This window comes from Miscanthus floridulus, chromosome 13, assembly GCF_019320115.1.
Source record: "Miscanthus floridulus cultivar M001 chromosome 13, ASM1932011v1, whole genome shotgun sequence".
NCBI classification, from domain to species: domain Eukaryota; kingdom Viridiplantae; phylum Streptophyta; class Magnoliopsida; order Poales; family Poaceae; genus Miscanthus; species Miscanthus floridulus.
The window spans coordinates 9,129,608-9,200,954 of record NC_089592.1 but is presented as its reverse complement, the minus strand read 5'-3'; the positions used below and the strand labels follow the sequence as shown (position 1 = coordinate 9,200,954).

The 71,347-nt window shown below is 45.9% G+C and overlaps 4 protein-coding genes and 1 pseudogene across 6 annotated transcripts; 4 read left to right on the top strand and 1 right to left on the bottom strand.

Moving 5' to 3' along the window:
* Window positions 1-36,621: 36,621 nt before the first annotated feature.
* On the top strand, window positions 36,622-39,352 carry LOC136501414 (L10-interacting MYB domain-containing protein-like). Of its 2 annotated transcripts, none has more exons than XM_066496935.1 (3): window positions 36,622-36,925; window positions 37,398-37,689; window positions 37,774-39,352. In XM_066496935.1, exons 2-3 carry the CDS (start codon window positions 37,399-37,401, stop codon window positions 38,413-38,415), a joined length of 933 nt encoding a protein of 310 aa, XP_066353032.1. In that variant the 5' UTR covers window positions 36,622-36,925; window position 37,398; the 3' UTR covers window positions 38,416-39,352. The 2 variants fall into 2 exon arrangements, with proteins under 2 accessions (XP_066353032.1, XP_066353033.1); XM_066496936.1 differs by having other exon boundaries at window positions 36,720-36,925; window positions 37,406-37,689.
* Window positions 39,353-40,921: 1,569 nt separating this feature from the next.
* LOC136501215 (succinate dehydrogenase [ubiquinone] iron-sulfur subunit 1, mitochondrial) lies at window positions 40,922-44,612 on the top strand. 2 transcript variants are annotated; one of them, XM_066496713.1, is made up of 2 exons: window positions 40,922-41,684; window positions 42,686-43,213. In XM_066496713.1, exons 1-2 carry the CDS (start codon window positions 41,008-41,010, stop codon window positions 43,062-43,064), a joined length of 1,056 nt encoding a protein of 351 aa, XP_066352810.1. In that variant the 5' UTR covers window positions 40,922-41,007; the 3' UTR covers window positions 43,065-43,213. The 2 variants fall into 2 exon arrangements, with proteins under 2 accessions (XP_066352810.1, XP_066352811.1); XM_066496714.1 differs by lacking the exon at window positions 42,686-43,213 and adding an exon at window positions 44,207-44,612 and having other exon boundaries at window positions 40,925-41,684.
* Window positions 44,613-50,710: 6,098 nt separating this feature from the next.
* On the bottom strand, window positions 50,711-53,735 carry LOC136499407 (uncharacterized; annotated as a pseudogene).
* A 7,158-nt stretch (window positions 53,736-60,893) lies between these two features.
* Window positions 60,894-61,879, top strand: LOC136500731 (photosystem II reaction center proteins PsbY, chloroplastic-like). The gene has a single exon (XM_066496148.1). It carries the CDS (start codon window positions 61,036-61,038, stop codon window positions 61,669-61,671), a length of 636 nt encoding a protein of 211 aa, XP_066352245.1. The 5' UTR covers window positions 60,894-61,035; the 3' UTR covers window positions 61,672-61,879.
* Window positions 61,880-69,540: 7,661 nt separating this feature from the next.
* On the top strand, window positions 69,541-70,263 carry LOC136499406 (uncharacterized). Its single transcript, XM_066495073.1, has one exon. The coding sequence runs from the start codon at window positions 69,541-69,543 to the stop codon at window positions 70,261-70,263; it is 723 nt and encodes a 240-aa protein (XP_066351170.1).
* The last annotated feature ends 1,084 nt before the right edge of the window (window positions 70,264-71,347 follow it).

Here is a 71,347-nt window from a genome sequence, read left to right as displayed (position 1 = left end):
TTATGAAATAACGCACTTGTTAGGGTGAGCTTGACACTTGATTTGATAGGGCTGATGGTTAGCTTAGTATCTTAGCCATTAGAGCTAGCTTGTTAGTATAGCCTATGTGTTCTTATTTTAAGAGTTGTTATTGTTTAAATATTAAATCGTTGTATCATCATCATCGCATTCATATAGAGAACGAGTCGACGGAAATCGTGACCACCGGCGAGCATGAGTTCGAGGAGATCGTTGAGGAGTACGAGGAGGAGATTCTCATGTAGAAGGAGGTCCTGGAGCAGCCACTGATTGACTTGGCTAACACCGCGCCTACCCAAGGCAAGCCCCGGTGCAGAACCTCTATTTTTCATATTCACCGTGTGTGTGTGTGTGTGTATATATATATATATATATCCTAAGAGTCTTACTAGTGCATGTTCGAGTAGCTGCTATGCTTAGGCTGTCGGTAGCGTGGGTAACCAGTCGTTACTCACAAGTAGGGAATATTATTATTATTCTCCTAATAAAATGATAGAAAGAAAATGGTGACCAGACAGGGATAAGGAATGGGATATTGATGGGTGTAACAAGTTGTGTCCCGTGGCTAATCGGGCTTAGCTTGGTTACACTATTTTCCCTGTCTGTGTCCATTGAGAACCGTCCGTTGCTGTGGATGGTAGTCAGGTCACAGACTTATTATCCTAAGCACATACTCGCTTATGGGAGCGGGAAGGTTTGTTGCGCTCTTATCGTAGGTTCTGGCTCTTTTCGGATCGACTGATTGGAGGTAAAGAAAGGTGGAGGTCTAAGTACCACACTAAGACCAGGTCTCAAGTGTGGGGGCTTGGAGTCCAAGTTTGGATGGGGACCTAGACCCCTCGATAGGAGTGAAATGGGTTGGTCTCATTTGTGCCTGGGGTACAAGCGAAACATGTGTTTTGGGTATTCAGTTGGGATACATTGGCTCGTGAATCGCTGTTTCTGTGAGACGGTATGGTTTGGCTATGGTCTAGCACCATAGTAAGAACTAGAATATAAAAGATGGTAAAATAGTTCTATTTGCTCAACCCTTGCTTAAAGGTAGAACTGGTGCTTACCTAGAAAGGTTAGCTAAGAAAGTAATCATGACTGCTAGTAAAACTTGACCTTAAGGGTGCACTATTAGTAATGCTTTTCGCAAATAAAAGAAAACAGCAAACCATATTGCCTATCATATTCTTGAGAGTCAGAAAATATTCCCACTAGTCAGGTAAGTCTTGCAAGTACATTATGTACTCAAGGTTTATTTTACCCTGTTGTAGGTGCAGCTTGAGGAGTTAGCTCTTGTGTGGATTATTCTTCTGGTGGGCACATATGGATCCATGTATCATTTCCGCTAGATGATTATTACATTCCACTGTTTAATTATTGCACTCTAAACTCTGGTATTGTAATAAATAATTTTCAAGACTCTATGTTGTATAAAATGGACTAAGTATTATAAGCTCATACTCATTATTGGATTCTGGATGTAAAACATGGATTGTTTCGAGTTCTCCCTTTGGGTGTGCTCGATGAAACTACCCATTTTAGCCTTTTTTTTTGGGGCGTTTAGTGTCTAGTGAAAGATGAGCGCCTTCAAAAGTGTGTTATTATAGGCGGTTCTGCCACACTTACTAAGGACTTGACTCAAGTAAAAGACAAAGCGGAGCAAGCCCAACTTCATTAAGATAACATCGTCAAGAGAGTAAAGAAGCTTGATGAAGGACAAACCATGGTTTGCTATGTATACCACAAGGAAGGCCACAAGTCCTATGAGTGCAAGGTGAAGAATGGGGGAGGAGCTAGGAAGAAAGAGAAAAATAAAAAGCAAACAAGCAAGCTCTCCAACACCTACACCAACAAGGTGGACAAAAAGGCCTCCACACCTTATCTCTTGAAGAAGAAGAAAAATGGCAAGGTGGTGGCCATCAAGGTGAATAAGCAAGCCAACAATGGGGCCAAACGCATTTGGGAGCCAAAGGAGATCATTTCCAACATGAAGAGCACCAAGAAGGTTTGGATCCCAAAGGGGAAGTGAGAAGTCCGATGGACTTCGGGGAATTTGGAGACTTGGCAAAGTTTGGGTGTATTTTATGGGGTGCATCACATCGGATCATGTAATTGCCAAGTGGGTTAATGAATACTATGGACCCAAATTTCCCTTCCCATGTTAGGTAACTAGATTTAATTTCTTGCAATCTCAATTAGCATCTAGTTCCTTTTCATGCCTAAGTTTGCATTTGCATGCATAAACTAGGTATATCTTATAGTAGGCTTGCTCGGTTTCACTCTTAACCCTTGGAGCAAACCTACATGGTTTAAATTGCTTAGAAGCATGGCACATAGCTTATTTTACAATTATTTATCTAATATGTGCCAAAGTCCAAATTGTAGATAATTTCCCCCGAATATCACTTTTGAAAATGATTATCACATTCATGTGATGTCATTTTTCAAGTGGCATTTTTTATTCTAAAATCAATGTGCATGTCTCCTACAAGTATTCCATGCTTGTATGCACAAATTTAGGGGGAGGTTACTCTACAAGTTGGATGCTTTGAGACTAACACTATTTCAAGCTTATCATATGTGTAGTAGTCACATTGCAAGGAAAATAGAGTCCCCGAAGTTAAGCATCATGCTTCAAAAATCCACCACCTATTGCAAGTGGTGTCAATCAAATTGATTTCTACATGTGGTATTTCTAAATCGATATCATCATGTTGATTTCACTTTGGTATTTATATGCTTTCTCCATGCATTATATAAATTAAATTCCCTTGTGCATTAATTTGCCAATTATGCATATATTTCATCCTCCACCATATGTATGCATATATTTAGGGGGAGCTTAGTCTATGTAATGTGAGAGTCAAATTTTGTGACCTATTCCACTCCACATACAAAGGATCACAAAGTTTGACCCTCACTTGTGCTACTAATGTCTTTCTTTTCGGTGTTTGATTTCAAAGAGAGAGAATTTGTAGGACCAAAAGCAAGCCCAATCATAATAATTTATAAGTGGTAATGGTCCAAGATAGGGAGAATAGTGGATTATGGAGTTAGGGGGAGGCTTAAGTCCATAATGCCATTTGGGGACATTTGCAAGGGCAAGACAAGTTTCCAAGGTTTTTCATAAGTGGTATCCTTTTACATCATGTAAACTTGCCTTTGCATTGCATCCTAGCAAGTAGATAGTTTTTTAAATTTTTGCATTTATTTTTATTTACTTGCTTTGGTCGTGTTGTCATTGATCACCAAAAAGGGGGAGATTGTAAGGAAAATAGACCTAGATCCATTTACTTTAGATTTTGGTGTTTGATGATCAACACAACCAAATTGGACTAATATGTTTGCTAGTGTCTATTTTATAGTTCAATAGGATGCAACGCGGACTTGGACCAACTTTGGAACATGAAGAAATTGATCAACACTCAATAGAAGATATTGGAGGAGGTATTGACAGCTTAGGAGAGAAGCAAGGAGTCCAAGACATGAAGATGATGATGCCCCGATGAAGAAATGTTGTAAGGGACCGTGACGTCAAAGAGGAGGGGGTGAATTAGGTAACTTAGAAATCTACTCTAAACTATGGCCTCTAGTTTCACCTAGTCAAAACCTATGCAAGAAAGTAATCTATCTAGATGTGCAACTACGTTTTTGCTAGGTGTGTTGCTATCTCTACCGCAAAAGAGTCTTGCAACCTAGGTTCTAACCCTATCAACTAAGCTAGGAAAGTAAAGCACACAACCTAGGTAACAATGTAAATGCGAAAGGTAAAGATGAGGTAGAATGCAAACTCCCATTGATGACTCTGGTATTTTTACCGAGGTATCGAGAAGCGCTCAAGCTTCCCCCTAGTCCTCGTTGGAGCCCCTTGCAAGAAATCCCTCGTAAGGGCCAAGCTCTCGGTCGGGTAACTCCATGGATTGCCCCGGGCCTTCCCCACGCGCAAGTGGGTCTCCAGTGTGCCTTCCGTCAAGCCTCTCACGGACCTCTCCCTACCATCTTCACTATCAAGCTTTCGGCCAAACCGTCGTGGACCTTGTTCCCTTCGGTACACGGTGGTGGCCACACCATAAATGCGGTTAGTGTGATCCCGTAAGACTACAAGCCCCTCCGATATACAACAATGGTGCACGCAAGCACCGAGTGATAAGAGGTGTGCAAACCTCACTAAACACTAGACCTAAACCTAGAGCAAGCGTATAAGCGGTGGTCTAATCAACCTAAGCACTTCGCAAAAGCACCTACGCTAATCACCTATTGAATCACTAAGCACTATACCAGTAGAGATCACTAAAATGGTGTATCAACACCCTTGGTATGTTTCCTCAGCTCTCCACAACTCAATTGGCCGGTTGGGGGGTCTATTTGTAAGTCCCATGGAGAAAGTAGCCATTGGGGATGAAACCCAGCTTTCTGCCATTGACCGGACGCGCAGATCGTCCTGATCGGACGCGTCCAGTTGTCCCGACTGTTGGCGTTCACTGTTGATCGGACTCTCTGGCGAGTTCGGTCGCTTACCATCTGACATGTTTGGTCGACGTTTCACCGCTCTAAAATATCTCTGGACTCGATTGGATGCCACTGCCTGGCGCGTCTGGTTGTCTACAGTTGCCGTGTCCGGTCCTCAATGAGTTGTTGCCGCAACGACGAACAACGTCCGGTCGCTGCTATTGATGCCTTTGTGGGCTCAAGGCAAAGGTATGTTTTTACATACATGTATTGTAAGTGCATCTAAGGCTCTTTACATGTTAGAATGTGCATTTGTGTGACATAGGAGAGATGTTTTTCAAAACCCATAACTAGCATGTGTAGGTGGTGTGAATTTGAAAAACTATTTGAATCTTGGTCTTTGCGACCTAGCCCTGTCATGTGGTGATTATAGCTCTCCTTGATTGTTTGATCGGCTAATCACACATGACATGGTTTTCTTAAGTCCACAATCTACTTTATCTCACTTTATCTCTCTCAAGCAAGCAAATTATTGATTATGCCATATATTTGGAAAAGAGAAAATCATTTTATGGCATTGGATAAGGAAAGTGATGATACTCGGATTGGATCAACATTATATACCTTTTTGGACTAAGAAATAACAGAAAAGGGGATTGGAAGAGAGAAAACACATTTTGGAATAAATTGGGCCAGCCCGTGTATACCGGACGTGTCCAGTATGAGCGGGACTATAAAAACAGAAGTACCCCTTCGGCCCAGACTTGTCTGTCTCCTTCCAAACAAACCAGCCGACGCCCTTCTTCCCACCTAGGGCGACTAAGGATTTCACCAAGGAAAAGAGAGAGAGGGAGATTGCATTGGAGAAGGCTTGGATCAAGGATTGAAAGCCCGTGGATTTGGATTTCACATCGCTCTCTCTTCTCTTCTCTTAAGGTACCCTAATCACGGACCTCGTCCGATCTACATGGTCAATGCATGATTTTAAAATTCCTTCAGTGATTATGCTGCATTGGTGATGGAGAAGCAATGCCCAAAGTTTGGTATTAATCCGTGTTGGTTTGAATCAAGGAACCCTGGTTAGGGTTGCTGGTCGCCCATACCGGACGTGTCCGGTATGACACAGCAGAGCAGGCTCTCTGCTTCCTTTGATTCAATGCTATCCTAGAATTGTTTATTAGGCACAGTTTCTTCTGTATCTATGTTTTGCAAACCTTGTGACAATGGTGTGTCAAGGTGATTGTAAAACCTTGGATAAAAGAATCTATGTCTAATTACAATTCAAGAATAAGCTATGGGCATGTATCTAAAATTCTATGAAAATCTTTGGATACAGGACAATAGCCATGAGTGGACGACAGGAGCCGAGGTCCAAGCACAGGCATGATCCAGCACTTGAGAAGTACAAGAAGGCGAGACAGGATATGTATCCTAGATTTTAGCCGACTAGCAGGAGGTCCACCAGGGCTACCTCTAGTGCAGCAGCTCAGTATGCAGAGGGGTCCAGGAGCTCTTCTTCTGACACAGACACTGATGTGTTCAGAGTGGAGTCTAGAGATGAAAGAAAGAGGAAGAGCACTGATAGAGGATCAGATGGTGACAGCTCAGATGAGGAGCAGGAGATTGAGGAGGAGGAACCAGTTCCTCCAGTTTAGCATCAGCCTGGTCAGGGGATGCACTATGGTCTCCTTGAGACACGTCTGCCCAATGTACCCTCCTATGTTTCCAGGGTTGATTACAGAGGAAAGGGTATGACCAGGAAGGCTAGAGATGAGCGAAGGGTTGATCCGAGGAGCTTACCTAAGGTTCAGTACGATCACCGCTTCCAGACAGCCTTTCACTTGGACTTCTACTCCAGTGTGATTCTTACCAGGAACCCAGTAATTGCCAGGTCTCAGTGGATTGACTGGCAATATATGAGAGAGTTGCAGAAGGCCTCAGTTGATCATGCTATTGCCATCTGCCAGAGCACAGGAGTTTATGAGATCATGGAGTTTCAGCATGGCTGGAACACAGAGGTAGTAGCTCAGTTCTATGCTACTCTGTTTGTTGAGGAGGATGAGAGGCGGATGCACTCGATGCTTGAGGGCCAGTGGTACAGTTTTGACTATGATGTATTTGCCGCCCACCTTGGCTTCTCTAAGGATGATCTCCAGAGGGACAGGATCCACACCGAGCAGGTGTTACCCCCTGAGCAGCTCGCATATATGTATCCTCCTGGTGGTAAGAGAGGAGCTATGGGGAAGGTTCTAGGTCTTCACCCTACCTACAGGTACCTGGACAGGATGTTCAGGAAGACTATTGACTGCAAGGGTGGAGACAAGGGCACCATTGCTGATTACTCCAGGAACCTACTCCACAGGATGGCACCTGATGCTCGGCCCTTCAGCGTGTTTGACTTTATTTGGTCCGAGATCAGGAGTGTTGGAGAGAGGCCCCTCAAGGGCTATGGTTTTGCTCCTTATATCATGCATATGATTGAGCAGGTGACAGGGCACACATTCGAGTATGATAAGATTCACAAGGCCCTGAAGATTATTGCAGATCTGCCTAAGACAGGGTTACCTCCAGCAGGACTAGGAGGAGCAGCCGCAGCACTAGAGGCAGATGCACCTAGGAGTGGTGCACCAGCAAGAGCTTCACCTTCACCACGTGCTCCTTCACATTCTACTTCACGCCATGGCAGTCCTCCCTCGCCTATCCGCAGGCTTTTCAGCTCCATATTTGGGATGTGCCATGACATCCAGACTAGGCAGTAGAAGGAGAGGGACGCTAGGAGGAAGGACACTCGGACTTTGAAGCAAATTGCTTCTAATCTTGAGCTTGATCCTCCTAGGTCTCCTCTATCAAATGAGGCAGCTAGTGAGCCTGAGACTGAGGAGCAGCAGCAGGCTAGATATGATAGAGAGTATGTTGAGTTCATACAGCGACAGCAGCAGCAGCAGGCACCTGAGCACCCTGACACTCTACCACTTCAGGCTCGTGTGCCTACTCACTCTCAGCCACGTCCCAGCACTGCAGACGACTATGCTACAGATTGGTGGAGTGACCTGACAGGTGGTGGTGGCTTCTACGGGTCTAGTGGCTATGACCCGTCTGGTGCGGGTGGTTCTCGTCCAGCTGGTGTTGCACGCTCAGATGATGAGGATGCTGGTCGAGATGATGATGATGAGTGATCTCAGCTTTCCGTGACAGCTTGTAGCCCCTTTGTCCTTAGTATGTCATTGTTGGACCTTTGTGGTGATAGATGACAAAGGGGGAGAGAGACTGATTAAAGCTTCAGGATAGTTTCATTTCCTTATCTTTATACCTGAAGATATGTACTGCAGGCTGTAGTTTGTTTTTGAGCTTCATTGATGTATCTTGGATTTAAGATAGATTGTATCATGTGAGAGATGAGACTTACTTATGCTTTATCTATGTATCTCTTGAGACATGATCTTTATCTATATATATCAGTGGTTTCTGGACTTGAGAAAAAAATTTGTAATGAGTGCTATGTGTGAATTACTTGTGTCATATTTATTTTTCATAAGGACAATGCATGCTAGAATGAAAATATTTGATGTGATGCCTTTATATTTATTCTTGTATGATATATCTTGTCATATGCATCACAGTTTCTCTTTGTCACACACACATGCACCCCACGGATGCATTGATTTAGGGGGAGTCTCCTATTTGTTTTAGTATGTGCAATTGATATTTGAGGTCATTTTGTGGATTCTAATCATAAGCACATATTAAGGGGGAGCCTCTCATAAATCATTGAACCCAAAAGTTTAAATGTTTATATCATTTTGTAAGCTTTAATCAAGTTGTTATCAATCACCAAAAAGGGGGAGATTGAAAGTGCATCTAGCCCTTTAGTGGGTTTTGGATGATTGAATGACAACGTGATTAAAGGACTAACCCGTTTGCTAAGTGTGAACAGGTAATAGGTTATCTCACAGGTACTTAATGAAAGCCAAAATGATGTGTTGTTGTATAAACAATCTAGTTCAAGCACAAGACAACAATGCAAATGGAATTCATGTGAAGGCTTATTTCTTGTGGGATTTCCATGTACTATGTGAAAGCAAGCTCATGATTATTAGTTAATGAGACATAAGAGATTGCATATGGAATGGTCTCATATTTGAAGCTTGCTAAATTAAAATAAAAAAGATAACAATACATATGAATGGATGATTCAACACAAGATGTGACTTGATGGCTTGAGATGGTGAAGATAGCAAGGAAAGGCTTCGAGGTACTAAGCAAGGGTGAAGGGCAAGCGACGGCTTGGCGGCCGAAGAACCTAGCTAGGGTGAAGAAGAAAGTACTTGCATTTAGTTGAGGTACTAATCAAGCTAAGATGGTCATATTGATGTGAAGGATCAAATCTATAATGAAGTATTTGATGGAAGTGACTTGATACATTTGGGATTATTCAAACTTGATGAATGGAATCAAGTCACATGCTCAAGATGGCTATGCTCAAGTGAAAAGATCAACATCAACATGTTAGCACCCTTACTTGATGAAGATTGGAAGGGACGGCATCAATTCAAAAGAACAACTCAAGTGGTACAAATTCATATTTCCGTTTATCTTGAGTTTAATAGGTATGCCGTACTATTAAGAGGGATGCATCATGTTGATAGATAATGTTTCATAAGTGCTCAAGCCAACCCATGTGAGTTTTGAGAATTTGAGCGACAAAAGAGCTAACTGATTTGTTGCTGGTCTGGCAATACCGGACGTGTCCGGTATTCATACCGGACGTGTCCGGTATTTGTCCAGCAGCTGTAAATTTGTTGTTCTCGGGTTGGTTAGTCGGGAGTTCCGACGTAGGTCGGGAGTTCCGACGGTCGGGAGTCCCGGCATGGGTCGGGAGTTCCGACGTGTCGCACTTCATCTGACTTGGAGGGTTCACTGTCCTGGTCATACCGGACGTGTCCGGTATTCATACCGGACGTGTCCGGTATGGATGACCAGAAGCCAACGGCTAGTTTTCAAAAGCCGTGAGGGTCGGGAGTTCCGACGTAAGTCGGGAGTTCTGACGGTCGGGAGTTCCGACATATGTCGGGAGTTCTGACACCTCACAAACTTTAACTCGGTTACATGTTTTTCAAAATTACTGAGGGTCGGGGGTTCCGACTTGAGTCAGGAGTTCCGACGGTCGGAAGTCCCGGCGTTCTTCGGGAGTTCCGACGCCTCACAACTTCACTGTAACTTAGTTACCGTTGGCGCAGTATGAGTCATACCGGACGTGTCCGGTATGAATACCGGACGTGTCCGGTATTGCAACGGCTATAAAACGGCTAGTTTTTCAAGGGGGCTATAAATACCCCCAAGCCTCCACCTTTGGAGGCTGCTGATTCTGCTGAGATAGACACACGTTTTTGAGCCTTGCCAACTCTCCTAAACCCTCTCTTAGTGAGTGTGTGATCCAAATTGCAAAATCAATTTGTGGGTTAAGAGAAAATTTGAAAAAGAGAGCAAGCCACCACTTGAGCACTTGTGCATATTGTCAATCTCGTGATTTGCATTTGTTACTCTTGGACTCTTTGGTCCTAGATGGCTAGGCGTCACCGGAGAGCAACCGAGAGATTGTGGTTGCTTCGGAAAGTTTGTAACGGTCGATTCCGCCGCCTTGGAATCATTTAGTGGAAGGAGGAAAAGGAGTTGGAAAAGACTCTGGCTAGAGTGACCTTCGTGGTATCCTCTAGGGCTGACCTTCGCTGGGTCGCTCGCAGCCCCCTCAACGGAGAGTAGGACTCAAACGAGTCCGAACTTTGGTAAAACAAATATCGTGTCTCAATTCGCATTTTATTTGATATTTGTGTTGCTCTAGCTATTCTGCAGATACTCTGTGTGTATTACTATCTCTAATAGTTTCCTGTAGTTTGGATTGAAGATAGAAATCAAAAGGAGCAAATTCGGGGCTGTTCCACTGAAGTCGTGAATACCGGACACGTCCGGTATACCTACCGGACACGTCCGGTATTAGCCCCTGCGCCAAACTGAATTGTATTGTGTTCTAACTTTTTTGGTTGCAGGTGTTTGGCTCCTAGATTCTTTTAGTATCTTTTATATACTCTGTGGCTAACTTGTGAGGGGTGGTACTACTCGTTATTTGGAGTTTCCATTTTGGAAACTCTCTTTACTTATCGTTTCCGCATTTAAAGGTGTTAATTATCAGAAACGCCTATTCACCCCCCTCTAGGCGGCATCCTAGGTCCTTTCACGTGTCCACCACACTGCTCACCGACATGGGGTGGCGGTGCCACCGCCCTAAAATTCCAGAGAGCAGCAAAGGGGGACTCGGACACCGCCCTCAGGGTGGCGGTGCACCGCCCCGATGAATAGTACCCCAACGGTCGATCTATCAATGAGCAACGACTAGTCCACGTGGCGGTCATCGCCCTATCCGGTGCCTGGCACCGCCCTGTCCGGTGACAACGCAGAGAAGAGGATCTCAGCCGCAATGGCTAGTTTCGACTTGAGGGCTTTAAATACTTGCGTGTCTCTTGATACCTCGGTAAAAATACCGGAGTCATCGACGGGAGTTTGCATCTCTACCTCGTCTTTACCTTCCACATTTATATTGTTACCTAGGTTATGTGCTTTACTTTCCTAGCTTAGTTGTTAGGCTAGTTGATCGGGTTAGAATCTAGGTTGCTAGACTATTTTGCGGTAGAGATAGCAACACATTAGCAAAATTGTAGTTGCACATTTAGATAGATTACTTTCTTGCATAGGTTTTGCTAAGGTGAAATTAGAGGTCATAGTTTAGAGTAGATTGTTAAGTTGCCTAATTCACCCCCTCTTAGTCGTCATGGTCCCCTACAAGTGGTATCAAAGCCGGTTGGCTCAATTTGGACCTTTGGCTTCACCATCGTTGAGCCGACGCTAATTAGAGTGGTTGGGATGGATACCTCTAGGCCTCCGCACTTTGATGGCACTAACTTCCCCTACTATAAAACTAGAATGGTTTGTCACCTTAAGGTGGTAGATTTGGGTGTTTGGAGAGTCACTCGTGACAGGATAAAACCCATTAAGAATCCTGATAAACCTACAAAGAGTGAAGAAAAAGAAATTCATTTCAATGCTAGAGCTAAAAATTGCTTGTTTGAATCTTTTAGCATAGATGTGTTTTACCAAGTGTTCACTTTAAATATGACACATAAAATTTGGTTAAAATTACAAGAGCTCCATAACGGCACAAGTAATGTCCGTGAGCAAAAACATTGACTAGCTCAACAAAGTTATGATTCTTTTGAAATGAATGATGATGAGCTTGTTTGTGATATATATTCTCGTTTGAATCTAATTATCAATGAGCTCAACTCTATAGGATTAACAAAGCTAGGTGATGCGGACATCATGAGGAAGATCATCTCCGTGCTACCACAAAATAAATATGAAAGTATCATCACCATCCTTCACAACATGGAGGACTTGAGCACGATGACCCCGGCTATAGTCATTGGCAAGATAGTGGCATTTGAAATGTCACGCAAGATGGGTCAAGAAGAAGCCTCTTCATCAAGCAAAGGCAAAGCTCTCGCATGTAGTGAGAAAAAGAAGGTGAAGGGCAAGCAAGTTGAGACAAGCTCAAGCTCGAGCTCCTCAAGTGAAGATGAAGAAGAAGATGAGGATGATGATGAAGAATCAAGTGATGATGATCAATCTTCCTCCTCCACCTCTGACCTTGATAAAAAATCAAACTTATCAACAAGGTGGAGAAGATGATCCAAAGGCTCAATGTCAAGGGTGTGGCCATTCAAATTCAAGATTTTATTTTCACTGATCAAAGAAATGAGCAAAGGAAGAAAGGATGCTATGGATACGGCGAGTTAGGGCACTTTGTGGAAGTTTGTCCAAACAAGCCCACACCCAATACAAAGAAGAATGCGTGTAAGGACAAAGCCCCCACATCTATAAGGTCATAGGATGATTCTTCAAGTAAAGAAGAAGACCATCACAAGAGATGAGGGTACAAGCACTCATCATCAAGTAATTCATGAGTGTGCCATATGGCATGAGGTAACAAAAAGTTTATCCCTAATGATAGTGACAATAATAGTGATAGTGATGATGAGCTACCTTCTTATGAGCAAGAGCAACTTGTGCAAGAAAATCTTAAATATGCTAAAAGTTGTGCTAGTCAACAAAAGAAGCTAAAAATGTTGCAATAAAAGCTAGATAGTTTATAAGAAGCATATAGAACCTTGCTTGAACAATATGAGACATTTGCTAATCTCAATATTGAACTATCTACTAAAATTGAGCAACTTGAGCCTAGTGCAACAACAAATGCATGCACAATCAATGATGAGCAACTTGTAAAGAAAAATAAAAAATTAAAAGAAAAGTTAGCTAGCTCACAAGATGCCTATAAAAGTTTGCTTGCTAAAATGGAAACCATATGCAAACATTATGATGAGCTAACTAATAAAGTTGCTAATCTTAAAGCCATCCGTACAACCCCCACTGAGGCACCTAAAAAGAAAAGTTTAATCTTTGACATGCCTAAAAAGGATGCCTCTACTTCTTGCAATGATTTATGTTTAGACTCACCCTTGTGCAACCAAGTTTGTGTTGAGAAAGTTGTTGTAGATACATGCACACAAGAGGTCGTAATGGAGAATGAGTAACTCAAGCAAAAAAGTGGCTCGCCTTACTATAACACCCTTGGTGTTACACCATAACAACCTACTTAACCATGTCATGAGCATCATGTTTATGTGATAATGCATGTGATAAAGTGTGTAGATAAATTTTTTGTAACCTAAAATTAATAATAAAAATGTTAAATGAAAGTTTATTCAATAGCACATGTATATCAAGTAGGGTTGAAAACTAATTTTTATTGAGTAAAAATATTATAGAACATGTGTGTGGTACCTAAATAAAGCTTAAAGTACAAACTTTGTACATGGCAATGCAACCTTTGCTGTAGAAAAATAACATTGCTAGTAAGTGTTTCAAATAGCTTAAAAATAGAGCTTGAAATAAAAAACTAGGTTATAGACTTAGAAAATTCTTAACTTCAAAAACAGTTTGACAACACCGGGTTTGCGGAATTATTTCGAGAAATCTGGTTAAAGATTAGTACCATGTTTTAGTTCTTAGGGGTAGCTTAATATGCTCTCTTGAGTGTAACACCCCTAGTATTATGAGCTCATTTAGCACCGCGAATTAGGCCTAAGAAAAATTTCTGAAGCGAGTTTTTCTTGGGTTTTTAATTTAAAACATATTTGAGGCGATAAGCGAATCCTGTGTGACTTAGTTTTGTGGACTTGAATCAACGCTCAAGTTCAATTACGCAGTGCGTAGAAATATTTAGTAATGTCCGATAACGATTCTAGCAAGTAAATAGCGAATGGCTTGTTCTGTTGGATTGAACGTGAAAACATTTTTTATAAACAAAAATATGATATGACTGGTATATAGTACTTAAGTAAAATTCAGAGCATGATTTTGGTTGCAGTTACAATATCGAGTAACGAACTTTAGTGCTTTAGCCGTGTTTGAAAATATAAATAGTCGGCTTCGTAAATGAATATTTGAGAGCTAAAATAATAACGATAGCGCCGCTGACCACTCGCCCCACCTATCTCGTCGGTACGACGGTGGTGTTTTCCCCTGCTCTAAATCAGTCACCTATGAAAGGATCAAGATGTCCAAGATGGAGGGTGAATTGGGCTAATTTTAAAATTCTTTGCAATAATTAAACCCTACGGTTAGCCCAATTAACCCCTTATGCCTAGAAAGTGTTTCTATTGATCTACCGCACAAAAATTTAGCAAACTATGTTACAATCCTACTCTAGCATGGCAATTCTATGAATGTAAATGACAAGAATTGAATTGCTCAAAGTAAATGCTCAAAGTAAAGAGAGAAGGAGGAACACGGTGATGTTTTGCCGAGGTATTGGAGAGTCACCACTCCCCACTAGTCCTCGTTGGAGCACCCGCGCAAGGGTGTAGCTTCCCCTTGATCCGCGCAAGAATCAAATGCTCTCTACAGGTTGATTCTTTGACACTCCGTCGTGGTGAATCACCCACAACCGCTTACAACTCGAGTTGGTTCATCCACAAGCTCTGCCGGATGATCACCAAACTCCCAATCGCCACCAAGCCATCTAGGTGATGGCGATCACCAAGAGTAACAAGCACGAACTCTTACTTGTCCACGACAAGCCTAATGAGAAGGGTGGATACACACTTTGCTACTCTTGCTTTCACTAATGAGGGCTCTCTTTGGGATTCTCAAATCTCAATCACCTCACTAGGACCTTGCTCTTCTTGGCACTCTCAAGGGTGTTTCTCAGCTGTTGGAATGAGCAAAAGTACCCCCACACACGAATGGAGGAAGTATTTATACACACAGCTAAAAAACAAACCATTATGTGCCTCTGTGGGGTGACCAGATGCTCCGGTCAGTTCTCCCCGAACTCTAGTGTTTAAGTTGTGACCGGACGCTGGACAACGTCCGCTCAGCACTGACCAGACGCATCCGGTCACGATTTTCCCTCTCTGAAACCTTACTGGAGTTGATCGGACGCTGGGACTCAGCGTCCGGTCACTCACCTCTCAGCGTCCGATCGCACTAGACAAAATCACCTTGATCAAATGAACTGACTAGACTCTGTGCCAGTGTCTGGTCACTCCGGAACCAGCGTCCGGTTAGTATTTGACCCTCTATTCACTTCCAACTCTCGATCATACGTGAATAAAGTTTGCTCCAATGGATCTAAGGGCTTTTTAGGAGCTATCTAGTGCTAGATTTAGCAAGTGTGCACCACATCTAACTCACTAGACTCACCTAGGTCAAGCTATCCATCCATACCCCATTAATAGTATAGCCAAAGAAAAAACAAAGTTCTAAACTACTCTAAGTGTTTTCTCAACACCAAACGACACTTAGAACTAGTCCATCCTTAACCTTGTCGTCCATCCTTTGAAAACTGAAACAATTTCCATCGTAGGGGCATGACCACCATGATAGCCCAATCAATCTCCATTACCATGACCTAACTTAATTGCCTCTGCAAAACACACGTTAGTCACAGTAATTACATATTGCCATTAATCACCGAAACCTAACTAGGGGCCTAGATGCTCTCAATCTCCCCCTTTTTGGTGATTGATGACAATACCACCTCAAGTATATGAAAAAGATGAGGTTTTTAACATGCTTGGTTCATATAAGCTTTTGACAATAAGAACAAAAGTGTTAGGCAAGCTTATATGACCCAAGCCAACATGATGTACTCAAAAGATATGAAATAAGCAAGAGTACAAGTAATAAAGCTCATTTGCATCTGAGTAAAACGCAGAAGCAAAACAAATGAGCATAACACAAGTGATATGACATATAAATAATTCAAAGTAGAGAGCACACATGTCACATATCACATAAATATCACGATCACATTAATATCACAATTACGATCACACTTAAGTAGTTCAATGCATAATAGTAAATATGAATGCATAATGTATCACACATAACACTCCAAATGTAATAGATAAGCTATAAGCTAATAGATAGACTCCCCTAAAAGTATCGCTCCCCCTAAGACTAACATACTCGATCCCTCTCCCCCTTTGACGTTAAACACCAAAATCTAAGGGTCGGTCGGTGGGGCTACAGCAGACGAGTCGAGCGTTGAGGTGCGAGGAGTGAGCTAGAACTATGTGCCATCATCATCTGATCCTGAGCTCTGAGTAGTTCGACCCTCTATAGCTGGAAGCGATGCTGAAGTGGTCTGGGTCAGATCTATAACTAGCGCTGCTTGCTCTAATGATGCAACTGACGAACAGAGCGTCTCTATAGTCCCGGTAATATGTGCAACTATGGAGGGACCTGAGACATATAGCTCTGGTGGAGTAGGCTGCTCTATCAACTCACTAAATGAAGCACCAAGGCTTCTAGAAACTGGGGTGAGCACTGACAAACTCTGAGGCGGAGTAAAGCCCGTATGAAGAGGAGTGAACTGCAGGGCTGGCACTGGCAAAGCAAACCACTAGGACACCTGCTCTATAGGTGAAGGAAACTATGGCATTGGCTGTCCCTAACTCTGAAGCCCACTGGGCTAGAAAGCTAGAGTCATAGAAGTGGTGGCAGACTGACCAAGCTAGGGTGAAGGCTATGGCGGTGGAGCCCCAATAGCTGTCACTACACGCTACATAATTCCAAGTAGCTGCTGCTACATGAGAAGCTACTGCTGATGCAGGCCTACTACTATTGCTGCTGGATCGCCTGCTGCTATTGCTGGAACTCATCCTACCGAGTCTGAAATTATGCAAATATAGTAGTGGTCTCCTGAGCCTGATGAGTCTGATCCTATCTCATCTGCTCAAATATAGCAAGTAGAGAGGGATCTGTCTGTGGTGTAGGTGGAGCTGAACTAGAGCTACCAGCCTCATGGTCATGTTGTCGTGGAGGCATCTAAGGGATAGGCTAGTAGTCATCATCTGAGTTGTCACTGGGGTCGCTCACGACCATCCCCTCCTACTGAGCATCTAACTGCTCCTCCTCAATAGCTGCTATGCCCCTAATGGTCTCATCCTACTAGGTTGTAGTCTCTGGCACCTCTGAGCGATGGTGCAGCTGGCTAGGAGTCCTCACTGCACTATAGTGGATCATCTGAGTCATGTTGTATGCAGGGAACTCTATAGTAGCACCACTATACTCTGCCAGCACTCAGGTGGCCGCACAGTAACTGCCCTATGGATCAAGAATGTAATCCAATGAGCATATGGCAGCTACCTGTGACCCCTGAACCCCTCTACAATAGTATCCTCCATCTATGATAGAAGGAGATCCCAAATGTCAAACATAGTCTGCCGCATCAGAGAGTTCAATAGCCATAGCTGTATGCGAGTCATGCCCTCATGATACCCCATCCTCGGAAGTAGTGTCCTCCTCATAATAGCATCAAGCACTCTAGAAGTAGGAGTGAGATCACTGGGTGTCCTGCTTGACCCCTCGCCGAAAGGCTCTGTGAAGCAATGGCGGACTAGATCTGTAGGGGGCACAAGACCACTATAAGGGCATCTAGGAGGCATTGTCTATCCATATCAAACCTCATGTAGTCGAATGGGCTACTCCTAAAGTCTAAGTATCTCTCTGACCCTAGAGCTCATTAGCCTGTAATCTCTGCCTCTGAAAGCAAAGTGAATGAATCTGTGCAGTGGGTCAATCCAAAGTGTAGTATAGAACTCACGGACCCAAGATGGAACATATAAGCCTATCCGTCCAAGTAAATCTGTCAGCCCTGGCAAGTAAGATAGGAAAGGGCGAATATGCTCTCTAGCTGCTGCTACAATGGACTCAATGTTGCACACCCTCTGACATCTGAATACTGCCCCACTGTTAAGATATGCATTATAAAAATCTTCCTGCAGTGGTGTGTAGAAGCCCTCTAAAGCTCGATCATCCCTCCTCGGCGGGAACCACTGCTCAAAGTCCACAAATCTGAGTTGTTGCATCTATTTGGCCATGGCGGCCCTCAAATCTAGATGAGTCACTAGAGGTAGACCCTGTGGTCTAGGAGGCAGACGAGAATCCCTTTGTTGTGTCTCTGGCCTTGGTGTGACTGGAGCACGGGTACAACCAGAGCGTGCTACCACCATGGCGTCGTGCTGCGATGTTGCTGCTTGCCTTGCCACTGCGCGCACGTGGGCTATCCTGGCTGCTCGCGCCATCACCTCACCTTAATGGTGTTGCGGCCACGCAGGCCATGCCCCCACCTATCTCCCTGTGCACGCACATGGTCTAGCCGCATTGTCGCGTAGTGAGTGCACGGACGCTGCCTTGGGTCTGGCCAATAGCTTGTTGCCAAGGCAAGGATGGCCAGAGCTCATACCAGTCTCCTCTCCCTGCCGCTTCCATCATCTGAGCCATGCCCCAAGCAATTATCCAGCGAGAGATCACCTCAATCTAATTCAGCATGTCCATGGTTCTTTCATCAAGCCCTCTCGCTGCCCGACCCCACCCAGCCTTGAAGTGCGCATGGCCAAGCTCTAATTTGGGGTCTTCCCCGCCGTCGTGCTGATAAGGCCGCGCTCGGCCATAGCCGAGGGTAGCCCTCCACCTGTCAATCCCGAACCAATTCCAGTGCACCGCTAGCTTCGCTTCCATCCTCCCTTCACCCTACGTGTCATAGTCGAACCTCTACCACCACCCCAACATCGCTGACGCGACCGTGTCTGCCGTGGTGCGCCATCGCACCGCTCGTTTGCGCGTGGCCAGCCTGGCTTGGGTAGTCTCTAGCTGAACCATCACCTTGGCCAGGTCCATGGTGAGTCCCTGATGCTTACCCGCTACCCTATGACTCCTTTAGCGTTGTGGCTCATCGGAACACTACCGTCATCGCCGTAGGTTGGCCACTGTTGTGGGAGAGCCACCCTACTTTGTCTTCGATCTCCGAATCGCTACCCAGTGTTGCGCATTGGCCCATAGGTGAGCATCGGTCCTCTAGATGAGTCGAGGGGGTCCCTAGTTGGCCGGCATAGTGGCCTAGTGTCGGCCAATGCTGCGCCGGCGAGCGCGGAGGCGTCGGGGACCTCTCTAAGAAGACGGGTTAATATGAGGGCCTTCTTGCATAAACACTATTTGTAGAAATAGTGCGCATAGTTGTCGTGTTAATAGAGGATAGCACGGGGCGTTTTTGCAAAAGCGCTGGCACGCGCGGGCTTCCCCGCCGTGGGCCACCTCGCGCGAGCTGTGCATATGTGGGACGCGCAGTGAAATAATCTTTCTTTTTTCTAAATGAATTAGTTGTTGCTTTTCTAATTTAGTTTCTAAGCTAAACTTGTATATTTAATATAAATTCGTGTAGATGTCCAAAAATTATGAAACTAATTTTGTTAGGTTCCTAAAATCATTGTCTACCTGATAGTGTAGTTAGTTTATGCATATCTATGTTGATGCTAAGGCCTATTAAATCAATTGAAAGTACTTAATATTAGTAGGATAAATATTGTAGGATTTTTTGTAGTAAATTGGTGATAGCTTTAATCCTAAAATTTTTATAGTAGCTTCATTGTATTATTATGTGCTTCTTGTAATTTTTGTAGCCTTAAGATAGCTTGTTTATTAGGGTGGCTAAATATCCATTAAACCTTTAATATGAATAAAAGAAGAATATTGACTTTATGAAATAACGCACTTGTTAGGGTGAGCTTGACACTTGATTTGATAGGGCTGATGGTTAGCTTAGTATCTTAGCCATTAGAGCTAGCTTGTTAGTATAGCCTATGTGTTCTTATTTTAAGAGTTGTTATTGTTTAAATATTAAATCGTTGTATCATCATCATCGCATTCATATAGAGAACGAGTCGACGGAAATCGTGACCACCGGCGAGCATGAGTTCGAGGAGATCGTTGAGGAGTACGAGGAGGAGATTCTCATGTAGAAGGAGGTCCTGGAGCAGCCACTGATTGACTTGGCTAACACCGCGCCTACCCAAGGCAAGCCCCGGTGCAGAACCTCTATTTTTCATATTCACCGTGTGTGTGTGTGTGTGTATATATATATATATATATCCTAAGAGTCTTACTAGTGCATGTTCGAGTAGCTGCTATGCTTAGGCTGTCGGTAGCGTGGGTAACCAGTCGTTACTCACAAGTAGGGAATATTATTATTATTCTCCTAATAAAATGATAGAAAGAAAATGGTGACCAGACAGGGATAAGGAATGGGATATTGATGGGTGTAACAAGTTGTGTCCCGTGGCTAATCGGGCTTAGCTTGGTTACACTATTTTCCCTGTCTGTGTCCATTGAGAACCGTCCGTTGCTGTGGATGGTAGTCAGGTCACAGACTTATTATCCTAAGCACATACTCGCTTATGGGAGCGGGAAGGTTTGTTGCGCTCTTATCGTAGGTTCTGGCTCTTTTCGGATCGACTGATTGGAGGTAAAGAAAGGTGGAGGTCTAAGTACCACACTAAGACCAGGTCTCAAGTGTGGGGGCTTGGAGTCCAAGTTTGGATGGGGACCTAGACCCCTCGATAGGAGTGAAATGGGTTGGTCTCATTTGTGCCTGGGGTACAAGCGAAACATGTGTTTTGGGTATTCAGTTGGGATACATTGGCTCGTGAATCGCTGTTTCTGTGAGACGGTATGGTTTGGCTATGGTCTAGCACCATAGTAAGAACTAGAATATAAAAGATGGTAAAATAGTTCTATTTGCTCAACCCTTGCTTAAAGGTAGAACTGGTGCTTACCTAGAAAGGTTAGCTAAGAAAGTAATCATGACTGCTAGTAAAACTTGACCTTAAGGGTGCACTATTAGTAATGCTTTTCGCAAATAAAAGAAAACAGCAAACCATATTGCCTATCATATTCTTGAGAGTCAGAAAATATTCCCACTAGTCAGGTAAGTCTTGCAAGTACATTATGTACTCAAGGTTTATTTTACCCTGTTGTAGGTGCAGCTTGAGGAGTTAGCTCTTGTGTGGATTATTCTTCTGGTGGGCACATATGGATCCATGTATCATTTCCGCTAGATGATTATTACATTCCACTGTTTAATTATTGCACTCTAAACTCTGGTATTGTAATAAATAATTTTCAAGACTCTATGTTGTATAAAATGGACTAAGTATTATAAGCTCATACTCATTATTGGATTCTGGATGTAAAACATGGATTGTTTCGAGTTCTCCCTTTGGGTGTGCTCGATGAAACTACCCATTTTAGCCTTTTTTTTTGGGGCGTTTAGTGTCTAGTGAAAGATGAGCGCCTTCAAAAGTGTGTTATTATAGGCGGTTCTGCCACACTTACTAAGGACTTGACTCAAGTAAAAGACAAAGCGGAGCAAGCCCAACTTCATTAAGATAACATCGTCAAGAGAGTAAAGAAGCTTGATGAAGGACAAACCATGGTTTGCTATGTATACCACAAGGAAGGCCACAAGTCCTATGAGTGCAAGGTGAAGAATGGGGGAGGAGCTAGGAAGAAAGAGAAAAATAAAAAGCAAACAAGCAAGCTCTCCAACACCTACACCAACAAGGTGGACAAAAAGGCCTCCACACCTTATCTCTTGAAGAAGAAGAAAAATGGCAAGGTGGTGGCCATCAAGGTGAATAAGCAAGCCAACAATGGGGCCAAACGCATTTGGGAGCCAAAGGAGATCATTTCCAACATGAAGAGCACCAAGAAGGTTTGGATCCCAAAGGGGAAGTGAGAAGTCCGATGGACTTCGGGGAATTTGGAGACTTGGCAAAGTTTGGGTGTATTTTATGGGGTGCATCACATCGGATCATGTAATTGCCAAGTGGGTTAATGAATACTATGGACCCAAATTTCCCTTCCCATGTTAGGTAACTAGATTTAATTTCTTGCAATCTCAATTAGCATCTAGTTCCTTTTCATGCCTAAGTTTGCATTTGCATGCATAAACTAGGTATATCTTATAGTAGGCTTGCTCGGTTTCACTCTTAACCCTTGGAGCAAACCTACATGGTTTAAATTGCTTAGAAGCATGGCACATAGCTTATTTTACAATTATTTATCTAATATGTGCCAAAGTCCAAATTGTAGATAATTTCCCCCGAATATCACTTTTGAAAATGATTATCACATTCATGTGATGTCATTTTTCAAGTGGCATTTTTTATTCTAAAATCAATGTGCATGTCTCCTACAAGTATTCCATGCTTGTATGCACAAATTTAGGGGGAGGTTACTCTACAAGTTGGATGCTTTGAGACTAACACTATTTCAAGCTTATCATATGTGTAGTAGTCACATTGCAAGGAAAATAGAGTCCCCGAAGTTAAGCATCATGCTTCAAAAATCCACCACCTATTGCAAGTGGTGTCAATCAAATTGATTTCTACATGTGGTATTTCTAAATCGATATCATCATGTTGATTTCACTTTGGTATTTATATGCTTTCTCCATGCATTATATAAATTAAATTCCCTTGTGCATTAATTTGCCAATTATGCATATATTTCATCCTCCACCATATGTATGCATATATTTAGGGGGAGCTTAGTCTATGTAATGTGAGAGTCAAATTTTGTGACCTATTCCACTCCACATACAAAGGATCACAAAGTTTGACCCTCACTTGTGCTACTAATGTCTTTCTTTTCGGTGTTTGATTTCAAAGAGAGAGAATTTGTAGGACCAAAAGCAAGCCCAATCATAATAATTTATAAGTGGTAATGGTCCAAGATAGGGAGAATAGTGGATTATGGAGTTAGGGGGAGGCTTAAGTCCATAATGCCATTTGGGGACATTTGCAAGGGCAAGACAAGTTTCCAAGGTTTTTCATAAGTGGTATCCTTTTACATCATGTAAACTTGCCTTTGCATTGCATCCTAGCAAGTAGATAGTTTTTTAAATTTTTGCATTTATTTTTATTTACTTGCTTTGGTCGTGTTGTCATTGATCACCAAAAAGGGGGAGATTGTAAGGAAAATAGACCTAGATCCATTTACTTTAGATTTTGGTGTTTGATGATCAACACAACCAAATTGGACTAATATGTTTGCTAGTGTCTATTTTATAGTTCAATAGGATGCAACGCGGACTTGGACCAACTTTGGAACATGAAGAAATTGATCAACACTCAATAGAAGATATTGGAGGAGGTATTGACAGCTTAGGAGAGAAGCAAGGAGTCCAAGACATGAAGATGATGATGCCCCGATGAAGAAATGTTGTAAGGGACCGTGACGTCAAAGAGGAGGGGGTGAATTAGGTAACTTAGAAATCTACTCTAAACTATGGCCTCTAGTTTCACCTAGTCAAAACCTATGCAAGAAAGTAATCTATCTAGATGTGCAACTACGTTTTTGCTAGGTGTGTTGCTATCTCTACCGCAAAAGAGTCTTGCAACCTAGGTTCTAACCCTATCAACTAAGCTAGGAAAGTAAAGCACACAACCTAGGTAACAATGTAAATGCGAAAGGTAAAGATGAGGTAGAATGCAAACTCCCATTGATGACTCTGGTATTTTTACCGAGGTATCGAGAAGCGCTCAAGCTTCCCCCTAGTCCTCGTTGGAGCCCCTTGCAAGAAATCCCTCGTAAGGGCCAAGCTCTCGGTCGGGTAACTCCATGGATTGCCCCGGGCCTTCCCCACGCGCAAGTGGGTCTCCAGTGTGCCTTCCGTCAAGCCTCTCACGGACCTCTCCCTACCATCTTCACTATCAAGCTTTCGGCCAAACCGTCGTGGACCTTGTTCCCTTCGGTACACGGTGGTGGCCACACCATAAATGCGGTTAGTGTGATCCCGTAAGACTACAAGCCCCTCCGATATACAACAATGGTGCACGCAAGCACCGAGTGATAAGAGGTGTGCAAACCTCACTAAACACTAGACCTAAACCTAGAGCAAGCGTATAAGCGGTGGTCTAATCAACCTAAGCACTTCGCAAAAGCACCTACGCTAATCACCTATTGAATCACTAAGCACTATACCAGTAGAGATCACTAAAATGGTGTATCAACACCCTTGGTATGTTTCCTCAGCTCTCCACAACTCAATTGGCCGGTTGGGGGGTCTATTTGTAAGTCCCATGGAGAAAGTAGCCATTGGGGATGAAACCCAGCTTTCTGCCATTGACCGGACGCGCAGATCGTCCTGATCGGACGCGTCCAGTTGTCCCGACTGTTGGCGTTCACTGTTGATCGGACTCTCTGGCGAGTTCGGTCGCTTACCATCTGACATGTTTGGTCGACGTTTCACCGCTCTAAAATATCTCTGGACTCGATTGGATGCCACTGCCTGGCGCGTCTGGTTGTCTACAGTTGCCGTGTCCGGTCCTCAATGAGTTGTTGCCGCAACGACGAACAACGTCCGGTCGCTGCTATTGATGCCTGTTGTTGCCGAGCAGCCGATCAGACACGTCCAGTCCTCATAAGGGCCACGTCTGATCACCTATGCCGAGCTCGTTTCTTTGCGATCTTGCATCTAGCTTGGTTCCTATCTTCGTGCTTGGACTTTGCTTGGTTTCTTGGGTCTTCTATTATGCTTCTAGGGTCTTGCTTGAGGTGTTGATCATTGTATCATCACGTCGCCTTCGTCCAAGTCACGTTTGCAACCTATTGGACTACAAAACTAACACTCGCAAACACATTAGTCCAATTTGGTCTTGTTGATCATCAAACACTAAAATCCAAAGTAAATGGGGGCAAGGGTCAATTTTCCTTACAAACGCGAAGAAACAACAAGATGGGGCACTGCCCTGGTCACCGCCCTAGGCATGGCGGTGCACAGTCAGGGGGTGGCGGTGCCACCAAACAGAGGGCTGCTGCAACTAGAAGGAGAGGGGGAACCGGACAGCAACGTGTGCACCGCCCTGGCCACCGCCATGGGGTGGCGGTGCACCGGACAGGGGATGGCAGTGCCACCGCCCTAAAATTCTAGAGAGCAGTGAAGGGGGACTCGGGCACCGCCTCGGTGAACAGCACCCCAACGGTCGGCCTGTTAGTGAGCAACAACTAATCCGCGTGGCGGTCACCGCCCTATCCGATGCCTGGCACCGCCCTGTCCAGTGACCACGCAGAGAAGAGGATCTCAGCCATAACGGCTAGTTTCGACTTGGGGGCTATAAATACTTGCCCCAACCGCCCATTTGAAGCGAGAGGGAGCTGAGGGAAGATAGGAGGGTGTTGCTACACCTCATTTGTGCTCTCCACATGCATAGAGCTTAAAGATTACTTGGTGATTAGCGCAGGTGCTTTGCGAAGTGCTTAGGTTAGTTAGACCACACTCATATGCGCTTGCTCTAGGCTTAGGTCTAGTTGCTAATGAGGTTTGCATACCTCTAAACCCAAGGTGCTTGCGCGCATAGTGTTTGTACTCGGCGGGGCTTGTAGTCTTGCGAGACCACACCAACCGTGTTTGTGGTATGGCCGCCATCGTGTACCGAAGGGAACAAGGCACACGGCGTTTCGGCCGGAAGCTTGATAGTGAAGACGGCGGGGAGCGGTCCGGGAGAGGCTTGCCGAAATGCACACCAGAGACCCACTTGCGTGTGGGGAAGGCCCGGGGCTATCCACGGAGTTACCCGACCGGAAGCTTGGTCCTTGCGAGGGGCTCCAACAAGGACCAGGGGAAGCTTGAGCGCTTCTCGATAACTCGGTAAAAATACCAGAGTTGTCGACGGGAGTTTGCATCTCTACCTCATCTTTACCTTCCGTATTTACATTGTTACTTAGGTTGTTTGCTTTACTTTCCTAGCTTAGTTGTTACGCTAGTGGATCGGGTTGGAATCTAGGTTGCAAGACTCTTTTGCGGCAGAGATAGCAACACATTAGTAAAATCGTAGTTGTACATTTAGATAGATTACTTTCTTATATATGTTTTTGTTAAGGTGGAATTAGAGACCATAGTTTAGAGTAGATTTTTAAGTTGTCTAAATCACCGCCTCTTAGACGTCCGGGTCCTAACCAAAGTACTGGCTGCAATGTGCTGCCTACCGTATCAATGCCTGTAACCACACTCTCTAATCCATCAGTAGGCCGTGTCCTTATCCTATCTTGTGCCCTTCAACCGGACCGGGAGTCTGCCCTACACTGCTGGGATAGCTTGTAGTGATCATAGATCATTGTAGGGGCCTCCCCCTCTAAAAAGATCCAAGATCCGGCCTTGGGGCGTCCGAATTGACCCTTCCCTTCGTCGTTTAACTTTCGTTGGAGCTACGAAGATAGGGACAGGCAGGGAGACCCTAGCATACGACATTGTAGTTAAACTAAATCACAAGTCGCGTCCAATAATCCTGTCTGAGAAGGAAAAAAAAAATCTCTCCAGGTCCATCCAACTGTTTCCATGGATAAGACATACTCCTATACATATGCTGGTCTACTTTAGAAACCTCTTCCATAGTTTGCCACTTACATGATTGTTATTACAAGTAGTTCCATTGGCCCATCAGTACTTTGGAATGATGCAAGTTTTGGCTTGCCCCATCTGTCCTTTGTCATTTGCATGAGCAGGGAGTACAGTACAGTGGTACCAAAAAAATAATGTTTAGGTGTGATCCTATATATGGCCTCAAGTCCTAACTTGAGATTATGTTATGTTACTGTTAATAAGCATGCTAGCAGGGTGAACAATTCTTTTTTAAATTTTGTAAATAAAAAAAAAGTTTCACAGACAATGCCCCAGTCCACATGCATTTGCAAGACGAGTAGAACTCAGAACGTTTTAATTCAGTTCACACAACATGCTGAACAAATAAGAGGAATGTATGGCTAAGCCGCGGACCGGGTGATTATTATGCTAATAATTTGAGCTCATAAACGCACGAGCAAAGTTACAAAATTATAGAATCCAATGTCCTGAGATTTACATGAGAAACAAAACAAAAACAATAATTGGGGGGAATATTAGAATCCAAAGAAGATCAATAGTTTTAGTGTCGCCTTGTCCTCTTCTCTTTCTCCTCTTTGGGTTTTCTTGCTGTGGAAAAAGAGCACCGGATTGGATTAGGGTGTGCACTGTGCACAGGGGAAGGCTCTGCATGCAGTGACTGCCACTGGAGTCTGCAAGGCAAGCAGACAAGAGCCACAGGACAAGAGCTGCTGAGCCGTGCATTTGAGATTCTCCTCTAAAAGGTCTATGTATACACTATTAGACTCCCATTCTTCCCATACCACATACTCTTGTTTCATCACATGGAAAGCTAGAAAGGCAGGTAAAAAGCTTCATCACATACTCCTATGTACTAACAGTCCAGTAAATTCTGCATTCTGACGGCGTCTTGCTCCTGCTGCCTGTTGTTACTGAACGCTGCTGCGGTGCATCTGCAAGGTCCGTGTTCAGGATCTCACACTCTTTGGTCCAGCTTTACCGTGCATCGTGCAATAACTGGAGTGAGGTAGGGCCAGCCAATGAACAGTAGCGGCGGCAGTAGACAGTGGACAAATGCGTGCATGCTTGTGCGTGTACAGTGGCCCCATTACAGGGGCAGCAGGACAGGATCTCCATGGCAGAAGGACAAGCTGCAAGGACCAAGGTCTCTTCATGGCGGTAAGGCCCGTAGGTAGGGCAAGCAAAGTTAAGACGCCCCCACTTCAATGGATGCGGCGGGTGGTACTTGGCTGCATGCGTTGTGCCTGTGCAGATCGTCAAGGATGTGATGATCATGGGTGGTAAAACTGCAAGCACAACAGTCTGCGATTTAACAGCCAACCAGAAAGTCATGTTTGGTCTTTCCAGAAGCAGAAAGATAACCCTATTTCCAGAAGCAGAAATAATGGTGTATATATATCCTCATTTCTGTGTGCATGAATGCAATATATACAAATGTACTTACTGGAGCAAAAATGAAAAGCGTAGGACATAAAACTATATTGATAGGCACTGCATCTAATCAAATGGGCTTAAAGTGTTCTGTAAACACTATCTGCACTAAAAGGAAGGCACCAAAGTAAAGAGACATTGTAGAGCAGAGTACTACAGATGTAACTGATATTTACCTAAATATAGGAATTGACACCAGCACACTATCCTTTGGAAAATGGAACAGTGACATCTGCAAAGGGTAAGCCACAGCATGATATATATGACGAAACCACCCAAAAAAAATCCAAAACCTAAATGTGCTCATTCCCAGGATTCTTTAGCAGTTTATTAATAACGTTTAGAGTATTAGTAGGTTGGCAGTCAATAAGCAGAAGAAGCCAGCTCTAGAGCTTAAGCAGACACTTACCTGAAGATTCTCATAAGCTATTGAATATTGTCGACCAAAATCATAAAACAATCTTCAGATAATATCAACATCTAGAACCTATTCATACACCTCTTTATGCATAACAATACAAAATAACGGCAACAAGCAAATGCACCATGGCACAGAGTAGCAGTGAAACTCAGTTGTTTGTCCTGGTGACCTGAAGAGCCAGAACAGGGTGCAAGCGACAACAGGCCAGTTCCATATCAAGACGCTTACAGGGAGAATTGCCATGGACCACATTGAGCCATGCCAACAAAAGTTGTTCTCATGGCTACCCTCCTATGGAAGCATTATAATATATCTGGACACCACAAGGAAAAATAAACTCATGCATGCACAGCAAGGAACCAGAATTAATCCCATATTTAGGTAAAGTGAAACAATCTCCTTACACCAGTTGCTAGTCCAAGTAAAGGTATAAATGCAAGGAGGCCAGCCATGATTCATCCACCCCCTGCCCCCAAAGATTCATACCACGAATACCATAATTTCTTCAGCTCTTTTCTAGCACTGCGGAGAACTGTAAACTGTCTCCATGCAGTGGCACTCTATATGGGGTGCAGTCTTATATGTGTGGTGATGAATTAGTACAAAACTTAGTATGGAAAATTGGTAGAGTATCACATCTAACTGTCTAAGAGTGTTGGCACATAGATATTAAAGATTCTGTTCACGCCATTTGCTTGTTCAAATGACAACATAAATGCAAGAGAGCAAAGCGGCCCAAAGATTCGTAACAGAAATAGTTTGCACCGGGTATAGTCCCAGACCCTGACCCACCTGGACCTTGAATTATTTGTTCTTTTGGATAATGCATCTACTGTGTAGCAGAAAGATAGGAAAGCACACAAGCATACAGTGAAGAATGGTGGAGAGATTAGAGGCCTGGGATAGGATGGATGTAGAAAAAGGTTACAGAATAGAAGAGGTAGATACCAAGTGAAAGCAAAATAGAAAGGAGTAAGAACTTGCAATGCAATAAACAATGGCACTTAACCATCCAAAAACGCATGAATCCAAAAGGCAAATGCAGCAAAGAACCAGCCAGTTCTATGTCAACTTTTGAAGCAGCTGACATGGAGTGTCCATGCTGAGCACAAGCATCCTCAATCCAACGACAGTTACTGTCGCTGATGCTAACCGTGCAGTTGTGTTTTTGCCTGAAGACATACCATATCCCAGCAGTGAGCAGCCCCAACAAACATACACAACTTATATATGCTGTACAGTTATGCAGAAGGTAGTCAGGTACTGCGCTAGTTAATTAAGCAAATGAACAAGGTTTCTATATATAGCTCGATGTTGATGTCATTCAGTGGCTACAAACTACATGTTTTATCCCAGCTGCAAGGACACAATTTAGTCATGTAAATGTTTTTCTGTAGACAATGTGAATGATAATTGATCTCCACATCTAAATACTGTCCTTTCTAGTCTAGGATTCAACGTGAAAGAAAAAGAAAAAGAATTAGCGAAGACAAAAGCACAGAAGGCAATGACGAATGAACTACTAAATCATCTTCTGCGTGTTCGAGAAAAAAAAAACTACTATATCGTCAACCTATCTCATAGTGCGTAGAAGGTTTGCTCTCACACTAAAATGATGATTACCTATGCAGGCAACATCATCTAACCATCATATGTGCAACATAGCAATGACAAAAGCTAACAGTAAACATCATAGATTCATAGGCAAAACTATTTTTTCTTGAACGTTTTTCCTTGTATTTCCCTCAACCTAAAAATTTAATTATGAAAAAACCTACAAATAACAATAGAATCCACTGCAATGTATATTTACAAATTAGCATAACTAAAAACTCAGAAAGTATAGCAACATAATTTCTAATATCTAAAGCATTACATGATGCGAGCTACTAAAATAAATACATTCAGAGGGATACTAACTCATCATGAAGACCTCAAATCTTTTGAATAGTTAAGGTCAGCAATCAATCAACCCTCTTTGGTCGCCGCTACAGTTGTGCATCAGTCAAGGAATTCCAGGACACGACATCCTTAACTAGCATATCATTAAAGACAGATCTTGCACAGACCAGATCACCGCAAGCAACATATAGATGAATCAGCGAATTGGAAACAAAGATGTCCAGAAGAAATCCAAGTTTTATAACATGGTTGTGCATCTGTTCACCTTCCTTGTGAGCATAAGTTTTTGCAAAAAAATTCGATGCGAAAGAAATGTCAAGTTGTCTGTGGCACCTTTTGGTGCATCACTCTGAGCAAGGTCTCTGAGTAGAGTAAAGAAAAGTTGTTGGTAATTCTATCTGCTCAAATATTTTATGAGTAAAAACCAAATCTGATTACTGAAAAGCATAAGATCTGATAACCTTGGTGCAGGCCAGAAAGTGCATGGAGCTTCTTTACAGCTTCCATCATTACAAGACGATCTAGTGAAAGAGGAGAAAGAATTAGACATTACGTTCACTTCACCTGCTTCCTGCAAGGAAATGTAAGATAGGTAAATGGTCTAACAAACAGCTGTACTTGGGGTGAAACAGTCATTTTGGAGGTGGAAACAAGTGAACAAATGCAGCATGCCTTTGAGGCTTATTATGAGGACACAAAGAAAACGAAGTGAGATGGCACAATGATAGTGCTGAGTTAACAAATATGGGATTGCAGGCATATCATTTATGACAACCTATCTAGCAGCCAGAAAACAATAAAATTCACAACTGTTTCTTTATGTCGGCTTTGCCCACATGCTTCGTCTGGAACGTGCGCGGACTAAACGGTCGCGCACGCCGCAATGTCGTGAGGGAATTCTTGGTCCAGGAAAGGGCCACCCTCGTCTGTATCCAGGAGATGAAGATCTCCGTCATGTGTAACTCCATAGCTAATGAAACGCTAGGCACCGCCTTCGACTACGACTATGTCCTAGCGATCGGTGTGTCTGGTGGCATCCTGCTAGGGTGGAACACGGATATGTGGGCCGTGAGCGAGGTCGCCAAAGGGCGCTTCTCGATATCGGCCAAGATCGCCGAAACAGGGTCGTCAAATACACCGTGGTGGACCACAGTTGTTTACGGCCCACAGCCTGACCACGAGAAGGTGGAATTTCTCGATGAATTGCTCTCCTTCTGTGATGTTCACCCTGGACCTTGGTTCCTGTGTGGCGATTTCAACATGATTTACCGTGCGCAAGACAAGAACAATGGACGGCTTGATCATCGCTGCATGAGGCGCTTCAGGTCGTTCCTCAACCGAGCGCACCTGGAAGAGCTGCACCTGATCGGCCGGAGGTTCACGTGGACGAGTGAGCGGGAACGTCCAACGCTGGAGCTTCTAGATCGGATGTTCGCGTCGATCGACTGGTTTGAGGCGTTCCCAAACCATGTTCTCAAGCCCCTATCATCCGATTGCTCGGACCACTGCCCGCTGCTACTACAGATGCATGCGTTGCCGGGGACGAAGCGGCGCTTCCGGTTCGAATCCTTCTGGACTAAGTTGCCCGGTTTTCTTGACACTGTGGCGGCTGCTTGGACGCCAACGCCCAGGGACACAGACCCTTTTCGGATGCTGGACTACAAGTTCTAGAACGTGGCAAAGGCTGTGCGAGCTTGGAGCAGTACCAAGATTGGCAGCGTCCGCCTACAGCTTGCGATGGCGCGGGAGGTGATTCTATCGTTGGATGAGGCCCAAGAAAACAGACAGCTAGCGCAGTGGGAGAGTGACCTGCGCAAAACCCTCAAGTTGAGGGTACTGGGGCTTGCGTCCTTGGCGCGCACAATCGCCAGGCAGCGATCGAGGATTCTGTTCCTGGCTGAAGGTGATGCAAACACCAAGTTCTATCATCTACAGGCCTGCCATCACAGCCGCAAAAGCGGGATCGATTCATTGCATGTCCAAGGGGGCGAAGTGGTCACTGATGCGGCAATGGCCGACACACTTTTGACTACTTCAATAGCATCATTGGCGCTAATTTTGAGCGCTCCAGAAACATTAACTTGGCGGCCATTGGGGTACCAACCATGGAGCTCTCGGCCCTGGAGGCCTTATTCACCGAGGAAGAGGTTCGATCCGTCATTATTGAGCTGCCAAGTGACAAGGCACCGGGTCCGGACGGATTCACTGGCCTGTTCTACAAGAAGACTTGGGAAATTATCAAGGACGACATCTTGATTGCTTTGAACGCGTTCTGGTCCAGAGATCGAAGAAGCTTTAATCACCTCAATGACGCCTTCATGATACTGTTGAGGAAGAAAGATCACCCGCTGGAGATCAGAGACTACCGGCCCATAAGCCTCATACACAGTTTCGGTAAATTGGTGACTAAGTGCCTTGCCAAGCGACTGGCGCCCATGTTGGATGATTTGGTGATGAAAAATCAGAGCGCATTCATCAGGGGCAGGCGCATACATGACAATTTTCGTCAAGTTCAGCTTGCGTGCAAGGCCATCGATGCTCGACGGACGCCGGCTGTTCTGCTAAAAATAGACATTGCCAAAGCCTTCGATACAGTGTCATGGACATTCCTTCTGGACGTGTTGCGTCACATGGGTTTCGGGCAGCGGTGGCGGGACTGGATATCCGCCATCCTGTCTACATCCAGCACCAAAATCCTCCTCAACGGCCGGCCGAGGAGGAGAATCTGCCATGCGCGTGGTCTCCGGCAGGGTGATCCCCTCTCTCCGATGCTATTTGTCCTTGTCATGGAAGTACTCAATCGCTTCCTGCGCTGGGTCGAAGGGCAGCACCTCCTGTCACCGTTGCGCTGCATCGACGGTGCACGGGTCAGTCTATACGTCGACGACCTCGTGCTCTTCGTCGCTCCCAATGCACGTGATCTGCAATTGGTGAAGGCGACGCTATCTATCTTCGGATTGGCATCCGGCCTCTTCTCAAACCTCGGCAAGAGTGTTGCATGCCCGCTGCATTGTAGCGAGGCTGACGTCGCAAGAGTGCGGGACATCCTGTCATGTCGGATAGAGGGTTTCCCCTGCCGCTACTTGGGGGTGCCACTATCGATCCGCAAGCTCAGGAGATCGGACGAGCAGCCTCTCATCGACAAGGTGGCTGCCCGTATACCCACATGGAAAGGGAAGCTGCTCAATATCACAGGTCGGACGGCGTTGGTGAAGGCGACCATGTCGGCCATCCCGTTGCACATGTCGATTGCCCTCTGCCTATCCCCGTGGGCGCTCGATTCGATTGACAAGCTTCGTCGAGCTTTCCTTTGGTGTGCCTCAGATACCATTGGCGGAGGCAAGTGCAAGGTCGCTTGGGAGATTGTCTGCCGCCCGAAGGACTTAGGTGGCCTGGGCGTCTCCGACTTACGGCGTACCGGCATCGCCTTGAGGGTTCGCTGGGAGTGGCAGGCTAGGGCGGATGGTCCCTGCCGCCACACATCATCAGAACGTGCAGTGCGGGCTATGTTTCAAGCAGCTACTGTGTTGTCCCTAGGAAACGGGGAGTCGACCCTGTTCTGGACTGACAGATGGTTGAATGGTTCGACCATCAAGGACATTGCGCCGGCGATCTTTGCATCTGTGCACGCCCGGAAGCGGAGAGCAACTGTGGCAGAGGCGCTCAACAACCACAACTGGGTACATCATATCACTGGACCTTTGACGATGCGGGTGCTTCTGGAGTTCGACCACCTTTGTGACTTGCTTGAGAACGTACATCTATCTGACGTGCCAGACACTTTCTGCTGGTCGCTCAAGGCAGATCGTGCCTACACAGCCGCATCGGCTTATGGTGCGATGTTCTTGGGCTCATCGATGCCGCTCGGCGCCAAACAAATTTGGAAGACCTCTGCCCCACCGAGGGTGCGTTTCTTCTTCTGGTTGGTCATGCATGGACGATGTTGGACGGCCGAGCGGAGGTTTCGGCATGGATTGCAATACTCCGCCACTTGCATTATCTGCGATCAAGGAATTGAGACGATGGAACACATCTTGCTTGGCTGTTGCTTCAGCCGAGAAGTTTGGGATCATTGGCTCAGGAAGCTTCATCTTCAGGAAGTTATTGTCGTACAGGAGGAGCCGGTTATGCAGTGGTGGCTGCGTTGCAGAAAATTGGTCCCTAAGGCCGCTCGTCGTGGTTTCGACTCCCTCTTCTTTCTCATCGGATGGTTGATTTGGAAGGAGAGAAACGCGAGGACTTTCGGCAGGGATACTACATCGCCGGCAGGGCTGCAGGTGGTCATTCAGGAGGAGATACACGCCTGGTGCTTGGCTGGCTAAAGCACCTAAGGACCCTGATGGCGGCGACTTGATCCCAGAGTAGCTCTTCTTTGTCGCAAAATTCATGATTGTGTAATCACACTCGCGTGTTCTGCTTTGCTTGTGTAGCTTCTGGCTTCGGTAACCTTGGATTACCGTGGCCATAAGGATTGTAACAAAACTCCTTTCTGCTTAATGAAAAACGTGCTTCGGCACGATCGCTAAAAAAAGTTGGTATACTACAGACAGATACTTAAAGTGGTAAGGTTGCAAGAAAATTTGAGAGAGCTTCTTCCTCTCATCAGACTGAACAATTGACAACTACTGAATCTCACCAACTAAAGCAACCCTAGCAACCTTAATAGTTTTCCTTTTCCTCTCATTCAGTAACTTCCGTGCTTGTTCAGCATCACTGAACCTACCATATTGGACAGCACTGCAAAATCACCTCCGCATTCTCTTTCTAAGTCTAGTATCTTCTTTATAGCCCTCTCCCCCATCTCAACTTCTCCATAGTTACTGCAAACACCCAACAGTATCCTCCATACAACTGCATTAACCTGTATACGGAACCCATTGCTTGGCCTCACACAACCGTCCAGCCCTACCAAGCATGTCTATGACGCAAACAAAATGCTCGACCCCTGGATCTATACCGTACTAAAAGATCATGCTTTTAAAAAACGCTAACCCTTGCTCTATCAGCCCCCCATGAGTGCAAGCATCAATGACACTCAAGAAGGCGACTCTGTTGGGCTGGGCCTAATCCCTGCAAACAGCTCAAGTGCCTCAACTGACAACCCATGCATTGCAAAACGAGAAATTATGGTGTCCATGGCACTAGGTTTTTCTATCCAGCATTTCATCAGACACCTTTAGCGAGTTCTGCACCGGAGCCAATCTTAGCAAACAAGTCTATGAGCGAATTCCCAACGAAGACATCTGACATGATACCCTTCTTCTAACAATAGCCAAGCCTGGTCCATCATCTGCCATGATAACTACTAAAACAGTTATCTCACTCGGGCTAATGCCTCCTGCCATCATCTGGCAGAAAAGAGAAACAGCCAACAGCCTCGCATAAAGGCAGGCACGCCGTACACCTATCAATCAGCCTGGTCCATGAGGCAACATTGCTGCAGGGCATCTGGTCAAACAGAAGCCTTGCATAGCCAACCTCACCCATCCGGCGAAGCCAGTGATCATCACATTCCATGAAACCACATGTCCACATTCTTTACCGGCATTTCATCGAACACTTTCCGTGCTTCCACCAAGCGTCTAAAGACGTCATACACATCGACGAGAGCGGCTTGTACGTAGGCCTGGAACTCGAACCCCTTGCGTACCACAAGCCAATGGAGGTGCGCACCGGCTCGAGGCCACCCCAGATGTGCGCAAGCCTTGAGCACGAACGCGAAGGCAAATGTGTCATCATCACTCATCAGGCAGGGGCAGGTGGTGGCGCGCGTGGCTGAAGAAGCGCAGAGCTTCCTGCGGGTGACGTGCAGAGCTTCCTGGGGGTGAAGGGCCGTGGGCCGTGGGCCGTGGCCCGTGGGACGGTGGGAGTAGCCGAGTAGGCACTGCCTTGTTTGAATTGAATTCGAAGGCTTACCTGCGAATGGCACCCGTGATCTGATGTTTCTCTTTCTCTTCCTCTTCTACAAGTGTTTTTTTTTTGGAAACTTTCTCGTGTACAAGTGTTTATTAAGCTGTTAAGTGTTATGCATCACAAACCTAACTAATCGGGTTCATTTTTCTTCCTTTCATCAGCAGCTAATTAAATTCTAATTACCTCTTGATAGCTCATTTGTCCATATAATGTTTAAATTATTTTTTAATCCTAAATATGTCGACCACAACGCCAACAAAAAAGTAAGTAACGAACAAGAAAAAAAAATCAAGAACTATCCCACATGACCTGAAAATCTAAAAAAATGGTTCACCCATACAATCCTCGTCTTTTTCCCTTGAAACAGAATAAGAAGCGTTGAATATGAAAGCAAGATCTTAAGATTAAGCCACCGTAGACACATCGCTATTAAGAGCATGCGATTTACCTATCATGGAAAAAAAATAACCAAGAATGCAAGTATAGTTAAGAGTATGTTTGGTTAGACTTTTTAAAAATGTTTTTGCTAAAAAAACGCTAAAAGCTAACTAAAAGGGTGCAACCTGTATAGAGAAGAAAACTGTTTTTTTTTTCTATAGTACAATTTTTAGAGCATCTAGCACCCTAGAAAGGCTGCGGATTTCAACTTCTCAAAATTACACCGGTAAAGAGCGTACCTCTCTGCTCCTCTGTTCCGTACCTCGTTCGCGACGGACTGCGACAGGAGCACTAGGGTGCGGGCGGCGGCGGCGGCGCACCATTTCCGGCGGCGAGTTCCTCCCGGCAGCAGGTTCCTCTCCTGTGGCCCTCTCCTCCTCCCCGAACAATCGACGGCCGCGGCCGCATCCAGCCCGGCTGTGCGCCGCCGCTCGTCGGAGTCCTCTCCAGTCTCCAGCGTCCCTCTCTGCCCTATCGTCCTCCTCCCCGGACACGTTGTTTTGCCGGCTGGACACCTCCAGGTACTCAACCCCCTCCCCGCCACCCCCCCCTGCTGTTCAGTGCTCGCATTGTATGGACTCTTGTGAAATTTGTGTTTTAGGTTAAGTGCTTGTGTGTATGGATTGCTGGGATGTTCCTGTTCAGTGCTCGCATGTACAAATTGATGCCAAAATCCCCATGCTCTGTGCTCTGCTTGTTGTTCGCTAGTGTAGTGTAGTGTTGTGCACCAGAATTCATAAACTTCTTCGCTGTACGCCGTAGCCAACCTGACAGCATTTATGAATGGTCAAAGCACAGAGGCAATCTGACAGCACTTGTATTCCTATTAATTTTTTGATGCTGTGATCAGTGTCCAACCTGACAGCATTTGTGAATGATCACATATCCAATCTGACAGCACTTGTATTCCTATTAATTTTTTTGATGCTGTGATCAGTGGGATAATTTTTTTTAACACATTGTTGTTGTGATAACTATTTTGCTTGATTCAAGCATGGCAGAGAGAGCGGATTGGAGTGATACCAATTTGAGGCATTTCATTGATATTTGCAAAGGAGAGATCGAGGCTGGGTTCACTAGAGCCGGTTGGGAAAACCTTGTAGACAAATTTGAGGAAAAAACTGGTAAGAGACTAACAAAGAAACAATTGGAGAACAAGTGGAATAATATGAGAAAGGAATATACATGGTTTATGGACTTGAAAAATGCTGCCACTGGACTTGGATGGGATGATGCAAAGCAAACTGTTGACTGCTCTAAAGAATGGTGGGATGAACACCTTGCTGTAAGTTTTGCACTACATTTTTCTTTACTCAATGATCATGACTCCATATGGTTGCACTTGCTAACTTTTTAAATTTAATTTCAGAGATGCAACAATACTGAAAAGGGTATCAAGTGCAATCATATGAGGTTCCAAAAACATGGACCAAAGCACCTTGATGATTTGCATATTATGTTCAGGATTCATGTTAGTGGGACTACTGCAATTTGTCCTGGGGACATATCATCGGGTGAATCAAGTAATGATGATGATGTGACTGAAGTGCCAAAAACTTCAGATGCTGAGGATTTCAAGTTAGCTGCATTCAAGAGGGCAAAACCAAGAAAGAAGAAACACAAGTACTCCTCAAGTGCTACTAAAGAGAAGGATGAGAATAGCCCATTCTTTCGATTGTTCAGAAATACATGTCTGAAGATCCAATCTGCAGCAGAGAAGATCACCACAAGTTTTGAAGCATCATCGGCTCCTCCAACCAATCTGGTCCCTAGCATTGCAGAGGCCATGAAGATGGTGAAAGGCTGTGGTGTGCAAGAAAAAACTGCTTTGATGCACACATCCATGTCCTTGATTGTGAAGCCTGAATTTAGGGAGGTGTTTAGCTTTGAAACTAATGAAGGGAGGTTCGATTTGCTTGAGAGGGAGCATGAGAAGGAGATTTTGGTCCCTAGCATTGTAGAGGCCATGAAGATGGTGAAAGGTTGTGGTGTGCAAGAAAAACTGCTTTGATGCACACATCGTCCTTAATTGTGAAGCCTAAATTTAGGGAGGTATTTAGCTTGCTTGAAACTAATGAAGAGAGGTCAGATTTGCTTGAGAGGGAGCACGAGAAGGAGATTTTGGTCCCTAGCATTGCAGAGGCCATGAAGATGGTGAAAGGTTGTGGTGTGCAAGAAAAAACTGCTTTGATGCACACATCGACGTCCTTAATTGTGAAGCCTAAATTTAGGGAGGTGTTTAGCTTGCTTGAAACTAATGAAGAGAGGTCCGATTTGCTTGAGAGGGAGCACTAGAAGGAGATGATGAACCTCATCTAAAATATTTTCTTGTGTTGAGAAGGTTAAAGAGGACCGTTTCTGGCCTTATTTCAATGGCACGATTGGAGCTATAGATGGTTTGGCACCAGGCAGCAATTTCAGTCAGAGCTGAGGTGACGATTCATGCTGTTGCCTTATTGATCGTCTGGTCAGTATAGAAGGAAAGGAACCGAAGGGTCTTTCGTCAAGAACAATCAACAGCTTGAGAGTTAGCAGTAGAAATCATGGAAGAGGGGAACTGCTGGGTGTCAGCAGGATTCTGATCAATCTTGTCTTGGCTGGCACGCATGCCCAGTTAAGATGTAGCAGCTACCTAGTCGCACAACAGGACCAATGTAATAGGAAGCCAAGAGGGCCAGGTGTAGCTATGTGTTCTTCTCTAGTTGTGTTGGCACTGGATGCCGTGGGCATCAAGTGCAATCACCGTCTTGTACTATTTCTACCCTCTTAATGAAATACATGCATTGTGGAGTCTTAAGCCAAGCTAGTAATGTGAGGAGAGGGAGAGGTAGACCGAAATTGACATGGGGGAGGCAATAAAAAGAGATTTAAAAGTTTGGGATATACCTAGAAATCTATGTTTGAATAGGAGTGCTTGAAAAGCAGTTATTAAAGTGTCTGAACCGTGACTGGGGGCTCTTGGTGGATTTCAACTCTAATCTACTTCAACTTGTTTGGGACTGACAGGCTTTGTTGTTGTTGTTGTTATTGTTGTTGTAATGAAATACATATTAAGCATGTTCGCGAAAAAAAAGCTATAGACAGTTCGCTTGTCTGCAGACGATGTCGTTAACCATACATGTCACATAGATATAAATCTCAGAATGTGCTTGCTATATGTGACTTTGACATGAGGTTTATTTTTGTGATTGCTGGTTGACTGGCTTGGCACATGACACAAGGTTCTTGGATCATGCATTAGCAATTTTTCCTTCGTTTCTCGTGGCTCCTAAAGGTAAATATTTTTTTACTAAGTTACCAAATAATATCATTATTAGTTGCTTATATTGAATTGTATTCTTAGGAAAATATTATCTCGTTGACTCTAGCTATGCAAACCGAATATAATATCTTGCCTCTTTTAAAGAAGGAAGCACATATCATATACCATAATTTCGGCTTCGGTGTGGGCGTCCACCTCAAGTGAAGTACGAGATGTTCAATTTTTTACATTCATTCCCTCGGAATGTTATTGAGCATGCTTTTGGAGTTCTAAAGCAAAAGTGGCGTATATTGATGGCTATGGCAAGTTTCTCTAATATCATTCTTGCTTGCATGACATTGCACAATTTTATTCATGATAGCAAGTTGCATGATAAGAAGTTTGATAGATGTGATGTGGAAGAGGAGTATCTACCACAAGGGCCATGTGCGGCAGCACAAACATCAGGAGATGACTGATGAGGATACTATGAATACCATTCGCCCTAAGATAACTAATGATTTGGTTAGTATGAGAAGGAGATATACACGGTGACACAGGACGTCATTATATGAACTATATGTCGTTTGTACTAATCTAGTAATCTATTTATATGGACCCTATGTCTACAGCGGATGCAATATATTAAAAAAATCTTTCCCCTTTCAAAATATTTATTTATATGTGAATAACTGAATAGATTAGTGTCTTACGATCAATTAGCATATAATCAGTCTACCTTTAGGAGCATTATACAGCTATTACAACCAAAGGGCTTTTATATTTTTTTCATAGCTCTTAATAGTTTTTTCACAGCTCTCAAATAGTTTCTCAGAGCCTAACCAAACACATTGCTCCCACCATACTAAACTTAATTAAAATAAGCTATTTTTTCTTTCATCATAAATTAAATTGTAACTACATTCTGACGACCATTTTTCATATAGTTCTCCAGTTTATTTTTCTATTCTATTCCAAAAAATATGTCAACCATGACATCAACGCAAACAGAAAGTGAAGAAAAAGAGGAAAAAAATTCAACAACCATCCAAAGTGATCTAAAAACGCACTCGAAAAGTCAGCAACTTTGTTTTGTCATCTTGCGAGCGGCCCACGAGTCGTCCACATCTCCACGCTCCCACCCACAAAACCAGGCCCAAACCAAACCCCTCATGGCCCCACATGTCATCCTCCCGCCTCAACCCTAGCACCGGCATTCCGATCGCGACCCCACATGTCATCCACCCACCAACGACCTCACTTATAAATACCCTTCCGTTCTCAAGCCCACCACGCGCCCCCAACCTTTCCGGGAAAAAAAAGAGAGAAGGGAGACCCCCAAATCGGAATCCGCACCCATCCATGGCCGCCGCCGCCCTGCTCCGCCGCTCGCCGGCGGCGCGCGCGCTCCTCTCGCCTGCCCTCTCGTCCCGCCTCGTCGCGTCGAAGTCCCACTCCTCATCCCCCGCGCCGCCGCCGCCGCCGGCGGCGAAGGTCGCGTCCAACACGAAGACCTTCTCGATCTACCGGTGGGACCCGGACTCGCCGTCGACGAAGCCGCACCTCAAGGACTACCAGGTGGACCTGTCCGACTGCGGGCCGATGGTGCTGGACGCGCTGCTCAAGATCAAGAACGAGCAGGACCCGTCGCTCACCTTCCGCCGCAGCTGCCGCGAGGGCATCTGCGGGAGCTGCGCCATGACAATCGACGGCGACAACGGCCTCGCCTGCCTCACCAAGATCTCCTCCGCGTCCTCGGCGTCCACGGTCTCGCCGCTGCCCCACATGTTCGTCGTCAAGGACCTGGTGGTGGACATGACCAACTTCTACAGCCAGTACAAGAGCGTCGAGCCGTGGCTCAAGCGCAAGGACCCGCCGCCGCAGCAGGGCAAGGAGATCCCGCAGACCAAGGCCGACCGCGCCAAGCTCGATGGCATGTATGAGTGCATCCTCTGCGCCTGCTGCTCCACCTCCTGCCCATCCTACTGGTGGAACCCCGAGGAGTACCTCGGCCCTGCCGCGCTGCTCCACGCCAACAGGTATACCACCACCGCCGCTACCCCCTTTGATACTGTGATGGATGATTGCTGAGTGATGTGTGCTGGATCTGTTTGATGATTGCTGAATGATGTGTGATTGATCGGTTGCAAGTCATGCTCTCCTGATCATGTAGTACTTCCAGTTGAAGTGATGTGTGTAGATTGTTTGATGTAGTTGATAGCTTAGCTACGTGAGTCTGGAACTGATTGTGATCCAGGTAGGTTGCCAATTAAAATGATGAGCGTAGATTGTTTGATTTATTTGATAGCTTAGCTACGCCAACTTGCTTGGGACTAAAAGGCTTTGTTGACGTGCCTGAACCGTGACAATGGGCTCATGTTGGGGTTCAACTCTAGCCTACCCCAACTTGCTTGGGACTAAAAGGCTTTGTTGTTGTTGTTGTTGATAGCTTAGCTACGCGAGCCTGGAAATGATTGTGATCCAGGTAGATTGGTTATTGGTCTGATGTCTTGATGAATCGTTTGATACTTAGATGTGATGATCCTATGTTGTTTATCTTGGTGGCAGTAACATCCATGAGAAGTGGCTTCATGATCATGATTGGGTGGCTGCTGTGACTATGATCTGATGATATTAGTATCATTACTGAAGGAAATGTGTTGAATGCATTTGTACAGAAGATCGCTTAGACAGCTTTAAAGGCATTGTGGTTCTAGTATTCTTCTGGCATTTAGCTTATGAGCACCGTACAACTTAAATTAACTTATGGTGGATGTTTTGGTGAATCTATGCCTCTGATAAATTTTTGGGCAGTGGTGTGCTAAACTGCTAACCTCTCTTCCAGTATAGAGAGTGCTAGTTTCTCGCTTCATCACCGTAAAACTACAATGATGATCAGGCGAATTTAAGATGCTAAAGCCAGTTCTTGTGGATTTGTCTGCACTTGTTTCCCTTCAATGATAGTTGCCTAATATGATAATTTTTCTTTGTTCGAAGTTTTAGGATGTTGCTAAGTCCATGACACGTTCACCCTTTTTAGGCTTCCGCTGTGGGGGACGCTTATCAAACCAAAACCCAACATGTTCATGCACCTTCAAGCTCGAGGATATCACGGGGTGTCAGAGAAGAGAAACCTGCGGGACCACAAACGTAGATTGCTTGCAGAAAAATATGAGCTGAGGGGAAAGCTGTATAAGGCTGTCTGTAGGGACCCTGATCTTCCATTGGATATGCGGGAGAAGTTCCGCTATAAGTTGTCCAAGTTGCCAAGAAATAGCTCCATGACACGCCTTAGAAACCGCTGCATTTTCACAGGCCGGTCTCGCGCTGTCTACAAGAAATTCCGCATGTCCCGTATTGTGTTCCGCACATTGGCGAACAAGGGTGAACTGACGGGCGTAAAGAAAGCATCGTGGTAGATGTTAACGAGCCAGTAGAAAAAAGAGCTAGCTCTGCAGTAGTCCAGGAAAATAAGGTTGTTTACATGCAATCTTTCAGTGTGTGATCCCTGAAACAATCTTTAAAGTTTCTGACCAGCAGCCAATTTTATTTAAGTACTTTAGCTGAATCAGTGTACTGTACTGTGTTTTTTGGATGTTCTGCACTTATGAAGTTAAAGGATCGGAACTTGTTTCTGAATGCAGAAATGTTTTTTTTCCTGTTATCTTTACGCTTGGGTTATGAATATGCTGCGCTTGTTTCTGTTATCTGCTATACTCTGTACTTCATGTTGCTAAGTAGTTACCACCTCACTCCAAAGCTTACATCACGCGTTCAGAATGATTGTGAATATTGTATGCTTAGGGTAATCATGACTACATAAGTTGTCTGTATTGTGTGTTTTTACTTGTTTCAGTGGTTGTTTGGCTACTTCCATTCTACCTTCGGGACTTCTCAGATGTCTGTTCAGCATTGCGAACCTTGCTGATATGTTGAGTCATTTGTTATTCTAGTGTCTTATTTGATTGTATGATTCATACATCAGCTATTTGTTTCATCTTACCTCTGTTTAATTTATTTGATTTGATGTGCACATGGAGGTTTGTGTTAGATCATAGGAACTAAGATATGGCAGTTAACTTTCATCAAATGATATATAACCAACTTTGTTTGCAATTAGGGTAATTAATGAACATTATTGCTTTTTGGTATGCAATATTTTACATTCCTAGAGTCAAGCTGGGACTACTCAAATTAGTTAATAGAGATAGTTTTGTATGCATTAACTTTGTGCTCCAAAAATGCTGTTTGAATATCACCTTTTAGGTAATTACTTTTACTGCCTAATAATTATAAGGAACTGGTTCTCCTTGACAGACAGCATATCTATAAATGCTACATGCTGCAGATCTATGTAGAAACCAAATACTGGTATTAAATGTTTAGAATCTAGTTCACTTATTTTTGTGATTGCGTTTTCAAATTTATCTCCAATGGAGTGATTGAAGTACTTGCCCCCTTTGGTTCAGTTTTTGAACTTTGAACTTGTGGTGCCCAAGTAGGGCATGCTTGGCATACCACGATGGGTCTTGTGCTATAAAATATCCATTCGTTGTTCCAGGTGGATACAGGACAGCCGTGACCAGTTCACCAAGGAGCGCCTGGACGCCATCAACGACGAGTTCAAGCTCTATCGCTGCCACACCATCAAGAACTGCACGCATGCCTGTCCCAAGGGCCTGAACCCGGCAAAGCAGATCGACACGATCAAGAAGCTCCAGTTGGACGCCTGAAAGCGAGCATGTCTCCCCTTCAAAACGAACATGAAACAAACCTGTGAAAATCTGCAATAAACTTGCCTCTCTCTTCTTTTCGTCTTTGTGCCGTGGTTTCTACCTGACAAATAATTCCCGATTGGGGCCTGCCTCTCTGATGGGTGGTAGTGTAGGGAGTGAATAACTGCTACCTTATTACATTTTGATGCTGTATCTAATTTGGTCTGCAATGCATTGTATGGATTACTGTCATTCGTGGATGATTTTCATTTAGCATTTGCTTCACATGCTTGTATACCGAGCAAAGTCATTACTTGTTGGCGCGGCGCTCGTTGGTGCTTTCCTCCTAACCGGCCCAGCCTTTTTCTGCTTCACACTGGGCTCGACCACCTCGCAATCCGCCATCTGCCTTGAAAAAGTATTTGGGCCTGCTGGGCCTTCCAAATGTGAAGTATTCGGTTTTAACTGGTATGTGAAGCGATCTCTGAATATGAGTATATGAAACGTGTTCAGTTAAATGTTTGAACAAAGTTAGTTTAAAAAAAAAAAGTTTGAACAAAGTTGCAACGTATTGTTTGTATTTTGGAAAGCTTCTAATTAACATGTGGGATTTCCAACTTGTGTCAAACTATCTTGAACTACTACTAGCTTTCAGTGTCCATATAACACACTAGAGTTATCAAATTTGAAACACTTGCAAAGTTTGTGACTTTGCTCTTTTTCAGCACCCACCATATTGTAATGGTGTTTCATGATAATTCACAGTGCATTTACACTACTTGTTGATTCATTGTAATTGTATTGCATGATAATTCACAATCTGAAATAGACTACTACAAAATAGAAGTAAACAAAATAAGTGAAAGTACCTTAGTTATTGTTGCCAGCCAATTTGTCCCTTAGAATCTTCAGGCCAATCACATGCTCAGCTCTAATCTCCTCTATCTTCTCCCTAGTGTACGTCCATACAAATAGTTTTTGATATGATTCTAGTAAAGACACCTCCCTCAAGCCTCGATGTTTCAACTTTCGCCTTAGAAATGTGTTGCTGGGTCTCTAAGAAGTTCTCTTGTCGTTTTTTTTGTTGCAGCTTGAATGTCAATGTATTTGACTCTACCTTCACCATTAGTTGTTTCTTATATTAGCATGTTTTGTCACTATAGGACGTTCTTTTTTTCCTACATTTTCTCGGAGTAGGATCAGCAGGTCCATCTTGATGTGGTGGCAGAGCCATCTATCGCTTGGCTTGACGGCTCATCACTGACAACCACAAGTGGATTTGGAATCAGGAAAATGAAGGATATTGAGAGGGGCTGACGTCGATTTCACGGGCTCAACAGACATCAGAGGAGGGCAGGAGCAGCTGGATTGAAGATGATTTTCGCGCGGTGGGACATAGCTTCACGCGTAGTGGATCTCAATGTGGTAGAAAATGCAAAAAGAAGAGTTGATAAGAGGGCGATGAGGCCAACGTTTGTTGCCTTGTGCTTATGCGAGACGAGTGACGAAATAGTCGTTGCCTCAGTTTCTTTTTGCACGTTCTGTTTCCTCCACATAGGATGCATGCTGACCTGTATATACAAATAGCTAAGCTGAGCTGGCCTCGTTGGGAACTCCTTTCGGGTTTGTTTAGATGTTATCGGATTCACCTCAATCCACACGTGTTGGGATGGATTGAGGTGAAACACACGTGGATTGATGCAAATACGACTACATTCAAATGAAGCCTTAGAGACATATATGCCTCCACGTGCATCCATACTATAGATATTCTATAGACCACGTTCGCGAAATAATATTCCATACTATAGAGTAAATTTATAACTGCCTAGAAAACATACGTAGTAAAACAATATTATATGGGCCATGTTCGCGAAATAAATATTCTATAGACCAATTTGGAAAACCGCTTGAACATTTATAGCATCCAACACTGAGATTTACTATACTTTGCGTCTTTGCCCACTGCTATACTACCTCATGATGATAATGTGATTGATCTATTGTACCATATTTATCATAAATATTTTATCATAGTGAAAGCCCTAGTTTGGTTTTGGATAATCGATAAAATTTATTTGGACTAATACTTGCATCTAAGTGTGTAACTAGATAAGATGGTCCAATCCAAGTAGTAGAGCAAGATGAAGTCCATGGTGATGTTGGTGGACATGTGACGATGGTGATCAAACTCCGGACTTGGAAAAGAAGAAAAATAAAAATAAAATAGACTCAATGCAAAGGTATATTTGATAGGGCTATTTTGTTTTGTCACTCAAGACATTTAGTGTGTGTGAGTGAATTTAGGATAGATAGCTGTACTATAAAGAGGGAAGAATCTCGGTTAATTAAAACGGTTGTCAAGTGCCACTAGGTGAAGTGATTCATGCATATGTATTAGGACATAGTGTGCTAACAATTAACCCTTGATAATTGCTTGAAAAATGCTAACTCTAAGTACTAATATGGTTTAGTATTTTTTTTTGAGGAGTTAGTACTTTGTTGAAAGGGTGAAAGAGAAATAGAAAAGGAGAGAAAGTGCTGCTGCTCTCTTCGCCATCAGGCAACGCGCGGGTGCCTGGCGTGTTCGGATCCTGCTGGTGGTCCGATCGTGGTGAAGAGCGGGCCGACGGGGCTTAGCGGGTTCGACTGCAGCACGCGTGCGCGAGCGCTCCTCCGGACCATGAGCTAGCGGGTCCGACGCCTGAGTGCGCGGCAGCGGTTTGCGCGAGCATGGGAGGCATCGAGCGCCGAGCGGACCGAGGCCTTGGCGGGTCCGCTTCTCATCTTCACGGGTTCGACGTCGGGCCACGCGGCCTCGGCCTCAGTCGCGCGGTGTTCGACAGCGAGCGTAGCGGTGACGAGCGCGCAGCGGCCTGCAGCTTCGGATCCGCGGGATCAAGGCTTCCGGACCCAGGCGGCGGAGGCTCCAGACTCCGTCCTCTCGGTACTGTTGCAGCGCGTACAAAGGAAGGGCGCGGGAGCGGACCCGGAGAGCGCGGTCCGGTTGCAGCGCAGAAGAACGAGGCTGGCACGGTTTCGCGAGAGGGAGACGTGGGACTCTGCAGGAGGGTCCGGAGTGTTTTCGCCTCTCTGGAATCTCTTCCGGATCCTGAGGGAATGGGTCCGGTTCTGGGTCCGGAGGTTGGGTTCGGTTTCACGACAGTACAGTAAAATAGTAACTGTCGACATCTAAGGGTCGCGGTTGAACGCGTGGACACGTGGCGACATCTTATGGTTCAGACCTTCGCTGTAGTGGTCCGGTTCTAGGGTCCGGAGCATCGGTCCGGACCTCCCTAAGGGTATAACGGTTATAACTTTTCATGGCTCTGTAAATAGAGTTTTGGCGTGTTTGGCTCACTCTCTTGTCATTCTTACATGTGATAGTATCCTTTGAGCTAAGTAAACACCCTCCCACTCATCTTCTTGCTTGATAGTGCAAATGAAAGTGGGATCACTACTGGATCCGCCGCCTTTGCCGAGTGCGGCTCTCGGCAAAGCCCACTCGGCAAAGAAGTGGTCGGCAAAGGAATCTTTGCCGAGTGCCACGTGGCAGGCACTCGGCAAAGGATTTGCCGAGTGCCACACCAGCACTCGGCAAAGGTAACGGGCGCCGTCAACTTGACGGCACCCTTTTGCCGAGTGCCGACGTGTCAGGCACTCGGCAAAGGAATTTTTTTTTGAAAAATTCTTCGCCGAGTGCTGACGTGCCAGGCACTCGGCATTTTTTTTTGAAAACCACTCGGTAAAGGTTTGGTCACTTTGCCGAGTGCCACGCCAGCACTCGACAAAGCTGGGCTCTGCTGGGAAAAATGTCCAGCTTTGCCGAGTGCTGGCACTCGGCAAAGCTGGAAAAATTTCTTTTTTTTCTCGGCAAAGCTGGAAAAATTTCTTTTTTTTTGTTTTTTTTTCTGTTTTCTTGCATTCCAGACATGCAATTTCACATATATTCATGACAATAAACTAGAATATCACATAAAAATCACATTTCATCATCAAATGACGTCTCAACACGATATAAGTTCATAACATGTCCAAAACCTGCAAGAAAACAACGGCGCGAAGGCCGATAACCACAACGTCACGAAAGCCGACATCACAGCGGCACGAAGGCCGACAAGTCCACAAGCGGGCAGTAGAGGTACCTAGCTCGACCCAACGTCCCTAGGGGCCCCAGAGCCCCCACCTTGCTCCCAAGGAGACCACCCTGACTGCGGCGCCGCCTAGAACGTCGAGTAGGGCCCGGAGTGCCCCTGCTGCGTCGGTGGAGGAGGAGCAGTACCTGGCCACGTGAAGCCCTGAGTCGGGAAGGTCGGGTGAGCCGGCCACCCGTGCGGTGGAGAAGGGCCCAGTGGAGGGCGGGCACCTAGAGGAGTCGGGTTCGAACCCGCCGACTGTTCCTGCACAAAGGACAAGTGATCTCATTAGTACCTGCAGGATGGCCACACAAGCTAAAGCAACATGCAATATACTCACCAGAGTCGCTATAGGAGTAGGCACAGGAAAAGATGGTGGAGCGAAGATCGAGGCAGGGAGCTCGTGCTGCTGCATTCCCGGGATCTGAAGGCCCCGGAAGTAGGCGGCAAAGTCCTGCATCTGACGCTGGTAGTGCTGCGTGACAGCCGCCAGCTGCCGCTGATGGGCCACCACCATGTTCTCCTGGTTCGTCTGCAACTGTGCGATCTGGGCCTGCAATATTACACCCGCAAAGTTGATGGTATGTGAAAGCAAGGTACATGTGTGAAACGAGTGAACGACGAATGAAACTGCACTTACCTGAAATGCCGAGAACATTTGCGCGTTGCTCGGCTGCCGAGGCGCTATGGGGATGTCGGAGGAGCTCCTGGTCCCGTCTCGTCGAATCTGGCTCATCGTGGGAACAGAGGACGACTCGATGGCGCTGTTGGCCATCTAGTACCGGCCGTGCTGCTTCCCTCCTCCCAACCTCATCAAGAGGTCCGTGTCCAGGGGGTCGGTGGCGGGGTCGAACGTCTCCCCATGGCGCTGGCGAGCCGCGGAGGTGTACTCGGTGAGCTTGGGGTAGACGCTCGCGTTGGTGTACGCGTCGGGCCCGTCCGCCGGGTCGTAGACGTTGTCCGCCGCCGTTGCTTTGCCCTTGTGAGCAAGGGCATACCTCGTGAACTCGCTGACGACCTGCCCACCATGCGACTAGGTCTGCGAGGAAAACACAAACATGGTTACAAGTAATGACAATTGAGCGCTAGAATTAATAGATCAATAGAAGCATACCCATCTTTCCATGAACACTAGGAGGGACTGGTTCCCTTGGTGGTGTGGTGCCCCTCGCATCTGCAGGCGGCGCTCCCGACATTCTCTATGCCTCTGGTACGCCGCGTCCGTGGTCCACTCACGCATAATGGCCGCCCAGCAGTCCTTGTAGTTGTCGCACCACCCCGAACACATCTGCATGACATCAAGTATTTGACATGCCAGAAGATGAATTGAATGTTTCACGGAAGGAATCAGAACGAATGTTTCCTACTTAATTACCTGCATGTACTGCGCCTCTGTGAGGTCGGTCTCCCTCTGGAGTATCATCTCCCTGACTTGCGGCTTCTTCACCACCTAGCCAAGCATGTCGGCGTAGTAGCTGATGACGCACTGGAGATGCGCCTCGTGGTATAGGTCCTTGAGACGATCTTTGTAGACCGCCTCCTACACTCGCACCGCATGCTGCTCTCTCCCCTCCTCGCATGTGAAGAAGTCCTGCACACAGACATCATGTATCATTTCATTATTTCAAGAACGTCCAACGAATGCATAGTATTGAGAAATGCGGTGCGATGAAAATACTCACCCAGAACTCCCTCTTGATCTTCGCCGCAAGGGTATCGCCGTTGGAGTCCGTGACGCTAGAGAAGTGCTCCCACTTCATGGGCGCCTGTACCTCACCCTTGTGGGTGACGAAGCCAGGGTAGTACTCCCTAATCAGTAGGCCCTGGATGCCATTGATATGGCGTGAACCACTCCCTCCGCTCACAAACGTCCAACTACTGCACGAGTCATTAACAACAATTATTAGTCTGCAGTTCGATTTTCAACATGTCATATGAACAAGTAGTGAAATCAACAATGGTTACTTACGTCTCACCCACGGGTTGAATCACTGGGCGGCGGGAAGGGAGCGGCCGTGGCACAGGGAGCGACGAGGGCCTGCGCTGGTAGGGCTTGCTCGAACCTAAGGAAGCCGTCTCACCTAGTGTCGGCTCGCCCCCGTCGTCGTCGTCGTCATCGCCGCCGCCGTCACCGGTCGTCGTCATCGTTGTCCCCCCTTGCGGGCCTCCTGGAACTGCAGCCACCTCGTCGACGTGCAACGTTTGCTAGCCCCCCTACTGGTTGATGGCTCCACCAACTGCTCCTCCTTGTCGTCGGCGGCGGCGGTCGCCTGCTCCTCGTGGTGGATCTAGTACTGCGAGTGGACCTGTCGATGCGGCCGCTGCCGCCTTCCGCTCGGCATTTTGTCGAGTGCCTACAATGACAAAGATTAAAACAATTAGCATAAATAACTAACAAGTACTTGTAAAGAAACATAATTGCAAGGTAATAATAATAACAATATAGTATTACATGAATTAGAAATTATCTCCGCGAACGGCAATATGGATGGCGTGTAGTCGTCATCACTATTGTCGTCATCACTATCAATATTGTCGAGCTCTCTTAAGTGTCGGGCATCATCTCCATCGTCCTCATCATCTCCATCGTCATCATCATCTACATCGTCCTTAACTCCATCGCGCTCCATCTGCCATCGCTCAAGGATTCGTAAGTCCTCAGCATCCTGCACCTCATCACCCTCGTCCTCATCGATGTCGTTGTCTACTTCTATGCCCATGAGCGAAAGAATGTTTATCTCCAAACTCCCTTCTAGCCCCTTAGGTTGATAGAACTCGTCTTTGTTTGGGTCAAAGTTGTAATCATCATCGTTTGGGACAGCCGCTTTACCGCGCGGTGAGACCAAGTGCACAAGGCTCCAACCCTCAAGCTTCTTGTCTTTTTGGCATGCCCATGGGAGGTAATACACTTGTATGGCGTGTCGGTTAGCCACAATATAGTCATCGTCTCCTTTATAGTTGGAATCCTGTCGAATTTCGACTTGCCCAATCTTAAGGTCTTTTTTCGTGACATCAGGATCGAACCAATGGCATTTGAATACCACTGGCTTAAAGGCTTTGGCACCCTTAAATTTGAGCTCGTATATCTCTTCGACTATGCCGTAATAGTCCTTCTCATCCGTGCCGGGCGTACGAACTCCGCTGCACGTGGTTTTTAGGTTAGCCCGACTCTCCTCGTAGGCTCTCGTGCGAAAGCGATAGCCATTCACATCATAAACGGTGAATGACTTGACCCTATGGGAGAAGCCACCAGCCACCTGTTTCAATTCATCACCCATTTCCGCATCCATGTGGGCCTGCAAGGTCAGGACAGGTAGATCGTTACATTACTCGCTCCTAGGAGCAAAGTGGAATCTTCTAGGAGCAAACGAGGTTAGTTGGATGGTACCTTTGTAGAGAACCAGGAAATGAAATCGGGCACACCATGTCTGAGAAGATGGTCTTCTTCTTGCTCGGTAGGAGCCCTATTGCCTCTCCAGTGTTCATTAATATATTCCCTAAAAAAACAAGAGACAAGGGGGTTGGATCGATAGGTGGAGGATAGTCATGGCGTATGTAACAAGCTCATTGAGAACTTACTTCTGATAAGGAATCACTTCATCAAGGTTCAACAACAAGTAGATCATGATAGTGCGCCACTCATCATGGGTCAATTTCTTGTTGGTACCTACGCTTCCTCTTCCGAGATCCCCTTGGAAAAGGCTGAGGTTCGATGAGTTCTCGTCGGCGTTGTAACGAGGGGTTGGATTGTGCACGCTGGGAAGTTTCTCAGTATAGTACGCCTGTGTGAATGTCGACACCTCCTCCAGAATGAATGTCTCTGCCACGGAAGCCTCAATTTTGGCTTTATTTCTACACTTTTTCCAAAGAAGCTTTAGACACCTCTCGATTGGATAGCACCAATGGGCCTACACGCCCCCCCCAACCGTGCCTCGCGCGGTAGGTGCAAAATCAGATGCTGCATCGACAGGAAGAAGCCGGGTGGAAATATCATCTCCAACTTGCAGAGCAACAGAGGTGCAGCCTTCTCCAGGTCAACACAAACGTCCCGAGATAACTCCTTGGCACAAAGCTGGCGGAAGAAAAAGCTTAACTCTGCCAGGACGCGCCACACTGGCTCGGGGAGGTATCCCCGGGTCATCGCAGGAAGGATCCGCTCAATCCATATATGGAAGTCATGACTCTTCATCGCTAAGACTTTCATAGTCTGCAAGTTCACTCCCCTACTCAGATTCGCCGCATACCCATCCTAGAACTGTAACATCTTCATCCACTGTAGTACTTCCTTCCTATCAGCCCTTTTCAGGATGTAATCGGCTAGGCCCCTTTTCCATCTCTTGCCTGGCGTAGGGGTCTTCATCACTAGCTTTGGTCTATCATAAATCTTTTCCACGTCTAGTCTAGCCTTAACGTTGTCCTTTGACTTTTTACCAATGTCCATGAGTGTTGCCCAGAGTGCCTCGGCGACATTCTTTTCTGTGTGCATTACATCGATGTTGTGTGGAAGAAGAAGGTGCTTGAAGTATGGAAGCCTAGTCAAGCCCGATATATGAGTCCACATGTGGTCGTTACCATATCCAATAAAACCACCGTTGACTTCATCAATTTGGAGAGCCTCTATCTCGGCAAGGACCTCGGCAGGGCTCTTAACCTGAGGAATGGGGTCGGTGACTTGAACACCTTTCGTGAAGTGCTTTTCATCTCGTCTCAATTCATGGTTCTCAGGTAGGAATTGACGATGTTTGTCGAAAGAAGAATACTTGCCACCCTTGTGCAGCCAGGTGAACATCACATCTGCCTTGCATGTTGGGCAAGAGAACTTCCCGTGAACACACCATGCGCTGAATAAGCCATACGCCAGGAAGTCATGCATTGAATACTGGTACCACACATGCATTGTGAAGTTCCTCTTTGTAGCTCGGTCGTATGTCAGTACCCTCTCTTCCCAAGCATGTTGCAATTCATCCCACACTGGCTGCATGAACACACCCATATTGTTGCCCGGGTGTCCAGGTATTATCAGTGTCAAGAACACGTTCCTGGGTTCAAACATGACGCCGGGGGGAAGATTGAGGGGGATCATGAACACGGGCCAACAAGTGTACGGGGCCGCCATCATTCCAAACGGGTTGAACCCATCTGTTGCCAGCGCTACGTGTACATTCCGAGCCTCCATAGCCTTGCCAGGATTCATGTCATCGAAGTGCTTCCATGCATCACCATCCGCTAGGTGTACCATCTTGTTAGGACTGTATCTTTTGCCATTCTTGTGCCACGTCATTTGTTTTGCGGACTCCTCTGTCATGTACAACCGTTGGATCCTCTATAGGAAAGGAAGGTGCCATAAGACCATCTCGGGGATCTTAGACTATTTCTTCTTGCCATCACTGCCTTCTACCTCCACAAACCTAGAGGCTTTGCACTTTGGACAGTGTGTTGCTTTCTCGTGGTCTCCCCTAAATAGGACGCACCCCTTCAGACAAGCTTAGATCCCCTCATACGGCATCTTAAGTGCACGAAGGAGTCTCTATGACTCATACGTGTTCTTCGGTAGGGTGTGAGGATCCAGAAGCAGTTTGCCAAGAACTGTCAACACGAGATCGAAGCCATCTCGACTAATGCCCAATTGCGACTTCAACGCTATTAGGCGTGAAATGGCATCTAGTTGCGAAACCATTGTCTTCTTGTGAAGGGGCTTCTGTGCCGCCTCCATCATGGTGTAGAATGCCTTTGCAGTTTCCTCTGGATCATCCTCCACCTCCATTCCTTCAACGAACCGTGCTTCATGAAAGTCTGCCATCATGTCTGCCATCCCGGCATCTGCATCATACTCCTCGAGGAGGGGTCTCACCACCTCCTCCCTAATACGATGGTGTTCACCATGGTGGATCCAGCGGGTATAGTTTGAAACGAATCTGTTATTGTGAATATCTACTCCCATGACACGCTTTCATTTCTTTTTCTTGTTCTTACACTTGCTGCAGGGACACGACATCCGACTCGACCCTTTAGCAGCTGGGCCAAATGCATGCTCCAGGAAAGCATTGCCCCCCCTAACCCATTCAGAGCTCTTACTTGTGAAACCCGTGTACATCCACTCACGGTCAGCCATCCTCTGTCATGCGCCAATGTAAGCGGGTAATAAAACCAGTATTTGCATCTACACGGCGTTCCTACCATCTAATAGGTGAAGGATAGGTCCTAATCCCACCCGTGGATGCGTACATGGGTTAGCTTCCATGTTCTGCCCCCCGTCCGAGTCGGAATTTCGGCAGCACCTCCCCGCTGTTCTCTCGATACACGTTCCCGCAGGGAGAGTGTGTATCCGGAGAACATGGGGAGGTGCTGCCAAAACTCCGACTCAGACAGGAGCAGAACATGGAAGCTAACTCATCTACGCATTCACGGGCTGTCCAAAAAATATGGACAATCCAAAACAGATACGGTCGCAGATATGCAAAGACCTGCATACCTCTGACCGTATCTCTTTCGGACAGGAGATGCCTAACTGGGTGACGAGATCTACGACCAAGGTACGGGTACAGGGGTTATACCTAGGGTGGAGGTGCTATGGTGAGGCGACGCTATGCAGGCAGACCGGCATGGCGCGGGGCTACTCCAGATCCGCTCTTCTCTGCAAAATAAGAAAATATTCTAGATTCAGAAGGTGGATTTGGCTCATTAGAGATGCAGGTAGATAATTTCTGAGTTTATATTTATGATTTTTGACTTATAGTTTATATATCTTTAAGTCTCACTTCTAAAATCTTGCCAGCTTTCCCCAGAGCAAGCAGCTCTTCGCTTAAATAATACAACAAGAGCAAAAGGTGTTTCAAGCTTGTTAACTCCAGGACATGAGAGCTATCCTGATAAATTTTCTATTGATTTTTGACTTATTGTTAGTAATGATATATGATGTGCTAGGATGTTTTTCTCCTTTATCACACTAAGACTTTAGGATCAACTAATATAAGTTGCTAGCAGCTAAAAAAAGCTCTACTTGATCCAAACAACCAAGCTTATAACAAGCTATTAGCTAGCTCCCTCTAGCTATTGCAGCTTATAAAAAGTTTATTAGACCCAAACAAAGCCTACGCAATTCCTTAATTCCCATGATGCTCATTAACAATCATCAAGTGGTAATATAGTTCAATCAGAAATATTTCTCTCTTAACTTGCTAAATAATCATATAGGATATATCTAATATACTAAGTCATGTACTAAATTATCATATAGGACATATCTAATACAATAAGTCATGTGCTAAATTATCATATAGGATATATCCAATATAATAAGTCATGTCTTATTTTAGATATTTCATTTCTTTCAATAACACATACAAAGTTTGCACTACAACTACAAGCAATATTTGCTGGGCAAGAAATTAGGTGCTCGCCATGAAACTGCTAGGCAAGAGCTGTGTATGCAGTTGTGGCTGTTCACCAAATGGTGCTAGTCAACTATTTGATGAATATATTCATCAATAAATTTGTTCCTCTGCAGGTACATAAATTTCTGTTATGCAAATAAAAAGTAGTGCATGTAGATCTAAATAATCAAGATTATTTTTCTTTTTCTATCACAACTATGCAGTTGATTACTAATATGTCATGTACAATCATGAAAGATTATTGAATGTCATGTCAAGGATCAAGTATCAGCACTGCCCACCTTCCCATATTTATAAGAGACAAAACACAGACAAGGGGTAGCTGTACTTCTTGTTCAAGAAAGTATGGTTCTACATTACATAATTTGTAAATACAACTAAAAATCTGTCCATTTAAGTGCCTCACTAAATTATAGCATCTCTACTGATATAAACCATGTAGCAGTTATATACATACAGTAATTTAGAACTTATAAGTCAGCCAATAACAAAGACTAGAAATTCTGGAGCCTTTGATGATCAAGCTATAACCATTTTAACTCATTGGTATACACGCTGATATCTTTTTTGAAAATACAGGAGGGGTTTCCCCCTGCTTGTTAAATATTAAAATAAGTAGAAAGAAGAGTGTGTGTGTGGCAAAATCGAGAGCCGCACCGAGCCGAGAGCAAAAGCGTGCGTCGCGTCGTAGTACCTTGTCGAGGAGGAAGGTGGCGCACGCGACCGCTCTCCCGGGACGCCGGCAGCCGGGGGCGGAGCTCACGGTACACAAGCTCGCGGTACATGGCGATGGCGGGGAAGCTCGGGGCGGCGGGGACCTCAGGGACGGCGGCCGGCTGCTCGGGGGCGGAGCTCGGGGACGGCGGCCGGCTGCTCGGGGGCGGAGCTCGGGGCGCGGGGTCGGCGAGGCGGGGCTGGAGGTGGGAGGACGGGGCGGCGGAGGGCGGGCCGCGCGGACGGCGGCGGCGCGCGCGTGCGAGCGTGGCGGGCGCGGAGGAGCTCGGGCGGGCGCGGAGGAGCTCGGGCGGCCGGAGCGGCCGCAACGCGGAGGAGCTCGGGCGGCGGCGGCGGCGCAGGGAGCTTGGGGAGAGGTGGGCGCGGGGCGGGTGTGAGGAGATAGGGTTTCGGTTTGGGCCGGTGGGCCTTTTTTCATTAAGGGCCTTTGCCGAGTGCTCCTGACCCGGCACTCGGCAAAGGTGTATTTTTATTTTTTTTAATAAAATCCTTTGCCGAGTGCCACGTGGGCCAGCCCTCGGCAAAGGCCTCTTTGCCGAGTGCCAGGTGGGCCGACACTCGGCAAATTACACTTTGCCGAGTGCTAGGGTTGGCACTCGGCAAAGAGGACTTTGCCAAGTGCCGGCCCACCTGGCACTCGGCAAAGAGGCCTTTGCCGAGTGCCGGCCCACGTGGCACTCGGCAAAGGTTGTCGCCCTGGCCGACCCTAATCCTGCCACGTGGCAGGCCTTTGCCGAGTGCTTGGCACTCAGCAAAGGTGGCTCCTTTGCCGAGTGCCTAACGGTAGGGCACTCGGCAAAGGGGACGACCACGGATGCCGTTTGTCCAGGCCCCCCTTTGCCGAGTGCCCCTCTTTACCGAGTGTCAGGCACTCGGCAAAGATCCCCTTTTGTCGAGTGCTTCTCTTTGCCGAGTGCCAGACACTCGGCAAAGAGATCTTTGCCGAGTGCGTGGTCTGGCACTCGGCAAAGAGCCTCTTTGCCGAGTGCCCGTGGTTTGCCACTCGGCAAAGCTTGCGGCACTCGGCAAAGTAACTGTTTCCCATAGTGGATTGAGTGATTACAGGTGTATTTGCTTGAGTGATTGCATCTAGTGGCACTTGGAGATCGATTTGCTGCGGTTTTCTTGTTACTCTTGCCGTTTGCCGACGCCTAGACGGCCTGAAGCAGCGGAGGAGTGTTGGTAAGAGTTGGTGACTGTTTTTTGCCACATCCCGATGATTTGTGAGGTGTTCTTGTGCCTTCTCTGGCGGAGTGCCAAATGCAACTCTAGTGGATTGCACGTGGCTTGTGTGATTTTCATCTTGTGTTGGTTGTACGGCACCCGATTAAGGGTTAGACGTGTGATGCCTATTAGTGCGTGAACCTTCAAGTGGGTGAATCGCCACAACGGGAACTAGCTTGCCGGCAAGTAAGTGAACCTCGGAGAAAAAAATCTTGTGTCATCTTGTCTCCGAGGATTTCTTTGGTGTTCATTGATGTATTATGATTGATCACTTGCCATGGCGGTATAACCCTCCTACCTCTCTTGCATTTACTTTCTAGTGTTGCTAAGCTCTTTAGTGTAACTAGTTTTGAGAGCTAGCTTTGTGTCTTGATTAGTGTTTAGTGAGACTCTTTAGTTAGTCTTTGAGAGCTCACTAATTTAGAGGCAATGATTCAGCCTTTTGTGTGAATCAGAGATCATAGCAATTAGAATTGTGATAGGTGGTTTGCACTTTTAGTAGACTAGCGCAACGCTTGCTTCGCTTCATAATTGTCTAACCAATTGGCTTAGTGTTGTTGTAGAAAATTTTAATAGACTATTTATCTCCTTCTGGCCATTAGGACCTTTTTACATGGGCTGATGACGTATTACCCATATGTAATTAATGCATAACTTTGTTGGACTCGTATATTTATTGTATCGATATGAAGCTGCGAAGAAGCATGTCACCGTAATCAATAAGGTGTTGTATATAAGATAATTCGGACGTGTTTGGTTTGTTACCAAACTGCGCCACCGTTCGCCACAACAAAGACGCCGCAGTTTTGCCTGTGTTTGTTTCGTGGCAGGAGTTAAGTCGCCGCTAAAACTCGTCAATGCTGCGTAAGTCATTTTTTACGCCAAACCACACTGAATCTGTGGTGAGCTATTTGTTCACCAAACTTTTTGGGTCGCTGCTACTTCGATGTGGCATGCATAGGCGGCGTCCAAACAGACCCTTCCTCAACCGTGTAAGATTTCCGCCCATCTCAGCCCTCCTGTCACTGTTGAAAACACCGTTCAACACTGTGTTAGTTACTGTTCAAACTTTTTCTGTTATTGGTTATACTAGTTTTTTGCTACTGTTTTGAATCTTGTTTTACTGTTCTAAATATTGCTCTACTGTTTAACCATTGTCCACATTCTGTTTTACTTTTCTAAACATTGCACTTAAATATTTTATATTTTTCTAGTGTGTGCAAAGGAAGAAATCAAAGGGCGCGAGTATAGAAAATAATAAATTATGCGTTAGCCTTGACTATAGAAATGTTGCTGAGGAGGTAGGGTTGGACTTTAAATTTTATTATTCTTGTGATTTCCCCACTTTCTGATGAGACCTATAATAAGTTTATAAATTCATTAAATATTTGACTTTCTTCTTTTATTGCAGGACTTGTCCCGTGTTCGACGGGTCATAGACGAAATCTTAAAAAAAATATGGAGGATTGTGTCAAGTTAATAGAAAAGAAGCTATTTTTTCTTGTTGCATCATGCACTATTTAGTGTTGACTTGTGTTTTACTCCCACTATCACAATTCCGAATTGCCTTAGGGGCATATATCGCCATGTGCACTCAAATATTAGATGCAGATTGGAACATGTTGCCCTAAGGGTAAATTTTTCGCGTTAGGAAGTGTTTGGATAGGTGCAGTCAGGATTCGCCTTCCAGGGCTTGTCATATATATACACAAACATGTTGTAAGGGTAAATTTTCTGTGTCCGAATGTGTATAGGCACAGTCAGAACTCATCGTACAGACATGAGCGGACAGATGGCGCTCGTCATGCACGCGGTCACAAGGGGGTCACGGAATTCAAGACCTATTGTGTGTTAAGCATTTCCATTATCTAATCTTCACACTATTTTGATCCAAATAGTATCACACCTTCTATAGTTCTATACGAAATATTTTGATCTCAGTGATTGAGAAAGAAAAAGATGTGATTAAATAAAATAGAACTACTAAGAGTAGGTGGATCCTACCTAGAAATACACTTATCTTGGGACAAAATTTTAAATGCTAGAAGTGCACTTATGGCATGTTTGGGTACAAGGGCTAATTGTCAGAGCATCTCTAAGAGACTCTCTATATCCTTCCTAAGTGCTAGAAATAGAGATTTTGGTGAAAAAATACCCTCTAATAGCTTATCTAAGGCCCCGTTCGGCTGGCAAAATTTTGACTGAAACTGGCTGAAAAACACTGCTCTGTCTGAATTGTTGTGAGAGAAAAATACTGTTTCGGCTGAAAAAAGAAGCCGAACAAGCCGAATATGGGGTAAGCCGAACGGTGCCTAAATGGTTATCCAAATATAGTCATCTTCTATTCTAAATTTTTCGCTAGTCAAAAACAGAAGATGAGAATGGCTCTCTAGAATGCGCATGAGATATAGAAGAACTGTTGGAGAGCGAAAAAATATAGAAAGCGATTTTTATGTAAATGACTCTCTAAATGATGATTTAGAGAGTGAGATTTAAAATGGCTCTTGGAGATGCTCTTAGCTAGCTAAAATTAACTCTAGTGCATCCAAACAGGAGGGTTAAGTACGCTAATTTTTTAGCCAAGCCTTCAATTAGTTATTAGCCAATTAAATTGTCAATCTAAGCTAATTTAATTTTTTTAACTTAACTAGTAACTATCTTTAATTGATCAAACATACATTTAATTTAGGACGAAGAGAACATGTGTTTGAGTGTATTAAAATTAAGGTCGTCGAGCCCTTTGACAAGGCAGGTATGTGTGGGATGGTTACAGGTTACATCCAATGACGGCGTGGCAAAGCCATCTATTTTGTGCACGTTGTTGTCGACCAAATCCAAATGTTTTTCGCTAACGGAAGCATATTCCGGCACGCATTCTACTTCTAAGAGCAGTCTAGGTTCATTTCCATTGTCTGCACCTGCGATCTGAAGGTCTCCCTTGGCGCCGATGCGGGACCCACCCCGTTGCTCCCGACCAATGGCCATGCAGACGCAAGGATAAGGTGTCAATTCTGGAGCACACACTGGGCGCCTCCGACCTCGCAGAGATAAGCCCGATCCCTGGTTCGTAGACGGAAAAGCTAGCTCGCCATTGCACTGCGCACCCACACCTCACATCCGCCGCCAGCAGCAGCCGGTGCCACCGCCATCTCCGCTCTCGCAAGCACGCCCACCTGCCATAGTGCCATGGCGACCATAGCCACGATGGCCTTGCTGAAACCCGCCAAGATCGTGGCGCGGTCAGCGCCGTCCACCAGCGGCGCCAGCAGCGCCGCCGCGAGCAGCGTCTCGCTGCACGTCCCGGCGGCGCAGGCCAAGAAGCAGGCCGCGGTGTCCGTGTCGTCGTCGTCGACGGCCACGCCGGCGGCGGCCGCGGCGCTGGCAGGCGCCTTCTTCTCGGCGCTGGCGTCGTCGGACGCGGCGCTGGCGGCGCAGCGCGTGGCGGACATGGCGGCGGCGGGGGGCGCGGACGCCGGGAGCGACAACCGCGGCCAGCTGCTGCTCTTCGTGGTGGCGCCCGCCATCGGGTGGGTGCTCTACAACATCCTGCAGCCGGCGCTGAACCAGCTGAACCGCATGCGCAGCCAGGCCGTGGTCGCCGGCCTGGGCCTCGGCGCCGCCGCGGCGGCTGGTATGGCGACCGCGCCCGAGGCCTCCGCCGCCGCGGCGGCGCAGGACCTCGCCGCGCTCGCCGCCGCCGCTCCCGCCGACGACAGCCGGGGCCTCCTGCTGCTCATCGTCGTGGCGCCCGCCATCGGCTGGGTGCTCTACAACATCCTCCAGCCGGCGCTCAACCAGCTCAACCGCATGCGGTCCGACTGATGAGCTAGCTTGCAACAACCTCGTGCACCCCGCACCGGTGACGACGGCGGCGGAGTGTTTGTATCTGCGGCGGGCGTGCGTTGGTGTGTTAAGGACTGTAGTATAACGTGAAACGTGGTTGATCTACGTACGTGCCTGCTTGTCTTTCCATCTTCATTATTGAACAAATGCGGTACAACTCTCTCAATCTGTTACATTGTACATACAAGTATCCTCCGTGGTGGTTGATCAATGAAAACGTTCCTCGCCGCTGGACATCTCGCCGGCGAGCGCTCCCTGTTCGCCACCGCCGGCGTGAACCGTGACAAACAAGATGCGCGTAGTCACCAGCGTTCCTCGCAGCAGAGGCACGTACGGGTTGCGTAGTGCAGCCTCGGCTTCTCCTCCCCGTCGCGTCGCACGCTTCATGTTTCCCACGCGTGGTCTGCTGTGGCGCCGCCGCCATCGACGGCCTTGACCATGCATGATGACCGTGGCCGATGCCACCTCGCTGCCCGGCACCGCCGCTGACGCACTGCGCCTGCACAGCGAGACCGAGTCAGTCAATTCGTGAATGCGATGCTATGCAAAGGTTTCAAGGTACGGAGTGAGTCTCTCAAGATCAAACGAGAGATGCTCATACAGTCATACTCGACCTCTCCGATCGTCCGGTGCCGGTGACGATCACGTCCATGGACGCCGAGGCTCTGACACCTCCGATCCGATCCCTGCCACCAAGTAAATTTTAGCTTTGTGACCGTAGGCATGCATGTGAACGTGACAGAGTGATGCATCGTTCGTATGCGCTTTTTTTTTGAAGGAGCAAGAAAGCCTTTATGTTGAAGATTGATTTGGCTAAAGCTTTTGATATGGTAGAGTGGTCCGTTGTGCTTGATGCGTTGCAACATAAAGGGTTTCATAGTCAATTTTTAGAGTTGGTCCATGCTTGCATCTCCACCATGTCGTATTCTGTCAATGTTAATGGAGATTCCTATGGGTTCTTTCAAGCTAGTAGAGGCATCAGGCAAGGATGTCCGCTTTCTCCATATCTTTTTGTCATTGTTGTTAATGAGCTCTCTTAGACTACATGATGCTATGGACAATGCAGCACTCACTGGTATTTATTTGGGCCCAGGTTGCCCCAATTCATTCGATCTTTTTGCTGATGATCTTGTCATTTGTGGAGAGGCTGACCTCCAACAGGTGCAAACAATAAATAATATTATCCAATCTTTTTTTGCTGCCTCTATAGCCTTTGCTGAAGAACATTTTGCAGGTTTAATCAGCTTAAAGAATTCACTACCGGAATCCTCAAATTTACCGAGTGTATTTTGTAGGGCACTCGGCGAACAAGTTCTTTGCCGAGTGCCACGCTAAAAACACTTAGCAAAAAAAAAAACACTCGGCAAACATGGCGTTTTGCCGAGTGTCAAACCAAAATAATCGGCAAAGAAATAAAATCTTTTTTCTGAAAAAGGAGAAGAAAAAAATGAAAAAAAACTTTGCCGAGTGCTCAGATTTAAAACACTCGGCAAAAAAAAGTAGAAGAAGAAAAAAATTTAAAAAAAAACTTTGCCTACCTCATCTGGGACACTCGGCAAACCAAAAAAATATCCTACTTAACCTAACCGCGTCCCCAGCACCCCACTCGCCCTCCCGTCCCCACCCCTTCTCTCTCCTCCCAGCCCCCAGCGCCCCCTCTCCTCCCGACGGCGCCGCCTCCCTCCCCTCCTCTCCCGGCCGCCCTCTTCCCCTCCGGCCGCCTCCGCTCCTGGCCCCCTCATCCGGCTCCCCCCTACCTTCTTCCCCGGCATGGCCCCCCTCCTTCCCCATCTTCTTCCCCGCCGGCAGCCGGCCCCTCCCCTCCCTCCCCTTCTTCTTCCCCGTCGGAGGCCGGCCCCTCCCCGCCCTCCCCTTCTTCTTCCCTGCCGGATCCGGCCCCTCCCCTCCCCTCCTCCCTTCTTCCATGCCGGATCTGGGCCCTCCCTTCTTCCCCGCCCCTCTCTTTTTCCCCACCCCTCCCTTCTTCCCCGGCGTGGCCTCCCCACTGGCAAGATCCGGTGGCCGGTGCCGCCCCCTCCCTCCCTCCCTCCCTCACCCAACGGCGAGATCCAGGGAGGGGCCCCGGCGGCGACGCACCCCAGGCGGTGGTGGAGTGGTGGCCCGGCGTTGCGGGCGTGGCACGGCAACGTGGCTTTGTGGGCGGGGCGTGGCGTGGCGCGGCACGACAGCTGCCTCTCACCCTCGCGGCGCCCGGATCCATGGCGTGGCGTGGCGCGGCCTCTCTCCCTCGCCGGTGCTCAGATCCATGGTGGCAGCGGGCGGAGGCGGTGGCCGGCGAGCACGGGTCCTCATGGTAGCTGTCTCCCACGACGCGGATCTAGGGCAGGCCGGCCCCCACCAGCGTCCCCCACCCGCGGAGGCGGTGGCCAGCGCCGGTGCGAGCGGGGTGGCCGGATCCAGCTCCCTCCCTTGTTCGCTTAGCACGGCGGCGTGGATCCAGGGCAGGGAAGGCGGCCACACCATCGCTCAGCACGGCGGCGCAGGCCCAGACTCCCTCCCTCACTGGGTGGCGGCGCGGATGGAGGCATGGATGGAGACAGAGTAGGAGCTGGTGGTGGCGTCCGGTGGCTGATGCTTTTTTTTATTTTTTTCAAAAAATATTTGCCGAGTGTTTTTGGGGCACTCGACAAAGTCTTCGCCGAGTGCCCGACAAAAAACACTCGGCAAAATAGTGTTTGCCGGTAAACCATTTGTCGAGTGTAACACTCGGCAAACGGTTTGCTGAGTGTTTTTGTGGCCTGGCACTCGGCAAAGCTCCTATATCCGGTAGTGATTTAAACATGGCTTCCAATAATTTGAAGGTTAAATGCAGACTGGTTTCCACTCTTTAGGCTTCGGAACGTGTTGGCCCGATTGGATCTTAGATTCAGATCTGAAATTACTAGAGGGCAGTTTGGCCTTTGGCCGCTTGGATTGAATAGAAATGTAATGATCTTTTTTTACAATGACACTCTCTTTCCCTTTATAGGCAAATGAGACTTCTACTTGCTACAACATATTCTAACCACTAAAGTAGATACTGAGCATATTTCTAACACTAGCTTAGAAGCCAAGGAAAGTAAAAAGTGAAGAAAAAGTAAGATACAAGTGCTTTAACATTAGGCTTATCTATCAATCTCTCCCTAAGCCTTGTGCCGAGCACTGGAGGTGATTTGCCGTAGCCCAATCCTCTCCCTCATCTCCTGGAACTTGGACTTCCACAACGACTTGGTGAGAATGTCAGCCAGCTGATCAGTAGCAATGTGGCTGGCCTTGATGCTTCCGTCCTCCAAGCAATCTCTGATGAAATAGTACTTGATACGGATGTGCTTGCTTCTTTCATGGAAGACAGGATTCTTGGCCAGAGTTAGAGCAGACGTACTGTCCATCTTTGGCTCAACCACATCCACCTTCCTACCAAGGAGCTCTGTCAGCATCCTTGACAGGCACGGCGCCTGTGTTGCGGCAGTGGTGGTGGCGATGTACTCCGCTTCACAACTTGAGAGAGCCACCACCTTCTGCTTGAGGGACTGCCAGTTGACCAAGCAATCACCGAGGAAGAACATCGTCCCGGTTGTGCTCTTGCTGGTATCCACATCGCCGGCGAGGTCGCTGTCACAGTAGCCAACGAACCATGCCATGTCGGGGGCTCTTCCGTAGTGAAGACCGTAGTCGAGGATGCCCGCCACGTAGCGTAGGATTAGCTTGATGGCCTACACATTTTGCATCTTGCCAGATGGGTCCTCTGTTTCCAGATTGGCTTCGGCAACAGTTTGAAATAATTGAACTTGATCTTTCGAGCAGTGCTATAATTGACAAGATTCCTGATTGGTTCTGGCAAACATTTTTCCTGGCAACAAATATTGGCATCTCCAATAGCAATAAGTTAAGTGGTACCTTGCCAGCACATTTCAGTGACATCTCCAACAATTCAATTTCAGGACCATTTAAGTTAAGTTCTGGCAGGACTGAAAAATACTGTTCCGGCTGATTGTTGTGAGAGAAAAATACTGTTCTGGCAAGACGTGAACAGTGATTTCGTGAGAGACAAAACAAGCCAGCCGGCTGGTAACCAGCCAGCCGAACGGCCTACCATCAATTGAAGCTCCACAACTCATGGTATTGCTTATGTTCTCAAACCAAATTGGTGGCAGCATTCCAGAATCTTTTTGCACATTGAAAAGTTTCCATGCTCTTGATTTGTCAAGTAATGCTTTAGAGGGGAAATTTCCTCATTGTTTTGAATTGGAATCCATAGGTTTCCTGCAACTAAACAATAACAGTTTGTCAGGATACTTTCATGCATTTTTGAGGACCTGCACTAGTCTTGGGTTCTTAGATCTTGGAGGGAACAAATTCTTTGGAAGCTTGCCAGATTGGATTGTGGAGCTGAAAAGTTTACAGTTTCTACGACTAAGCCATAATATATTTTCTGGGAACATTCCAATAGAAATTACAAATCATAACAATCTTCAATACTGGATCTATCGAGCAACAACATATCTGGTGTTGTACCTTGGCATTTGTCAAACCTAACTGTTATGACCCTGAAGGGTAACCTACCTCTAAGATTGTATCCATATCGATCTGGAAATGAACTTGGCTATACCAGTGGACTAAATCAATTCAAAGACATCATGTTAATAATAATAAAAGGGCATCAACTTAAATATGACAATGGATTAGAATATTTTGTGAGTATTGATTTATCAGGCAACTCCCTAACTGGTGAAACCCTCCCAGCAATCACTTCCCTCGATGCCTTAATAAATTTGAACTTGTCATCAAACTGCCTGAGTGGAAAAATACCTAACAAGGAGCAATGCAGTCACTGGAATCACTCGACGTATCTAAGAACAAGATGTTTAGCAAAATTCCAGTGAGCTTATCTGATTTGACAATCCTAAGCTACTTGAACTTGTCGTACAACAATTTGTCTGGGCGTATACCCACAAGTCGTTAACTTGACACCCTCAGCGCAGACAACCCTTCGCTTATGTACATTGGCAACAGTGGGCTTTGTGGGCCTCCTCTTCAAAAGAACTGTTCTGGAAATGACAAGTCTATCCGGCCTCCTCTTCAAAATAATAGTTCTGGAAATGACAAGTCTCTCCATGGCAATCACAGAAACAGAAGCAGCAAGCGAGAACTCAATCCAATGTCCTTTTATCATGGTATTATATGGGGATTTGTTGTTGGGCTGTGGATGGTGCCTTGTGCCCTGCTGTTAAATAATACATGTAGGATATCTTATTTCCGGCTGCTTGACAAGATCTATGAAAAAGTCTATGGCCCTATTCGTTTGAACTTATCAGCCGTACCATTTCAGTGAAATAGTAATATTTTTCTCTCATAACAAATCAGTATTAGCATCAGCATCAGCCGTTTTTCCAACCAACCGAACAGGGCCACGTGTTTGTGGTTTTAAGCTGGGCAAAGTTGACTAGGAATTCAACTGCAAAGTAAGCAAAGCACGTTGAAATTAATGGCCATGCCACAAGCAATTCACTGGATGCTGTTAGTGAACCACAGTGAGGAAGATCAGGATGAAGTTGTTTAATTCTCCTGTTACATGTGAGCTCTGGTATTCATAAGAACTAGGGGTGATGAAGTTGTCCGTTTAAACTTTTTCGGCACTTCTGCGGGGTTACCAATGTGTTGTTTTTCCTAGTTGCAAGATAGGTTTCACATCCAGAATAATGTGTATTCTGCCAACTACGAATGAAGAAGATGCTGGAGAGACCTTCGGGTTATAATATGGTATTTTGTGCATTATTCTGAAATTGTTAAACGAAACAATGAGAGCAGGGTCCCCAAATCCTACTGGAGAACAATATGCACTCTAGTAATATCTAGAAAAAAAAACTCAGCTACTGTTTTTGCAATGAAACAGGCACCATTCATTCAGAGGTAAAATTCATGTATGAACCTTGCAATGCTTTTGTCCCAGGAATTACCTGATTAAACAGTGCCGACGAACAGCCCGTGAGCCGCACGGCATGGACGCCAAATTGGCATGAATCCTGAATTCCTCGTCTGATTCCTTGTTTAGTTCTTCCCCTAAAATTTATTTTCTATCTCATCGAATATTTGAATACATATATAGAGTATTAAATATAGACTAAAAAATAACTAATTACACAGTTTGCGACTAATTTGCGAGACGAATCTTTTAAGCCTAATTAGTCTATGATTTGATAATGTGGTGCTACAACAACACATGTGCTAATGACGAATTAATTAGGCTTAATAAATTCGTCTCGCGGATTACCGACGGATTCTGTAATTTGTTTTTTTATTAGTATCCAAACACCCCATACGACACCCCCATTTGACATCCGATGTGACACCCCAAAACCTTACACCCTGGATTTAGCCCTTGTTTAGTTCCTTCCTCTAAAGTTTACTCCCTATCCCATCGAATATTTAGACACATACATGAAGTATTAAATATAGACTAAAAAATAACTAATTACATAGTTTGCGACTAATTTGCGAGACAAATCTTTTAAGTCTAATTAGTCCATGATTTGATAATGTGGTGCTACAGTAACACATGTGCTAATGACAGATTAATTAGGCTTAATAAATTCGTCTCGTAGATTAGTAATTTGTTTTTTTATTAGTATCCGAACACCCCATACGACACCCTCATATAACACTCGATCTGACTTAAAAAAAAACTTTACACCCAGTGGGCACGAACCACCGTGCCCGTCACCTCCAGTCACAGAGTTCCAGCGGGCTTCGCCGTCGAATCCTTGGACCCCGCGTGAGGTCGCTCCATTGCCCCTGTTCCCGAATCGGCGTGGCCGGCGGTTAGCACCAGCAGCTGGGCGCATTCAGACACAGGGGGGCGCGCATTCCGTCGAACTGTTGGCGGGCGCCGCGCACCACGTCAATGCTCACACCGCTCTTGGGAGTCGCAGGACGTGGCGAGGGCGGCGGAAGCGGCACGTAGTCGCGACTTGCGCGGCGGTGGTAGGCAGTCGGCGGCGAGAGTACGACGGCGGCGACGAGAATCTGGGGAGCATGGGGTCGGGGCCTCGGGAGCGCGATTGCGAACTAGCTTACAGGCCCCACCGGTCAGTTAGGGTGCCCTGCAGATCCTCAAATCTCTTCTCTACAACTAAAACATACGGATTGTCAACATCTACTCGGTAGGACCAAAACACTCATGCAATCCATATTCGGTAGACAAATAATCACCTCATGGAGACACAGGAAGGCAAGTAAATAAAATGGAATAAAACTCATGGAATCACCGACATGCAAATAATCAGTGCATGGACACACTGGAAGGCAAGTAAATAAAATGGAAGAAAACAGAAAGAAAATTATGAGAAGAGAAAGGAATTTATTGGAATATCACCACGCAATAATCATGATCGTGATCCAAATCTCGTTCGTCGTCCTTCGCATTGCATGTTGACAACAAATATTTTTTTCCCAAAAAATGAATTATTGACATGGCTCATGCGGATTAGAATATTATAAGTCCGAGTATACATGTTTTGGCAAGGCAGAGCATGGATAAATTCAATTCGATACCTAACAATTAATTCATGTTTGTCATAACTTTCAGACAACAAGCTCCAAACCTAACTTTTATTTCAGATTCATTACGATAATGAATGTGTTTCTAGACATTATTATCATGGTATAATACACGTGAAAAATTAAATTGATATATTCTTAATTTTAACTCGACTAATAAACATCTCATTCAATTTATGTTGCAGTCTTTGCAACGCACGGACACTCATCTGGTCAAATTATATAAAAAAAAACTGCGTGCCCTGCCCCGGAGGTCTGAGGCCCTGAGCAAACCCTTGTGCCGCCACAACCATGGCGCCGCCGCCGCCTTCGCTGATGGAGGAGCTTGTCGAAGAGGTCCTCCTCCGCCTCCCGCCGCAGGAGCCCGCGAGCCTCGTCTGCAAGCCTTGGCGCCGCCTCGTCTCCAGCCCCCGCTTCCGGTGCAGATTCCTCGAGTTCCACCGCACACCCCCGATGCTGGGATTCATCTGCAATCACAAACACAATCGCTCCAGCTTCGTGCGCACAACCGCCTCCTCCCCGCTGCATGGCAACACCTCCTCCCCGCTGCATAGCAACACCTCCCGCCGGCGGTGGTACGCGCTGGACGCCCGCCACGGTCGTGTCCTCCTACGGGATCTCACAACGATTACCGTCCGCGTGCTCGTGGTTTGGGACCCCATCACGGACGATCAGCAGGAGCTTCCCATTCTGCCGTGGCCGACGATAAGCTGCACCGCGGCGGTTCTCTGCGCCACAGCCACCGGCGCGTGCGACCACCATGGTTGCCACCGTGGACCTTTCCTCGTGGTTTTTGTGGGCACTGCACCAAGGAACATGTTCGTCTGCACCTACTCATCCAATGTTGCCGCGTGGAGCGAGCCAATCTCCATTCAGCACCTCAATGACGAATACTACATCTTTGGTGGTTACTCGCCCAGTGTGCTAGTGGGGAACGAGCTCTATTTTGGGATTCCACTGACAAACACAGTTTGGAACTTCATGAGAAGTCGTGGATTGAGCTTCCAACCCTAGACTGTTATTATTTGCAGAGTTCCGTGCTCACAACAACGGACGACGGTGGATGGACACCCCTGAAGCTAATGCTGGATGGACACAATTCAAAGTCATTGATCTTAGGACGCAGCTCGATGTTCGTCCCGACTTTATTCCAAGAGCTTCTGTGGTCGGTTTCGCAGATGGTCTCGGTATTGTTTTGGTGAGGGTGAATGACGCACTCTACACAGTTGATCTAGAGACCTATATGGTGAAGAAGCAGGTATACGATGGCATTGAAATGGACACCGTCTTTCCATACATGCATTTCTACAGTCCAGGTATATGACTTTACTTGGTTCTTGGTTTTGCAATATTCTGAACAAGTAATAATTCAGTTACTACCATGGCACAATAGGCTCAACAATATTGAATTTATGAAATTGCAATACCACGATCTTATATCTACCTGGGTCGCTCCTACCTAAATCTTTTCATTATCGACAATCTTTGAAACTGATTAGGTATGCCTCTAGGAATTTATTGTTCTACTTATCTTAAGTAATGCTCTCATGGTAAGCTTGACAACTTAGCCTTAGCCAAAAGGTATGCAGCAGGAGAGACAATAAAAATGTATCTACTTTGATGAGCTTCTACGCTTCAGATGCTTCCTCCCTATCTTTAATCCTGTTCATCTATAGCCCTCATCTGTCAACGGATAGTGATATCGGTGCTAAATTTTAGGACATAATTATCTTAATCAGTTTGTGCAAGTGTGGCTGTTGAATAATAAATTACTGTTGTTTGGTTGGTGAGGAATAATTGTTCATCGAGGGCAAATTTGATTACTTAATCAGCTGATGATATTTTCAACATATGTAAATTGTTGCAGCATTGGAGGCATCCTCTATAGTTGAGGAACCAAGTGCAGCTGGATCTAGTGCATGACAACCTAAGGTGCTCATGTGAGAGGTTCTCGGCCAAGGGAAAACTGGGCGTAGTAGTAATGGTAAATAGCAAGCATGAGATCTATAATCTCTTGTAGGATGGCTCCTTTTGCATCAGTGAGACCTTAATTTGTTGGCCTTCAAGTTTTGTGTTTTTAAGAAGCCTGCCCTTGGAT

Bases quoted from the DNA above. Each gene is read 5' to 3' on its own strand.
- LOC136501414 (XM_066496935.1), top strand. From the start codon at position 37,399: ATGGCAGAGAGAGCGGATTGGAGTGATACCAATTTGAGGCATTTCATT. The intron at 37,690-37,773 runs GTAAGTTTTGCA...ATTTAATTTCAG, and splicing joins GGTGGGATGAACACCTTGCT to AGATGCAACAATACTGAAAA.
- LOC136501215 (XM_066496713.1), top strand. From the start codon at position 41,008: ATGGCCGCCGCCGCCCTGCTCCGCCGCTCGCCGGCGGCGCGCGCGCTC. The intron at 41,685-42,685 runs GTATACCACCAC...CACCCTTTTTAG, and splicing joins GCGCTGCTCCACGCCAACAG to GCTTCCGCTGTGGGGGACGC.
- LOC136500731 (XM_066496148.1), top strand. From the start codon at position 61,036: ATGGCGACCATAGCCACGATGGCCTTGCTGAAACCCGCCAAGATCGTG.
- LOC136499406 (XM_066495073.1), top strand. From the start codon at position 69,541: ATGGCGCCGCCGCCGCCTTCGCTGATGGAGGAGCTTGTCGAAGAGGTC.